This window comes from Lactuca virosa, chromosome 4, assembly GCF_052849685.1.
Source record: "Lactuca virosa cultivar CGN04683 chromosome 4, Lactuca_virosa_CGN04683_v6, whole genome shotgun sequence".
Lineage (NCBI taxonomy): Eukaryota > Viridiplantae > Streptophyta > Magnoliopsida > Asterales > Asteraceae > Lactuca > Lactuca virosa.
In genome coordinates this window covers 54358753-54430841 of record NC_136429.1, presented here as the reverse complement: position 1 = coordinate 54430841, position 72089 = coordinate 54358753, and the positions used below count along the sequence as shown (strand labels likewise).

The 72089-nt window shown below is 36.5% G+C and overlaps 2 protein-coding genes across 2 annotated transcripts; one reads left to right on the top strand and one right to left on the bottom strand.

Moving 5' to 3' along the window:
• Positions 1-31375: 31375 nt before the first annotated feature.
• Positions 31376-32315, top strand: LOC145104269 (chlorophyll a-b binding protein AB80, chloroplastic). The gene has a single exon (XM_079041533.1). It carries the CDS (start codon positions 31524-31526, stop codon positions 32220-32222), a length of 699 nt encoding a protein of 232 aa, XP_078897659.1. The 5' UTR covers positions 31376-31523; the 3' UTR covers positions 32223-32315.
• A 31130-nt stretch (positions 32316-63445) lies between these two features.
• Positions 63446-66001, bottom strand: LOC145104266 (two-pore potassium channel 3-like). Its single transcript, XM_079041530.1, has 2 exons — positions 64443-66001; positions 63446-63929 (listed from the first exon to the last, which is right to left on the bottom strand). Exons 1-2 carry the CDS (start codon positions 65594-65596, stop codon positions 63779-63781), a joined length of 1305 nt encoding a protein of 434 aa, XP_078897656.1. The 5' UTR covers positions 65597-66001; the 3' UTR covers positions 63446-63778.
• Positions 66002-72089: the final 6088 nt, after the last annotated feature.

The window sequence follows — 72089 nt, the reverse complement described above, 5'->3', positions numbered from 1 at the left end:
ATATGGAAATGTTTCCAATTTAGAAACCGTAATGCAAAGAAGGTGTTCAAGGAGTTACCTTGATCCTGATACTTCATTACCATGAAATTGTTTTAAGTAACAAAGTTTCATTGGAGCATTTTGTGACATCGTTGGAAAAGTCTTTATGACTTCTAGGCCAGGTCATCACAAAATTATCATTGCATAAAAGGATAGATTCTAACACATTTAGTGGTGACAAGAATTTTGGAAATTATTACACTTGTAATATGGATTTGGAATTGTGATATGAGTGTCATTGGAATTATGTCCAATTGGTCTATTCACAAAGGAAGGACCATAGAGAGACATAGTATGCATGTTTATTACATGGCATGACTGATGCTTAATTCAAGTGATTAGTTGATTAATCGAAACATTATACAATTAATAAAGTCTAATTAATATGGTGATTAAATAAAAGGAGTTTTATTTATATTCAATGGTTTTGAGACCAAATTTTATTAGGTTGTTAGTGTGTTTCACTTCGCATGTTTTACTTCCCGGATAATTGGATTATTCAAAACATCCACAGTCGATCATACTTTGGAAATAAGTAATGAATTTAGACTGTCGTGAATTAGATTGTAGATTGTCTAAGAGTTTAGACATAGCAATGGTTTGCTGCAACATTCACGATTACTTATGAAATGGGGATTTGAGTATTGGATTAACCCACGCTCAGAGAATTACTTCGTGGATTTTATCACGAGTAATTTTGAGACGATAATATCTTATATTCTTGAAACGGAGACATATGAGTTGTTGTTTGCGAGTCAGTTGTGCATTGATAATACGTAAACACATCAGTAACTTGATGTTATAAAACGTATTGTTTTGTGTGATTCGATGAGTAAATAGTGCAAGCATATGAGTCGAAGTTTATCAGTTCCTTTTGACCTAACGGGAAAAGCGATATTTATGGGCCCCTCGATGATTTGATGATGACATATAAAGCGCTTGGCTAAGCCTAGACTGAATTGATGTGTTCAATTACTAGTCTGATTTCAGTCGTCAAAAATCAGAAATCGGGAAACAAACCTTGGATAGAGAGAATGATTATAATCCATGTCTCATGTTCATACGATATCCCGTAGAATGGAGGAATATTTGATCCCTTATCTAAGGACACATAACTGACTAGGTCAGAGTTCGACAACGAATTTTGAAAGCTACGATTGCTAGTCAAATTTTTAGGTCATACTTGCAATTATAGTTATTAGACTTATCTAATTGGGAGACTGTTGGATTAGGTGTCTAAGCTCATAACTATAATTGGTATGTACTTGATTTGACAGTAGCATGGTCCTTTTAGGTTGCCTTCACTCTAGCAACTTGACAGGATGACTTTTGGAGAGAGAGGTTGAATTTTATTATTTGGAATAATAAATTGATTTATTAATGTATTATTAATATAATATATTAATTAGAAATCGTGTTATTTAATTAAGTATTTAATCAGAAATTAATTTGTAATTAATTTCGGGATTAAAGGAACTGATTAAAGGAACAGGGGTTGTTTTCCAAATCATTGATAGGTATGAAACCGGGCTAATGGACTCCTTAGATGGGAGTGGAAGAGATCCTATAGGGAGGCCCTCTAGATTTCATCCAAGGCTTATTGGTAAAGAGTCTATGGGCTTCTTAAGACTTAAACAAGAAATTACGGTTTCCTCTAGAAACCCTAGCAGCCCTCAGCTATATTAAGACCCCATAGCTTAGGATTTTTGGCCAGTGCTTACATTTGTAAACCCTAGCCGAATTTCTAAGGGAATCCCTCCTCTCTCCTCTCATCATTTTGCTAGTAGTGTTTGTAAGCCATTAGAGGTGTCATATTTGAGGCACTAAGATTTCAAGAGTCAAGATCTACAAGGTGTTCTTGTTATTGCTACATAACAAGTGAGGTAAACTTATAAACCCTAATTATGTGTACATTTCGATTTATATATGCTAGATCTAGGGTTTTTCGTTTGTATTCAAATTTGCATGTTCAACTAGTGAAAAACTTAGATCCAAAGAAATTAGGGTTGCATGTACACATAGGTTGTTGTTATGCTCATAACCCATCACTCTCCCCAAGACTCCTACCGAAATCTATGACACAAGCTCTCAACATGTCCTCAAGTGTCTTAATTGTTCGCTTAATCTGACCGTACATCTGCATATCATAAGCAGTGCTAAGATGCAACCATGTACCCAATTCCTCGTGGAACGTATGCCAAAAACGATATGTGAACCGAACATCTCCATCAGATACAATGGAGAGTGGAATACCATGTCGAGCAAAAATCTCGTGCACATATAAATCGGCCAATTTCTCGACCGAAGAGCTCTCTCGAATGGCTAGAAAGTGGGCGCTCTTGGTCAGGCGGTCAACTAAAACCCATATTGCATCGAATCCCTTTCTCGTCCGAGGTAACTTGGTGATGAAATCCATAGTGATATGTTCCCATTTCCACATGGGAACCTCCAATGGCTGAAACTTGCCATGAGGCCTCTGGTGTTGGGTTTTGACCATCCGACAAGTCAAGTGCCTCTCAACATACCAGGCTATCTCCCTCTTCATGCATGGCCACCAGTAACTAAGTCGCAAATCCCGATACATCTTCATGGCTCTAGGGTGTATCGAAAACCTAGACGTGTGTGCCTCCTCCAACACAACTTGTTTGACCCCACCAAAATTTGGTACCTATACCCTGTTGGGTTTTAGTATACTACAACATCCTATGGTGCACATACAACCCTAAAAGCTTTGGATCTATGTTTTCTCTAATTATACATGGAATATTGTTTCCAAAGCTTTAAGCCTACAACTAGCATAGAAATGACATAAACAACATAAAATACTAGTTATGAGTTTACCTCTTTATGTAGCTTGTAGAACTTGTAGTATTTGGCCTTTAAGAACATATCACCAATAGTATGAAATGCCTCAAATGGAATCACAACACACCATGAACAAAGGATGACATTTTGAGAGAGAATCCTAGCCACCAAAATCGTCCATATTCTCCAAGAATACATGAGTAGTGATTTTGGCTATGGAGTAACATATTTATATGTGGGATTCCAAAGGTCATGGGTTAACCCTAATCCCATACCCATGGGTTTATGCTCCATGGTTCATGTGGCCCAACTTTTTATGTATCCATACATAAACTTAGTCCAACATGGATCATAAGCCCAACATATAAATATAACTAATTTATACAATTAGTCCCCATTGATTTAATTAGTCTCTTTTGATCAGTAAATTAATGCCAAACTAATTCTTGATCAATACTAATTAAATTATATGATTTCATATTAATATATTAGAACTTATAATATATTAATAAACAATAAACAACCACTTCTCAAAAAAGTCCATCCTAACAAATTGTCCTGATGATATGTAACCCAAATGGACCATGCTACTTTCGGGTCAAGTACATACCAGTTATAGTTATGGGTTTAGACACCTAATCCAACAGTCTCCCACTTGGATAATTCTAATAACTATTATTGCAAGTACGACTCCAAAATCCCGACTAGCAATCGTAGCTCTTAAAAGCCGATGTCGAACTCTGACCTAGTCAATGTCGCATCCAATAGATAAGGGATCATATATTCCTCCATTCTACAAGATATCATATTTACTGAAACATGGATTATAATCATTCTATCTGTCCATCTATTGTTTCTCGATTTCCGATTTATAACGACCGACTAATTGAACAAATCAAATCAGTCCAGGCTCGGCCGAGCGCTTAGGGGTGTCATCATTAAATCATCGAGGGGCCCACAGATATCGCTTTTATCCCTCTAAGGGTAAAAGGAATGGATAAACTTCGACTCATATGCTTGCTCTATCTACTCATCAAATCACACACAACGATATGTTTTATAACACCAAATTACTGGTGCGTTTACATATGTCAATGTGCAACTGAATTTTAAATACAACTCACATGTCTCCGTTTCAAGAATATAAGATATTATCTTTCTCACTAATCACTCGTGATGAAATCCATGAAGTCATTTAGATGAGCGTGGGTTGAATCCAATACTCGAATCTTATTCCAGGAGTACTCATGAACACTGCAGCCACCTTGTCCTAGACAAACTACAGACCTATTCATGTCAGTCTTGCCTCAATACCTACTTCGGGAAGTCAAAACATGCAAAGTGAAAACATGCAAAGTGAAACACAATAATAATACTAATCCTATATGGCCCAAAAACTTTTGAGTCATATTGATTACTCATTATTCATTGTATAATGTTTCAAATAATCAACTTAATATTTGAATTAAAACAATAGCTATGCCATGCTCCAAGCATGCACACTCTGTTTGTCTGTGGTCCTTACTTTGTGAAATAGATCAATTGAACACATCTTCAATGAAACTTATTTCACAATTCCAAATCTTTATCAACAGTGTAAGAATTCCAAATTCTTGTCACTGCCAGAATGTGTTAGATTCTAAACTATCATGCAATGATTCCTTTGTAATGTCTAGGTACCAAAAGTCACGAAGACTTGACAACTGACATTACAAAGTATTCCAATGGAGAGCAATTCCATGGAAACGAAGTCTTAAATTCAAAGTACGTTCCTTTGAACATCCTTCTTGCATTAAGTTTTCTAATCTTACACAGATTTAAAGAATAACTTCCACTTATGGAAACATTTCCATATTCCCGTTTTGACCATCACTTATGAGCAAGAGTTACCTCTTCTCAGAGTATGTCAATATGGTCCTTTCCAAAATTTAAAATATACTTCCAACTGTCCATGAGCAACCAATCTTTGGTAAACCTCAGATTGTCCTCGATAATTGCTTAACTATTTTAGTCATATCCGGTTCTAGACCTTTTTCCCTCTTAATGCCCTAGGCATTTGGAAAATTAGAACGTATGAATATTATAGCACATGTAATCGATCCTATATCGAAGCATATAGGACATGATTCATGATGTCTTACATAAAGACATGATACTTGACCAGTCTTTTGCAAAAATCGCTCGACGTAGGCTAATCGGTAGACTGGGGTCAAGGGATTAATCAACTAGGCGGGTATTAATCGAGGACCATTAATTATTAAAAAATATATTAAAAATTAATAATATAACATTAATGCTAAGAATATAAGTAAAAAAGTTAACAAATAATAAATATGTAATACATAATTTATTTTTCTTTTCAATTTGTAACTTTCTTGTCTTAAGAATTTACTCAAACACATGGAATTCTAGTTAGAAGCTTGATTCTCACATAATCCGTATCGATCACACAGACCTATCCAATCTAAAAGACCTACCCAATCCAAAAGCACAACTTGTAAGCACCATCGGCTTAAAAAATCGATTTCAATTAGTAACAATCAGAAACCAATTTCAATTTCAATTTGTAACCAAGATATTCGTAATCAATTCGTAACCAAGATATCCCACAGTTTCTTCGTTGTCATCTGCCCGGGATTCTTCACTTCGCCGATAACAAGCTGTGGGAAGTAGAGCATCAGAGTCGTCGTTGTATAGCATCGGAGCCTTCGTTGTCGCTTGAGTAATCGTCATCAGCTCCCCTACGTTGAAATAGATGCCTTCTAAACTGAAAAATTTCATCTCGATCAAATCTAATCCCAACAAAAAAGTTTTGAACACGAATATGGTCTATGTAATTTCACATCTGTTTCTCACAAATGAATCTTGATTGAAGAACTAACCTTCGTAGATTGAGAAGAACTATCCTCGTTAAGGGTTTGTCGGCTCCGCCAGCTGAATCGTGATTGAAGCAACTGAATCGTGATACCTTCTATCTTCAAGAAGAAGGGTGGGTCGGTGATGGAACTCAAATTCTCCTTCCAAAGAACGAGATGCAAATTAGGGAAGAACGAGATGCAAATAGAATCACAGATCGAGTGAGTTTAAATTGAAGGTAAATCAGAGACTTATGAGACTTAGGTGTATTGAAGATGCAAGCAGAATCACAGATGCAAATGGAACCATGTGCAAAGATATATAAAACTATTACAAGTTTCGCATCTGACATCGCTGATGGCAAAATAAATGAAGGCACTCGTATCTTATAAAAGGAGACTTAGTTTCCTTTAAAAATTCAAACCTAACTACTCGGTGGGCTAGCTGGTTCTTTTAAGCTTGTGGTTAGCTGGACCGATCTGGCCCATTTTTGAGTTTGAGTTGGACCGTGTTAGTCCGATTTGGACCGAGTTGGACCGGTTTTGACCGATATTGACCAAAGCCAATTATTTTACCCTCTAACCCTTATTCATAGGTGGTTGGAGGCCGCCAAGCGCCTAGGCTCCGATTAATCGGCCGTCTAGACCGATTTTTACAACCATGGATTCTAAACTATCATGCAATGATTTCTTTGTAATGTCTAGGTACCAAAAGCCACGAAGACTTGACAACTGACATTACAAAGTATTCCAATTGAGAGCAATTCCATGGAAACGAAGTCTCAAATTCAAAGTACATTCCTTTGAACATCCTTCTTGCATTAAGTTTTCTAATCTTACACAGATTTAAAGAATAACTTCCACTTATGGAAACATTTCCATATTCCTATTTTGACCATCACTTCTGAACAAGAGTTACATCTTCTCAGAGTATGTCAATATGGTCCTTTCGAAAATTTAAAATATACTTCCAACTGTCCATGAGCAACCAATCATTGGTAAACCTCAGATTGTCCTCGATAATTGCTTAACTATTTTAGTCATATCTAGTTCTAGACCTTTTTCCCTCTTAATGGCCTAGGCATTTGGAAAATTAGAACGGATGAATATTATAACACATGTAATCGATCCTATACCGAAGCATATAGGACACGATTCATGATGTCTTACATAAAGACATGATACTTGACTAGTCTTTTGCTATAATATTTCTATTTGCCATATTTTCATCTTTCGAATTATGAAAAGGGATGTCGTAATCATAGTCGAATTTTGAGAATGCAATTAACACATCCATATATAGAATTTCCTTATGTTGAACCATTCCAACATAACATTCATATTTATATTTGACTAAATCTGATTAAAATCTCAATCTAAGCTTTTAGATTTGAAATGAAGTGTGAATTCCTCTCCCTTAATTATAGTAAAACAACTTTTCAAACCCTACAACTTGCGAATTGAAACTTTTGTTTTCTATAATTAACATTGCTAACTTGCAACATTCATCATAATTTATTATGCTCCCACTAGCATAATAATCATTACTTTTATTAGCATAACATTTATGCTCCCACTAGCTTTGACATGTACCTAGAAATCAGCTGGACTTCTAGAAATCAATACTTATTGAGTTTCATTACCAAAGTTCAGATTTTTGATACGAGATGCTTTGATAAGACTTTATCTAGGCTTCTCAAACTTATACACCTTTCCTTAGATAGCTCACATGTGTGTGTAAATAATTTAAGAACTTACAACAATAAGTCTCAAATGTTTAGACTTTTTGCCATTCCTCACAATTTGAATTATGAAAAGGTATGCCGTAATCATAATCAAATTTGAGAATGCAAATATCATAACTGCTATCTCCTTAAAATCTACTTAGTGAAAGCGTTTCCTCACCATCATTTTCATGAATCGGAGAGAAACCTCATGAAACTTAGATTTTATGGTGTGTATGTTCCTATCCATGTGAATTAGTCACAACCATAATCACAAGACATGGTTAGTGAAAAATCCAAACCCATATGGACTGAACTTGTTCAATCTTAATTTCTTGCCACTTGGTAGCACAAAGGCCTACCATTGCTTCCAGGTTGTCGTGTAAAAAATTGAGTACTCATGGAACTCACATACATAGTCAACTTTAACTGGAATGGGTATAGAAATAAGAATATATCAACACGATAGGTTACAAACCTTAAGTCATGTGCTAGGGTTTAACAATAGATTTACTCTCGATTAGTTCTTGAAACTTTCAAGATATTTAAGACTCCCACTGACCTCTTGACATATAACACTTTCTGTCAAGAACCATTCATTGACAAAACAAATATTCAAGAGTTAGTGCGGATTCTTATCAAGACAAACACTTCACACAATTGGCCTTAGTTGGTTTTTGTTCTATCTAAAACATCACAACTTACCAATTTCAAATGTACAAGAGTAGAAAACATTTTACTCTACATTTGATAAGTGTTATAAACCTTTCTTAAGATTATGTCACCCAAGGCTTAATCTTGGAGTATGACTCTAAGACTTGTTAACGAAGTATGACTCATCTTCTTGATTTAAACTATTTCAACAATTCACGATTCCTCTTCTTAGCCATACAAATGCACTAAGATGTCTTTAGAGGATCAATTGTGATATGTTTTTTCCATAAACATTAAGATGATCATAAAACACGATACTAAAGTACTCTCCCATCTTTTCAGATTGGAGAAACTTTTATCTTTCTACCTAATTTGATTCTTCTCATTCGTTCTGACATACATTGAACCTTTTCCAATGTTTCAGCATTATACTTAAACTTGTAAGCATAACCATGTTTACTAAACTTTAGTAGATCATGACGAATAGTCTTATTGATCTTTGTGGTGGATCTTGACCAGCGCACACCCAGTGTACCCGATCCCCTAGTCCTTCACTTGACTCACATATACATGTGAACAAAGAATTAGTCTTAATTTACCAAAGATGAAAATTCTCATTCATCATACAATACAAGTTGCATAATTCCAAGTTTCTATCCAATTGAAACTTGGGTGATGAGAATCTTTCCTTACTTGGTAAATTTTGACATTACCAGAAATGAAAGAATCAAATCCATATTCCAATATTGATATCAATGGAAACATATAAACAACAATTTTCCACAAATGCCATTATAAGAAAATTTTTAAAATAAGATAAATTTCAAAATTTTTCTTTATTCATAAAAATTGCGGAAAACTTATCCTTACAATGCAAATACAAGTGAAAATATGTTGTTATCTGTTCTTAAGCAATCTATCATAACTCTTAAGCAGCAGCTCACAAATCTGATCATCAAACCATGAGATCGAAATCCATCTCTTCGCGATCAGACTTAGCATACTCTTATTTTAAGCTTCCTTTCATTTCTTCGATTCTTCAAAACATCAAAATGTAATTACATTACATCATGTATTAAGCATATCCAAATAGGATCTTAATAGAGTTAGATAGTGGACTTACCTGAAGCAGAGACATACACTCTGACTTTACCATCCTTGTGGTCCTTCAGGTAGATACGGCAGTTTCGCAACCAATGCCCCTTCTCTTGGCAATAGAAATATATGGACTCTTTGGAATGGTACACGGGACTATCTCAGACTTAGCCTTTCTCTTTACCATTTGGTCAAACGACTTGACCATGACCGATCCCTTTCCATTGGGAAGAGAAAGCTTTTCTGGACTTCCAATGTTACCATTGTCAATGTCCATGGAAGTTTGGGAAGTAGACCTTCCAATCAAATTTGCTTTACCAGTGCACCAACTCATTGCTGATTCAGCAGCAACAAGCAAATATGTTAGATCAATAAGGGTCATGTCGTGGTCTCGCATATAGTAGTCCTAAAGGGAACCCGCTATATGACTTAGGAAGTGATTGAAGAACCCAGTCAACAGCCAACTTCCTTGAGACTTCGACACCCAACTCTCCCAACTTGTCAATATGTGACTTCATCTCCAAGACGTGAGCACATACAGACTTTCCTTCCTGCCAATAGGGCTTTGAGTGACCTAGAACTTGTGGTTTAGGGAGAATTATTGGAGGAGGTGAAGGAAGTGAAGTTCCACTAAAGCACAAATAAGGGATTAATCTTTCACCTTGATTGCCTTGTGGAAAATCATCTTTATAAAGAAAGTTTTTTCAAAAGATTTGGGAAATACCATAGTTGTCTGAACTTAGACATTTATGAGGGAGAAATTCAAGTTTAGTTGATTTTAGTCCTTAATATAACACCCAACATGAAATATTAAGGCTAGGACCCAACACAATACTTTACAATTCGAAAGAGGGATACCGTAATCCGAACTTCAAAATATTTGAAGGTAGGTAAATGACGATTTACCAATTTCCACCACGAAAAACGAAATTGATCATTAGGTTTTAACTGGATTGAAACTCCTAGATCCTTTGAGATTCATTGAACAATTCAATGGCATGTTTAAATCTCGATTGTGCCCTTCAACATTGTGACTGAGATGCCAAGGATCACAAACAATGTGTGCATAACCATGCAAATTAGCTTGGTACACTCAATGTTACAACCACCTAATCAATGTGCCGGTTAACCACACACGCTCCATTAACCTATGATTAACATCAATCTACCCTTTGCCATGCACTGTCAGTCCCATATTAGTGTGATGGTTAACCACACACGCTCCACTAACGAATTAACAAGGTGCAAAGTGCAATTTCATGGGTTAGCACCAAATTCACATGTTTCCTAAAGTAACTAAGATTGGGAATTTAATAAAAGTTTAGTTACTTTATATTTATCATTATACTTTTAATAAAGGGAGAATTAGTGTCCTATCCTACCCATTCGGCTAATGACCCTCCACCAGCCAAGGAAGCGGTGGGTGAGAGTGGACACCCATTAAACTGCCATTTTATAGGCAGTAACCTTATACCCCCCTTATAGACCGGCTTCGTGAATGAGCCCTACTAACGGTAAGACTGACTTTGTTCTTATACATATATATAAATATTAAACCTATAATATTATAATAGTATAAGGGTAGAATTTTAAACTTTAAATGTCTAGGGTTTGGAATTAAATGTTTCAAAAGTTAGACTTTTACATTTACAAATTCCAAAACTTGATGGCAAGTTTTGAACTTTTCAAAAACTTTTGGATTCCATAACTTTTGAGTTTAAAGTGGTTTAATGAAAAAACTCTTCAAGTTCCATAACTTGAGGACAAGTTATGGAAGACTTTAAAATCATTTAAGAAAATAAGACTCTTCATTTTCATAACCTATGGAACTTTATGAGTTTTAAAATTCTTGAATGAGACTTTTCATGTAACTTGAGGACAAGTTACAAAATTCATATCAAGAACATTTTAGATCAAACTTTGAACAATAACTATCATCATACAACTTTCTATTGATAAAAAATAAACTCATAAATTAAGATAATTCATATCAAACAAAGTTTAAGAAATTAGCCTAATCATATAAACTAATACAATTCTTGAAACCTTGACAATTATCTATTAATTGGAAGAGAATCATCATTACCAAAACAACAAAATCAAATTTTATGAACAAAAACATTTTGTGGTAATGATTCTAATCCAAAACAGGCCAAAAAACTCGAAATTTTGTTGTCTGGACTGCCAACTCGTCGAGCCCCATACTGGACTCGACGAGTCCAAGGAAAAATGCATGCTACTCTGCGAGTCACCCAGTAGGCTCGGTGAGTTCACTGGGCAAAAGGCAAATATTTCGATTTTTTCACTTTGAAAACTTATAAAACATCAAGGGTATTAGTATACTACAACATCCTATGGTGCACATATAACCCTAAAAGCTTTGGATCTATGTTTTCTCTAATTATACATGCAATATTGTTTCCAAAGCTTTAAGCCTACAACTAGCATAGAAATGACATAAACAACATAAAATACTAGTTAGGAGTTTACCTCTTTGTGTATCTTGTAGAACTTGTAGTATTTGGCCTTTAAGAACTTAGCACCAATAGTATGAAATACCTCAAATGGAATCACAACACACCATGAACAAAGGATGACATTTTGAGAGAGAATCCTAGCCACCAAAATCGTCCATATTCTCCAAGAATACATTAGTAGTGATTTTGGCTATGGAGTAACATATTTATATGTAGGATTCCAAAGGTCATGGGTTAACCCTAATCCCATACCCATGGGTTTATGCTCCATGGTTCATGTGGCCTAACTTTTTATGTATCCATACATAAACTTAGTCCAACATGGATCATAAGCCCAACATATAAATATAACTAATTTATACAATTAGTCCCCATTGATTTAATTAGTCTCCTTTGATCACTAAATTAATTCCAAACTAATTCTTGATCAATACTAATTAAATCATATGATTTCATATTAATATATTAGAACTTATAATATATTAATAAACCATAAATAACCTCTTAAAAGACCATCCTAACAAATTGTCCTGATGATATGCAACCCAAATGGACCATGCTACTCTCGGGTCAAGTACATACCAATTATAGTTATGGGCTTAGACACCTAATCCAACATACCCGACCATACCGGGTCAATAATCCACGGCGGTCAGTAATAAACCTGTCAATCTCTCCCCTTAGCTCTCCTTCTTCCAATTCTCCTTCTTGACTCCCTCAGCTTGAGCCTCCCTAATCAAATCCAATAATTACGACTCAATCGATATCCTCATATATAGGCTCTCAGTAGCAGAACTAGTCGTTTTGCGGCTCAAAGCATCAGCGACCACATTCACATTCCCTGGGTGATACAGAATCTCACAGTGATAATCCTTTTACTACATCAAGCCATATGCGTTGTCTCATGTTTAGATTGGGCGGATCCATGAGATATATCAAACTCTTTTGGTCCATGTAGATGGTATACCGAACCCTATATAGATAATGTCAACAAATCTTGAGGGCAAACACTACTTCCCCTAACTCTAAATATGTGTCGGATACCGACCCTCATGGGGCTTCAGCTGCCTAGAAGCATATGTAATGACTCTTCCACACTGCATAAGAACCGCCCCCAAACCAGTGATGGATGCATCATAATAGAAAACAAAATCCTTAACACCCTCCGGGAGGGTCAACACTGCAGCCTCACACAACTTTTGTTTCTCAGGCCCCCAGCGGAAATCCACGCCCTTCCTCGTCAAACAAGTGAGGGGTACCAGGATCTTCAAGAAATCCTAAATAAATCTTCGATAATACCCTACTAATCCCAAGAAACTCCTGATCTCTGAGGGAGGCTTCGGAACCTCCCACTGCATCACAATCTTAATCTTGGCCAGATCAACCCAAATCCCATTCTGGTTGACGAGATGACCTAAGAACTGGACCTCTCGTAACCAAAACTCACACTTCGAGAACTTCGCATACAGTCGTTCTCGCCTTAAAACTCCCAAAAGCTATCGAAGGTGTTCCTCATGTTGCTCTCACGTCTTAGAATACACCAATATATCATCAATGAAAACAATGACCGATCGATCGAGCATTGTCCTGCATACTCGATTCATCAAGTCCATAAACGTTGCAGGCGCATTGGTGAGCCCGAATGGCATCACCACGAACTCGTAGTGACTCTAACGTGTCTAAAACGTGGTCTTCGGCACATCCTCCTCTATAGCCCTTATATGATGATAACCCAACCCCAAATCGATCTTGGAGAACCAAGATTCACTCTACAAGTGATCAAAGAGGTCATCAATCAGTGGAAGTGGGTAACGGTTCTTCACCGTCAACTTGTTCAACTCCTGGTAATCAATGCACATCCGGTGTGAATCATCCTTCTTCTTGAATAACTAAATCGGTGCTCCCCATGGCCAACTGTTCGGTCTAATAAACTTCTTGCCTATTAACCTCCTGAAGATGGGAGGACAACTTATATATCTCAGGTGGTGCCAATCGGTACGACGCCTTGGCAATCAAAGCTGCACCCGGAATCAAATCAATCCTAAACTCAACCTGCCTCTCAGGAGGCACACCGGGTAACTCCTAAGGAAACATATCAACAAACTCTCTAATGACAAGCACATCTAAAAATGAAACCTGCTTCCCAGCTCGAGTGTCAACCACATACGCAAGATAACCCATACAACCATGTTGAATATACTGTCGATCCCTGGCAGCATAACAAAAGGCTGGCCCAATCCTAGTACCCTCTCCATAAATAACTAATTCTCCCCTACTTGGGGTTTGAACCGCCATCCGTTAACCCTCACAGTCACTCATAGACCAACACTTTCTCAGCCAATCCATCTCTACTATCACACATACATCCCTCATGGGAATAGGAATCAGATCAATCGGATAAGGCACTCTGAAAATCTCCAATACACAACCCTCATAAACATTCAATGCTGAAACCCCGTGTTCGTTAGCGAAAGAAACCTGCAACTGACACTCCAACTCTACAAGAGTCGTATCAAAGCTCCTACTAAAAGACCGAGATACAAAGGACCGACACGAACCCGAGTCGAAAAGCACAAGAGCAGACAAGGAATTCACTAAGAAGGTACCTAGAAGAATCATAAATATAAGTGTACCATAAAATAACTGACAAAATGATAAACAGAAACATACTAGTAACAACGTCAGGCGCCGCCCTGGCCTCCTCTACTGTGAGCTAGAAAGCACGACCTCAAGCCCTCGGGGGCTCCGCCATACCCTGGCACCCATTTGTGATCCTCAAGGTGGTCGGTGCTGGAGCCTACACCTGCCTCACGGTGAGCAAGGGACAGTTGGCCTTAATATGGTCAACCTGCTCACAGTGGTAACAGATCCTGGTGCGCAGTATTGGGGCCTGCTGACGACAATCCTTTTCATAATGCCCCTCCTTGCAATATTTGTGGCATCCAGATAAAGATCCACAAGCACCATTGTGAACCTTGGCGTACTTGCCACAAGTGCGGCACCTCTATCCCACAGATCTCGAATCAGCGGGCTTGAGCCACTTCACTGCAGGTTGAGACTGAACATGAGTCTGCCTCAGCTCCCTCGCCTGGAGCTCTATCTCAGTCTCCCGCCTCCTCACGGCCTCTTGAAGCTCAGCGAGAGTACCATGCCTCTGGGTGGACACGAACTGGCAGATATCCGTCTTGAGCATGCTCAAGTACCAGGTCATCTGATCCTGCTCAGAAGCAGCAAACTCAAGGAAGAAGAGAGCCCTATCAGTAAACATCTTGGTGATCCCCATCACCGTCTTAGTCCCCTGTCTCAGATCCAGATATTCCTGAGCCAACCTCTCCCTCCCCACCAATGGAACATACCTCGTGCGGAACATCTCAGAAAACTGCTCCCAAGTAACATCAGCTCTCCGCTCGGGAGTGTAAGAGCTAATCACCAATCTCCACCAATCCTTCACACCTGACCGGAGAAGGTTCAGGGGGCGCTTGACCTTCTGGCCAACAAGGCAAGAACATGTGAAGAAACAACCATCCATATCAGACAACCACCTCATTGCCACAATCGGGTCCCGCACCCCATCAAACTTCAGGGACTTCGTATTGTCAAAGTCCAGGTACTGGAAAGCTCTCTCCCCACGAACCCCTATGGCAGTAATATCTGCAGTAGCTGCAGCAACAGCAGCCTCAGAAAGTGCAGCATATCGATCATCGAAAAGTCCAATCACGACGGTCTTGATAGACCCAAACATCTCTGGTGTAGACCTCCAGACAGTAGCAGCCACCTTAGTGGCGATGATCTCCCGAATCCAATCATCAGTCAATCCTGGCATATCCTGTCCACCCGCTCCAGATCCAAAACTTGATCCCCTCGTGAACATCATACTGAAAATAAATCAAAATAAATCAGAAATTCCATAATTCATACCATAAAAACCATTCTAGACAAATGAAACCTTTGGGGTTTCTGACTTTCTTGATACGCATACGGGTCATGTGCTTTCAGTAATACAGGCCCATACTACCTTCCACACCTACCCGTATTTGTCTCAAAGATCATCACAACCATCTAAAACAAATACAAAAACTAGGATACGCACATATTCTATCCCCATTCCCTAGAGAGTGGTTAATCACGCCTCATATGACCGTCTTCTCACACACCTACTCACCCATGAAACTTCCACCAACCCTTCAGCCACTCGTGCTTGCTAATCATATATAACACTGAATCCAATAAACAGTCGAATACTTGATCCTACCATAAGCCCTTAATTAGACAAGAACAGGAAATAAAGCTAAATCAAACATTCTCAGACTATAAAATCTTAGTTATGTACAACTATGATGTGCATGTTGGATATAGTGTCTAAGTCCATAACTTTATTTGGTATGAACTTGACCCGACCCGGCATGGTCCATTTGGGTTGCATGGCATTGCAATACTTGGATAGACTAAATGAGAGAATAAGGCACTTATGATTACTAATATATTATAAGTTCTAATATATTAATAATAGTATTATTTAATTAGTATTGATCAAGTATTAATCTAGTATTAATTTGGTGATCAAAGTGAGACTAATTAAATATATAGGGTTGATTATGACAATCATCAATTCTTTTATGGTGGATTAATGATCCATGGTTTATGGGTTTGGTTATAACCATATGGAGCTCCATGGATAGTCCATGGGAGTTACAAACCCATGGGTCATGAGAAATCAAGAGTCATGACAATTAAGGGCATTCATGTGTAAACCCTAATTGTGACAACACTATAAAAGGAACCCTATGGCTAGCAAAATCGTGACCTAGTGTTACTAGAGAGGGCATAACCGATTTTGAGTGCTAGAAGTATTCTCTCAAGTTATTCCAAGTCTTCTGGTGTTGTGTGAAGCATTTTAGGCACAACATTTGGGGTGCTAGGCTCACAAAGTCTTGAAGGAATCCAAGCAACAACAAGGTATGTATTTCTACTAGATTTTATGTTTTATGTAATCCCCATGCCATGCTAGTTAGGAAATAACCTTGAAAAAGAAATTTGCATGTATATAGAGAAAACATAGATTCAAGGTTATTAGGGTTGCATGTACACTTAGGAAGTGTTAGAATGCTCAAAAACCCATCAGTGGTATCAGAGCCTAGGATTGTTTTCTGTATACTTGATGCAAAACTGCTTAAAAATCGAAAATTCTGCACTCTGACGACTGGACTCGCCGAGTCCATGGGGAGGACTCGCCGAGTCCATGAACAAATTCATCCTACTCGACGAGTAGAATAATGCACTCGGCGAGTAGGAGCGTGTTGGGCAGTTTTTTCGAGTTTTGTTGCTGGAAATGGATTAAGATCATTATCCCAATCTGTTTTGGACTTGTAAAATCTGTTTTTCAAAATGATAATGATTATGTTAACCCATTTTACATGACCTTTATCAATTTTCAAGTATTGTATATGTTTATATGATTTTCTTGAAATTGCTTGACATGAATTTGTGTTCTTATGAGTTTTTAGAAGATCATAGGAATTATGTGTAACCTCCATGTGTGTTTAATTTATGATCTTAATGGCAATGATGGTGTCCATAACTTGTCCTCAAGTTATGGATAACCAAAAGTCACTTCTTTAAATTGTAATTAAAGAACTAAAGAGGTTTCATAAAATGAAGAGTCTTCATTTTTATGAACCATTAAAACTCATAAGTTACAAATTGAAGAGACTTGGAATAGTTTCAATTCTTGCCCTCAAGTTTTGGAATTTGAAAAGCCTTACACTTTAATTCCAAATTAAACCTTTGATTTTTAAAAAAGTTTAAAAATCAACACTTATACTATTATTATAATTTTATTATATAGATGTGTATAAGAATATGTCATTCTTACCGTTAGTAGGCCTCATTCACGAAGCCGGTCTATAAGGGGGGTATAAGGTTGTTGCCTATAAAATGGTGACTTAATGGGTGTCCACTCTCACCCACCGCTTCCTTGATCGGTGGAGGGTCGTTAGCCGAACGGGTAGGATACGACTTTAAATTCTCATTAAAAGTATAATGAATTATAAAGTAACTATACATTATAAATTCCCAATCTTAGTTACTTTAGGAAAATGTGAAATTGGTGCTAGCCCATAAAATTACACTTTGTACCTTACCAAGTCGTTAGTGGAGCGTGTGTGGTTAACCGGCACACTAACATGGACTAGTAAGAGTGTCAAAGGGTAACTTGACTTTATTATAGATCGGTGGAGCGTGTGTGGTTAACCGGCACATCGATTAGGTAATATTGTTGAGGGTACCAAGTCAATTTGTATGGTTATTCACACCTTGTTTGTGATCCTCGGCATCCCAGTCACAAACTTGAGAGGGCACAATCGAGATTCAAACATGCCATTGAAAGTTCAATGTATCTCAAAAGATCTAGGAGTTTCAAATCCAATTAAAACTTAATTATATTTCGTTTTTCATGGTGGAAATTGGTAAATCGTCATTTACCTACCTTTAACTATTTTATAATTTGGATTACGGCATCCCTCTTCCAGTTATAAATAGGTTATTGGGTCCTAGCCTTAATATTTCATATTGGGTGTTATATTAAGGACTTTAAATCAACTAACTTGAATTTCTCCCATTATAGATGTCTAGTTTAGACAACTATGGTCTTCCCAAATCTTTAGGAATAAGCTTTCTAATGAAGATGATATCCCGAATGGCAATCAAGGTGAAAGATCAATCCCTTTGTTATGCATTAGTGGGACTGAAAATCATACTTCACTTCCTCCACCTACTCCAATAAATCTCCCTATCCCACAAGTTTCAAGACATGATAAGTTCTAAGTCACTCAATCCCTATTGGCAAACAAAGTCTATATGTGCTTAGGTCTTGGAGATTAAGTCACATATTGACAAGCCGGGAGAGTCGGGTGTCGAAGTCTCAAGGTAGCTGGCTGTTGACTTGGTCACTCCCTGATAACAGATCACGACATGACCCTTAATGATCTTACCTATTTGCTTGATGATGCTGAATCAGCAATGATTTGGAGCATTGGTAAAGCAAAATTTGATTGGAAGATCAACTTCCCAAACTTCCATGGACATTGACAATGGTAACATTGGAAGTCTAGAAAAACTTTCTCTTCCCAATTGAAAGGGATTGGCCATAGTCAACTCGGTTGACCAAATGGTAAAGAGAAAGGCTAAGTCTGTGATAGTCATGTGTACCGTTTCCAAAGAGTCCATATGTTTTTGTTGCCAAAGGAAGGGCATTGGTTGCGAAGCTGCCAAATTTACCTAAAAGTCCATAAGGATAGTAAAGTCAAATGTTTGACTCTACTTCAGGTAAAGTCCATTGTCTAACTCTATTAAGTTTCTATTCTGAGATTCTTATTGCATGATGTGACTGGGTCACATGTTGATGTTTTAAGAATCAAAGAAAAGTGAAGAAACTTAAAGGAAGTATATGCTGATTCTGATCGCGAAGAGGGATTTTGATCGCATGGTTCGGTGATCAGAATTTTGAGCTATTACTTAAGAGTTGAGACATATTGCTTAAGAATAGATAACAACAAGGTTTTCATATGGGTTGTAAGGATAAGTTTTCCGCAAAGTTTTAAAATAAAGAAAAGTTTTGATTTTATTTATTTTAAGTATCCTTACAATGGCATTTGTGAAAAATTGTTGATTATATGTTTCCATTAATAGCAATATTTGAAAATGGATTTGATTCTTTCATTTGTGGTAGTATCATAATTTACCAAATAAGGAAAGATTCTCATCGCCCAAGTTTCAGTTAGATAGAAACTTGGAATCATGCAACTTGTATTGTATGATGAATGAGAGGTTTTCGTCTTTGGGAAATTAAGACTAATTCCTTGTTCACATGTACATGTGAGTGAAGTGAAGGACTAAATGATTGGGTACACTTGGTTGTGTGCTGGTCAGGTCCACCACAAAGGTAGATAAGATTATTCGTTATGATTTACTAAAGTTTAGTAAATATGGTTATGCTTACGAGTTTAAGTGTAATTCTGAAACATTGGAAAAGTTTCAATGTATGGCAGAATGAATAAGAAGAATCAAATAAGACAGAAAGATAAAATTTTCTCCAATCTGAAGAGATGGGAGAGTACTTGTGTATTTTGTTTTATGATTATCTTAGTGATTATGGAACCATATCACAATTGATCCTCTAAGGACACTTTAGTGTGTTTGTTGCCTGAGGAGAGGAATCGTGAATTGTTGAAATGGTTAAATCAAAAGATAATTCATACTTCGTGCCAAAAACAAATCCTGGAGTTATACTCCAAGATTGTAACTTGAGTGACATAGTCTTTAGAAAGTTCATAACACTTGTCAAATGTAGAGTAAGATGTTTCCTATTCTTGTACATTTGAGATTGGTAAGTTGTGATGTTTTGGATAAAACAAAGACCAGCTAAGACCAATACTGAGAAGTGTTTAACTTGATAAGAATCCGCACTAGCTCTTGAATATTTGTATTGTCAAGGAATGGTTCTTGACAAAGAGAAGTCTTATATGTCAAGAGGATAGTGGGATTCTAAATGATTCTGAAATAGTTTCAAGAACTAAATCAAGAGTTTTGTTAATCACTAGCCCACGACTTGAGGTTTGTAACCTATCGTGTTGACATATTCTTGTTTCTGTGTCTATTCCAGTTGAAAGTTGATTATGCTTGTGAGTTCTATGAGTTCTCAATTGTTTGCATAACAACCCGGAAGCAATGGTGGGCATTGTGCTACCAGGTGGCAAGAAATTAAGATTGCACAAGTTCAGTCCATATGAATTTGGAAGTGTCACTAACCTAGTCCTGTGATTATGGTTATGACAAATTCACATGGATAGGAACACATACACCATAAAATCTAAGTGTCATAAGGTTTCTCTTCGATTCATGAAAATGATGGTGAGGAAACGCTTCCACTAAGAAGATTTTAAGTAGATAGCGGTTGTGATATTTGCATTCTCATATAGTTAGTGGAGCGTGTGTGGTTAACCGGCACACTAACTAGTGAGAATTGCAAAAGGTCTAGACAAACATGTGAGCTATCTAAGGAAAGGTGTATGTTTTTGATAAAGTCTTATCAAAGCAATCTAGTATCAGAAATATGAACTTTGGTAAGAAAGTCAATAAAGTATGGATTTCTAGAAGTCCAGTTGATTTCTGAGTACATGTCAAAGCTAGTGGGAGCATAAAGTGTTATGTTGGTAATCATTATGCTAGTGGGAGCATGACGATTATGTTAAATATTGCAGGTTAGCAATGTTAATTATAGAAAACAAAAGTTTCAATTTGCTTTGAAAAGTTGTTTGCTATAATTAAGGGAGAGGATTTTATACTTCATTCCAATTTTACCAGCTTAGATTGAGTTTTATCAACTTTAGTCAAGGATATATGTGAATGTTATGTTGGAATTGTTCAACATAAGGAATTTCTATATATGTTGCGGATATATGTGAATGTTATGTTGGAATTGTTCAACATAAGGAATTTCTATATATGTTGCGTTCTCAAAATTCGATTATGATTACGGCATCCCTCTTCATAGTTCGAATTATGAAAACATGGCAAATAAAAAATTTTATAGCATAAATCATGTCCCATATGCTTTGGGTATAAGTTTGATTACATGTGCTATAATATTCATCCATTCTAAATTTTCCAAATGCCTAGGGCATTAAGATGGAAAAAAAGGAATAGAACTGGAAATGACTAAAATGATTAAGCAAAATTGTCGAGGACAGTTTGAGGTTTACCAAAGATTGGTTACTCATGGACAATTGGAAGTTACTCTTTGAATCTGTGTAAGATTAGAGAACTTAATGCAAGAAGGAATATGGAATTGTTTCCATAGGTGGAAGTTACCTTTTGAATCTGTGTAAGATTAGAGAACTTAATGCAAGAAGGATGTTCAAAGGAATGTACTTTGAATTTGAGACTTCATGGAATTGCTTTCCATTGAAATATCCTGTAATGTCTGTTGTCAAGTCTTTGTGACTTCTGTGCATAGTCATTACAAGGGGATCATTGCATATAAGTTTAGAATCTAACAGATTACAGTAAATGGCAAGAGTTTGGTATTCTTTCATTTACAACAAGGATTGGAATTGTGAAATGAGCATCAATGGAATATTGTCAATTGATCTATTTCACAAAGAGAGGACCATATGTAAACATAGTATGCATACTTGGAGTATGGCATAATTGTTGTTTGGAAAACCATAGTGTACATGCTTGGAGCATGGGACAACTAATGTTTTAATTCAAGCATAAAGTTGATTAATCGAAACATAAATAATGAGTAATCAATATGGTGCTTAAATAAAAGGTGTTTTTATTTACACTCAAAGTGTTGGGGCCATATAAGATTAGTATTATTCTTGTGTTTCACTTTGCATGTTTTGACTTCCAGAATAATTATGTTATGGTATATATCATATTATTCAAACCATCCACAGTCAGTCATATGTTGGAAGTAGATATGAATCAAGACTGTCATGAATTTGGCTTGTATGATTTGTCTAAAGTGCTTTAGACAATGCAATGGTTGATACAACATTCATGAGTACTCATAAGGGCTGAGTATTGGATTCAACCCACGCTCACTTGCATCACTTCATGGAATTTATCTCGAGTGATCGTGAGACGGTAATATCATATAAATCTTCAAACCTAGAGATATGAGTTGTTGACTATGAGTTGGTTATTCATTGATTGTACGAAAACGCATTGGTAACTCGATGTTATAAAACGTGCCTTTGTGAATAATTCAACAAGTAGTTAGTACAAGCATATCAGTCGAAGTTTATCTGTTCCTTCTAGAAATAGAAGCGATATCTGGGCCCCTCGATGATTTGGTTTTGACTTATGTACCGGGCCCGGTCAGAACCTAATTGATGTGTTCAATTTAGTTCTTTGTCGAAACAAATCAGAGATCGAGAAACAAATGCTGGACAATAAGTAAGACCATGTTCCATGTGTTTGTCCGGCTGATATCATGAGAACAGAGGATTATATGATCACTTATCTTAAATGGCGTATCATCATCATCTCAGTTCTGAGAGACTTTGAAAGAGCTACGATTGCTAGTCGGATTTTGAAGTCATATTTGCAAATATAGTTATTAGACTTATCCAAGTGGGAGACTGTTGGATATAGTGTCTAAGTCCATAACTTTATTTGGTATGAACTTGACCCGACCCGGCATGGTCCATTTGGGTTGCATGGCATTGCAATACTTGGATAGACTAAATGACAGAATAAGGCACTTATGATTATTAATATATTATAAGTTCTAATATATTAATAATAGTATTATTTAATTAGTATTGATCAAGTATTAATCTAGTATTAATTTGGTGATCAAAGTGAGACTAATTAAATATATAGGGTTGATTATGACAATCATCAATTCTTTTATGGTGGATTAATGATCCATGGTTTATGGGTTTGGTTATAACCATATGGAGCTCCATGGATAGTCCATGGGAGTTACAAACCCATGGGTCATGAGAAATCAAGAGTCATGACAATTAAGGGCATTCATGTGTAAACCCTAATTGTGACAACACTATAAAAGGAACCATATGGCTAGCAAAATCGTGACCTAGTGTTACGAGAGAGGGCATAACCGATTTTGAGTGCTAGAAGTATTCTCTCAAGTTATTCCAAGTCTTGTGGTGTTGTGTGAAGCATTTGAGGCACAACATTTGGGGTGCTAGGCTCACAAAGTCTTGAAGGAATCCAAGCAACAACAAGGTATGTATTTCTACTAGATTTTATGTTTTATGTAATCTCCATGCCATGCTAGTTAGGAAATAACCTTGAAAAAGAAATTTGCATGTATATAGAGAAAACATAGATTCAAGGTTATTAGGGTTGCATGTACACTTAGGAAGTGTTAGAATGCTCAAAAACCCATCAGTACACACTAAACGACTATAGTATTGATTTCAATCTCATACAAGAAGCACTCCTAGGCTATCAGGCCCCATACATCATGTAATTCTATCATGCAAATCCTGAAGATCCTAGCCTACCACTAGCATGGTGTCCTACCATAAACATTATATCAAATAATAGTGTGGGTAACTTGGGGTATACTTTCTTGCTCTGGTTGATCGTACACATCACATCCTTCCTTGGCTACTTTTCAAAACAATTTTGAAAACCGTTTTAAAACTTTTGCAGTTCCTTAGTTTGAGTCTGGATTCACACGAATGTTCATCCAATTCTCTCAAACCAAGGCGTTGATACCAACTTGTAACATCCCAAAAATCATAGAAATTTAAATTTTTCAAAAACATCCCTTAACCATAAAGTGTTTACAAAAACCATTGTTTCAAAAGTATGATCATAATCATAGTATCCCAAGATCTAATGTCATAAAAACAAGAAAATGGGCACGCTCAGGTCTTCGTTTTCCCATGATCCTCTGAAGTACCTGAAACAATACACTAAAAATGTAAACCAAAGCTTAGTAAGTTCCCCCAAAGTACCATCACACAACATAACAATCAATAGCATGCAAATATGAGCCTTCAGCTTAACTGGACTGCCTCGCAGGTCCTACATCCTATCTGGACCGCTCAACGAGCCTTTGGATTGACTGGACCGCCTCACAAGGCCTACAACCTATCTGGACTACCCCGGGTGTCTTTCCCTTCAACACAAAGCAAGACCGCCTCAACCCAACCACAATATGTCAACATATACAATAGATAAACATAAGAACATATTTAGCAAATTGTTAGATGCCATATTTTGCATCTTATAGGGTAGTTTTTGTTATCATTTTAGCATCATATTTTGTACATTTGCATGCCATTTATTTAAATAATGTTCAGCTCATGTCTTTAGTTAGAATTCCCATACTGCTTATGTTTTATTTCAATTTCAGATAGTTCGAGTGGAACAGTGCTTTGGGAGCAGTTGGATGCGCGTTTGGAGCTTAAAATGGAGCTTGGAACTTATGGAGTATGTTGCGGAATGATTGGAAGATGCTTTGGTCAAGAAACATTTGATCTAATTGATCACACGAAGATAGAATATGCAATCTAAAGTTAAAGGATATTGCTGGCAGCTTTGACCCCCTCTCAGTATTTTGACCATATCTCGAGAACCGCAACTCCGATTGACGCGATTCAAAATGATCTGAAAAGTAGACGAAATTTCGGACGTCTTAGGCACAACATGCGATCGCAGGTTGCCTTCATGCGATCGCGTGGGGCCTTTTTGCGATCGCAGGTTAGGTCGCAGCATGGATTCGAGGTTTTTTAGTGCCCAAAATTCATCCGGGAGTGAAAACTCAATACCTGCGATTGCAGGTTATGTACATGTGATCGCAGGTTGGCCAAAAAGTGTCAAAATAGCATCCTACTTCATTAAAAAGGCACGAGACGCGTTTTCTTCAAAACCTGCGATCGCAGGTTGTCTACATGCGATCGCATGTGCACCGTTTTTGCTGCTGGACATATAAATAGACCCTGATAGCATCCATGTAACCTAAGTTGGTGATTCCATAGGTTCTAGACGACGAAAATATGATTTTGGAGGCGTTTCTTCTCCGATTTAAACGATTTCTGAAGATCTGAAGACTGTGGATCATCTTCTTCAAGTAGATTAGTAAGATTAGTTGTTTGATGTCTCTTTTCATTTGTTTTTATCAGATTTTAGCCATGTCTGGCTAAAACCTTAGTTTTCAGTTTTGCAAAGACAAGTACTTTTCATGTGATTGATCATCAGATCTGGTTTTTGATTTGTGTTTCTATCTAGATTCTTCAGTTTTGAGCTTAATGAATGTTTGATTTGAATTCTTGTTAGTCTGATCACCTAGCTAGGGTTTTTATCATTCTAGTTAATCAATTAATAGAATTCGTAATTGTTCTAATAAATTGCTAAAAGTAACAAGTATCAGATTGGTTCCGTTTTGGGATTTAACTCTGATATAATCTGTAAAAATCATATCTTTACGCTTCCGAGCTTGTGAGAAGTATTGGGTATTGCTGGGAATTTTACAAAGAACTTAATGCAACTTTTCTGATTTAATTAAGAGCTTATTTAATTGAATAGTAAAAAGTTAGGGTTAATTGAAGAGCTTGTTTTGATTAACTAGTTTAGGTACAAGAGAAATTACTAGAGCTTGTTAGTTTTTCTCAGTACCAGCTTAGAAAGAACGCATCTTAAATAATCAGATCTGGATCAGTTACATCATTAGGAAAGTCGCAGCAGAACTGAAACTGTTTTTATTATTGATTTTTGTTTAATTTAATATCACTGCATTTTTAGTTTTTAGTTTAATTCAAAATCCCCCTTTTATATTCTGTTTCTTGACTAGATGTGCCTGATGCAAAAAGGCATTGACTTTTAGGCTGTGTCCCTGAGGATTCGACCCTGCTTCCCTGTGCTATCTTTTTAGTGCATTCCAAGCAGTGATAAATTTATTTGTTTAATATGTGTGCGGCAGCGTGTTAACACAAATACAAGTAATCTATCATATAACTAGCATAACATCATCCTATATACCAGGATACATAACCTAGTGGGCCGGCATTGGTGCCTTCGACCCACAAGTACAGTGAGGGAAACTCACCTCACAGTCTGAAGAAATAGCTACACAGTATACTGCCCCGAATGTTGACTCTACCAGCCACCTATACAATCACAAACACTTAAGATCCAACTACTAATCAAAATACCCAAAACGCCCATAATTTAAACTTGGGTCAAAGTCAATCTACAGCTGACCGTCACGCCGTGGCCATCCATTGCCATGTCGTGGTTGCAATATAACAAAACAGGTGTGCTCATCCCAACCACTATGTCGTGGTGATCAGTCAAAATTGACTTAATTCCTTAAGCTGATTTCAAGTCTAGTCCAGGAGTTCCCAAGCTCAGACTAGGTCCAAACCATAACCTTGATGGAAAATTTTCCAACTTTATCCTTTAAACCTTGACAATAAGTCAAGATCCAAAGCCCTAAGTCCTTAATGGAAGTATAAATCACAATCCACTCATTAAGCACTTAATCCTAGGGGTTACTTCTCCAAGCTTTCCAGAAGGGTTTCCAACACCTTCTGGACCATAAAAATCATATATTTAGGTACATGCATGTCCTTTCCATTTTTAGAGAAAAACAAAGGCAAAAAGGGCCAAGATTCCATGTATGGCCTCAAAATTCAAGTCTACTTCAGATCTGATGAGTTAAATGCTCCAAATAGCGTGGAGATTCATAAAGTTTCAAGCTTTATGAGATCTCACCTTCCAAAACCCACCAAACATGAAGAAATGGGGCCAAAATCCAAGATATAACAACCTAGGAAAGAAAAGATTGGGTCTTGAACACTCACCCAAGTCTAAAAGAGAAGCTTGAAGATGAATATCCTGCTTGCAAGATGATAATCCTCACCAAAGGGTACCTTCTCCTTCAAAAGTGCCAACAAATATGAAGAATGAACTTTCAAGAGTTATGGAGGGTAGGGTTAGAGTTTTAGTGCTTGAGGGGGGTGATGGAGGCTAAATGACCTCGAAACCTTAGCCATAATGTCCTTTAAATAGGGCTCAACGCCCAAAAGATTAGGCTTTCACCAAAACCGGCTGCCACGCCGTGGTACCTCATGGCCATGCCGTGGTGGTCCATTAAAACCTGCGGCCTAAAAGAAAATGCTTCATCGTGGTTAGGATCCACCACGTTGTGGCCACCCAAAATAATATTAACATTTGTAAATTAAATTTGTACCTAAAACGGGTGTTACATGGCTTCTTTGTAATGTCTATGGATAATACATAATTTATTTGAAACAATGTTCTAAATTATCAAGTGTAACATCTTGGCTTAGCTTGGGAATTGATTCACCTTGATTTACATATGAGAAATAGTACATGAGGATATATCTAAGTAATTCATTGGATTAAACTAGAAGCATAGAATTTACAAGAAACACGAGATTTAAAACTTCAACAAATTTCATGATTATAAATATTGGTATGACATTTGCTCAATGTTGATGTCCTAGTTCTGCAAATTAAACTAGAAGGGATGATTCGTATCCTATGAACATCTGTTTATGGGATCAATCATAACGTATACCAGATTTGATGGCTTGTATGCCTTGCACATGACAAGTCTGATCATATCAAGTTGGCAAGAATCAATAAATCAGCATCAAGTATTTTCCTTAGTGTCGTAGAAGAACAAAGGAAATAGTCTCAGTATGGAAGTAATAATTGTAAAGGTTACATTGATGAGAAGTTCCACACTAATAAAGACAATTTCGTTCGCAATCGAAATTTGTGATTTTACTAAATAGCGTTGTATTAGCTTAGATAAGCACCAAGTGATACACCATAGTGGATTTGAAATAAACTAAGAGTATATTTCATATTGTCTAAATTCAAAAGAAACTATGTGGTTGAAAGTAATTAATTAGTGACATCATTGTTGAAATTTAATCATTGATGGTCCTTATGAAAGTTATTGTGACTATAAAGGTGAGCTTACCTAAAGCATAGATCCTAAGTCACAAAAACTCACATGTCATATACTCAAGAAGTATCAACACATTTTTTTTCAAATCTGAAGACATCATAGTGAATAGAATCATATCAGAAGATAATATTGCCGATCCATTCAGTAAACCAATGTCACCGACTAAGTTTGTTAGTAAAAAAAAGTCATAAGACATTGGATCTACAAATAAATTGGCTGAACCACTTGTGTTTGCTTGATTTAATTTAGAAACATATGACAATATGGCTTGTAACCGTTTTGATGCATTTGTTTCTATCGAAGTTGTGTTATTCATCATTGTGTTTCACTTTTGCATGTTTTGAACCCACTTCCAGAATATTTAATTATGTTCAAAAGTCCACAATCGGACGTACTCTCGGGAGTGAGTATTAGAATTTAAGAGTACCATGAGTGTTAGTTGATTGGGCCATACAAGATTAGACATTGTGATATCACTAAATGAGTACTTGAAATTTAGATTTTATGCATTAGAACAACCCGCACTTAGAGATTATTTCATGGATCTAGTCACAAGCAATTCTAAGATGATAAAGTCTTTTATTCTTCAAAACGAGGTGCATATGTTTTTATTTATGTAATATGTTGTGCATTGGTTTACACCAATGATATCCGTAACTAGTAGTCATAAATGGTATGTCTATGTATGATTAGACTAGTAGACAAAAACTATGTAGTCAAATTTTATTTGTTCCTTTGGCCTTAATTAGAGAAACGATATCATTGGGCCCCCTGATGATTTGGTACTGACATGTGATGTGTCAGGCCAAGTCCTGTCTGAATTGATTTGTTCGATTTATAAGTCATATGTGGTTGTTAGAAATCTTTATCGGGAAACAAAATTTTAAACTATGTGATTGATCCTTATCCATGTCTCATGTTCATACAGCATCTAGAACAAAGGAATAAATGATCACTTATCTAAGGGGTAAACTTGATTGAGCTCAAGTGTTTGGCAGTTGCATTAACTAACTCTCTTTTAGTTATTTGAAAAGTATTAAGACCTTTAAAAGTTAACGACTTTTTCAAGTGGGAGACTGTTGAAAATGGTGCCCAAGGTCATTAACTAATTAGTAATATTTATAATAACAGAGTCCTTTTGGATTGGCCTCATGACACAAATAGCATTAAGGAAATGAGAAAATAAATTGTTAATTTATTAACAAATTAATAGATTAATTAGAAATTATTTTGGTAATTAATTTAATAGTTTTAGCTAATTAAATGGAGTGAATATTAATTATATCCTTGGGATTAATTGAAATATTCTAGAACTCCCAAGAGACAGAAGGTGGACAAAATCTGCTTAACACTGATAGGGATAAGGCAAGTTTTGAATATGGTAATGATTATCCTTAAGAGTTTGAAACCCTAAAGGATTCATCCGTTGGCTATAAACAGAGGTCTTGGGATTAAACCCTATCACACTTTTCGTGCCTCTAATTTCGTTCTCCTCTCTCACATATCCATAGTGACGAAAAGTATAACCACTCTCTAGGGTTATGGAATTTTCGACCTTAACCCTAATAGGGGTTATTCATTGTTTGCTTTTGGAGTTTTGGGTTTGGCCACATTAGAGGAGTTGTCTATAAATAGAGGTCTTAGGATTAAACCCTAGCATACTTTTGGAGCCTCTAATTTCGTTCTCCTCTCTTTTATATACCCATAAGGAAAGAAATTATAACCCATCTCTAGGGTTATGGAATTTTCGACCTAAACCCTAATAGGGTTTATTCCTTGTTTGGTTTTGGAGTCTTGGGTCTTACGACATTAGAGGAGTTCTGCTTTGGGCTCTTCATCCTTTGCAAGAGATGTTCATTCCATGATCTAATGATCAAAAAGTAAGTGCTTTACCTTTATTCTATGATGATTTTAAAGTATGTTGCTAAAACTAGTAAAACCTAGATCTAGGGAGCATGTGCACTTAGGTATATCATTTGATTGTTTCCGCTATCTTGTTTGTGTGTACTTGATGTTATAGAAATCCAACACTTACTACACCATCAAACATTCAAAATCTAATTGTGGCTTGTCCTAAAATAAGGCAGGAAGTGTCGTTGCCTATTAAAACTTGGCATCAATTAACCTTTTCATATGTGTGACAATAGTATTTGTTTGGACTCATGTGAAAAGCATCCACAAATTCAAGAACCCACCGTTCGTGGTAATCAAACCATCGTCAGAAATAATTCTAGATGCTCACCATCAAAAACGATCTTGGTCACATCAGCTTCAACAGACACGACAATATCCGCACTATATGCGTTTCTCTTTGGACTTGGATCTTGACTTGTTAAAGGATTTGGAATCGTTACTTCCCTACATATATCTTCCTCTTACTTGGAGACCTTCGTCCTTTGTATCACCGTTACTATCACTAACGATAAGTTTCATCCCTTCTTTCGAGTCTAAAGCGGTCATGATCTCATCCATGTCTCAGCTATAGATAATAGTATCACAAAAGTCGTCATATGAATTTGGTAAAGATGACAATAGGAACAACGACAAGTCTTCTTTTTCATATGTGACATCCAATATTTCTAGATTTCCTACAAGCTATTAGAAAACAGAAAGATGATCAATAAAAGAACTTCCTTCACCCATCTTTAGGTTGAAAAGTCGATGCTTCAGATTTGTTGGGCAAACTTTTTGTTATGTTAGAGATTTGAAATCAACATCACCTTAAATAGCTGAAATCATCACTTCGAGAATATTTCATTTCGAAAATGGCTTCTTTTAAAATTAGTCACCGAATAGTACCTTCGAAAATTGTACATCTTCAAGGATTTTGTTTTTCGAAAATCATGGTTATATGTTGTTTGTTTTTCGGAAATCTTGGTTATATGTTATTTTTTAGAATGGTGTGTTACGTTTTTTTATTATTTGGTCAATGTTGTCAATATCTCAAAATATATTCTATTGAATTTTCCTAGATTTTATATTATTTACAAAATTGATAAAATTGTATAGAAGATAAAATGATAATACAAATCTGCTGAACTTCAATGCATGTTTGGACTAAACTTATAATATGGTTAAACATGAAAAACCCCACAAACACTGGCTAAAAGCCCACCAAGACTCGCTAGTGGCTGAGAATGCGAGCCATTATATTCGCTCAATAAGCCAGAGCCGTGAATATCGCTGCCCCTTCAAATATCTCCCGTGGACCAGAGAACTTGAACCACACAAATTATATACCCTCTGATAGAACTAAAATCTTGGTAGCCAATCAAAATGAAGTTAAAGAGTGTATCAAGATAAGCATCTATCCTCTTCTTTCGTCGGACAGGCAGTGAAAGTAGCACCATCAGTTTCTGAAATCACCGGAAATGGAAGGGTTTCCATGAGGAAGACAGCAGTCAAGAAGGTCGCACCATCAGGAAGCCCATGGTACGGCCCCGACCGTGTTAAGTACCTTGGCCCATTCTCCGGCGAAGCCCCATCTTACCTAACCGGTGAGTTCCCCGGTGACTACGGTTGGGACACTGCTGGGCTCTCTGCTGATCCTGAAACATTCGCCAAGAACCGTGAGCTTGAGGTCATCCACAGCAGATGGGCCATGCTCGGAGCTCTTGGGTGCGTCTTCCCTGAACTCTTGGCTCGTAACGGCGTCAAGTTTGGTGAGGCTGTATGGTTCAAGGCTGGATCCCAGATCTTTAGTGAGGGTGGTCTTGACTACTTGGGGAACCCTAGTTTGATCCACGCACAAAGCATTTTAGCCATCTGGGCTACCCAAGTGATCTTGATGGGTGCAGTTGAAGGTTACAGAATTGCTGGTGGACCTCTTGGTGAGGTAGTTGACCCACTTTACCCTGGTGGTAGCTTCGACCCATTGGGTCTGGCTGATGACCCAGAGGCATTTGCTGAGCTGAAAGTGAAGGAGCTCAAGAACGGTAGACTAGCCATGTTCTCTATGTTTGGGTTCTTTGTTCAAGCCATTGTTACCGGAAAGGGACCATTGGAGAACCTTGCTGATCACCTTGCTGACCCTGTTGCAAACAATGCATGGTCATATGCTACAAACTTTGTACCTGGAAAGTGAGTTTTGTGAATTTGAGTGCGAGATAATATTTGATTGATGTCGAACTCTCTTGTGAATTAATTTAGTATAATACATGGCTTAATTTTGGGCAAATTGGTGTTAATTTAGTTTTCCTTTCTAATACTAGGTTTTAATCTTCAGTTGATTAAATTAATCTCATGAGATTAAAATTTACTTTTTTATTTGTATAAAAATAAATTACCTATAATTTTTGTTTAGGAGAATATGACAACCTATAATAAGTGACACCAAGGGGGTGGAAGTGTTGTGGGGTGCGAGCACTACATGAAAATTTCAATTTAGCTACTGAAAAATTCCATAGCAAAAAGCTAATTTCGTAGCTAAAGTTGAATAACTACGAAATTTGCTACGCAATTTATCAATTTGAATCCGTAGTTTTATTTTTTGTAGCAAAACGTTTAGCTACGGAATTATAATTCCGTAGCAATTTTGTTATGACAGTTTCAACGACATTTATTTCGTTGCAATTTAAGTTCCATAGCAAATTCCGTAGCTATTTTTCCGTGGCAAATTTCGTAGCTTTTTGTTTCGTAGCAAATTCCGTAGCCATCTGTTCCGTAGCAAATTCCGTAGTCGTTTGTTCCGTAGCAAATTCCGTAGCCATGTGTTCCGTAACAAATTCCGTAGGTTTCTCTTCCGTAGCAAATTCCGTAGCCGTCTGTTCCGTAGCAAATTCTGTAGGTTTCTGTTCCGTAGCAAATTCCGTAGCCGTCTGTTCCGTAGCACATTCCGTAGGTTTCTGTTCCGTAGCAAATTTCGTAGCCGTCTGTTCCGTAGCAAATTCCATAGTTGTTTGTTCATCAACAATTTGTCCCGTAGCAATATATTCCAAAGCAAATTCAGTATGATAAAAATATTCAACAAAATCCATATTTTCAATTATAATATTCATAAAAAATATATAAAAATGTAGTAAATATAAATTTAATAGTTACATCAATTTTATAGATATATTATTACATCAATTTTATAGATATATTATATCAATTTTATAAATATATTACAATCAACAATTTAGATTCGAACCGCCATGTACACACAAATAGCCACATATGCTCAACCAAAATGGCAAAACAAAATCAAATTCACAATCAACTAGATTAAAGTCCAACTATGTTATTTGACATAATATTAAGAAACAAAATGAATCACCTTTTGAGAACCATCAAATCCAACATTAGTGTGGTTGTTTTTTTCTCTTTCTAAGTTGTCACATGATGCCAAAAGGATATGAAACTGTCACATGATGTCAAAAGGATTTGAAATAAAGTTGAAAAACAAATGATAATAAATTGATCATAGATACATGAATAGTGATTATTGTCTTATTTATATAACACTTGATTTTATATTTAAAAAAAATAAATAAGAAAAAAATAAAAAAATAAAAACTGATCCTGCATAATGATCTTATTATCGATATTGCTCTATGTTAGGTATCTCTGCTTTTGATCCCAAAAGTGTGCATTCTCTAAAGTATCCCTAATAAATAGCAACCTAATTTCATTTATTTCTTTGTTATAGCATCCTACTTTTATTTCATCCTATTACAACATTGTAAAAATCTACCCAACTGTACACACATTAATTTTCATTGATACAAATTGGTAGCTTTTTCAAAGTATAGTGTTCTAATAATAAAAACTTGAAAGTGCAATGCTATATCAAGCAAATAAATGGAACTGCATTGACACCAAAATCTTGTGTAAGATAAAAAAATTTACTATTGGTTCACAAATATTATAGAAATATCTTATTGAAAATTTAAGCATACTACTTTTTACTTTAAAATACCAATGTACTTTTGTTTGCTTATCTATTTTAGCATCCTACTTTTTACTTAGAAAATTTACCTAATTGTAGCAATGCGATCTAAATGCAAATACTTTAATGAAATTAATTGCTATTTTTTTTATTTAGGCTTAGCCCATTAAAGATTTAAAAAATAACAACTTATTTTTGGGATAAAATGGAACTATTTTCTAAAGCACAAGGCTTAAACATGATGGTTTTGTTATCACATGGAGTGGAGTGGAGTGAAACCTGGAACAAAAAAAAATAAACTTGATCTCAACAAGTTGATCAAAAAGGTCAACTTGCAAATAAATAAATAAATAAACTTGCAAATAAATACGAAAAAAGATATATGCAAATGCAACTAGAAATATCAAATTGAAATAACAGCTAGTAATCATCTAACCTACAATAATCTTTACTTGATCCGCTTTGATATCCATACAAAATGTGTTCGTTGGACTAAATTATGTTTCTTTTTAATCTTTACTTGTGTTATTTGTTCTTCACGACATATGAAAATATGTAATAAATTTTTCAATGTAGAGTTCCTTAAATAAATGGAATCATGGATTAAAAAAAAACTATAATACCTTATCAGAAAATGACCATGATGAGCATAACTCTTTATCTGTATAAATTTGTAGGTTTGGAAATAAAAGCTGAACCAAAGTGCTAAAGAAAATCAAGGCTAAAAATAACACAAATAAAATTTAAAATATAATTATTTGTTAAAAGTATTATATCGTAAGCACTCTAACCTTAATCAAGTTAGTTGTGTTACCAAGGTTAAGAGTGGAAATCCATGTGAAGGCCATTCTACTTTTCCTATTAAAAAATGCAGTCAACAATGATAGAACAATTTTCAAATAACAATAAAATTAGTTTAACTTAGCACTAATATTGAACCCGAAAAATGAATGAAAAGGACCTAAATCGACAATAGAGCAGGTAGTTCTTTTAATTTCAACCCTGCATTTCTCTTCCTAAGAAAATAAATAAGATATGATTATTTACCTTAAGGCTAATGATTATCCATACTTATTGGCCCAAGAACTGAAGGAAAACGAATTCCATGGATTACAAGATATAATAAGATTTTTCAAATCCTTAAAACACATTTTAACTCTCAAATCCAAAACTTCATTCGTGGGCCAAATCAAACGATGTATAAAAGTACAAATATTGCTTCTAAAAAAGTTATACCCACAAGAACAAACATACCTTTTTCTTTCTTCATTCGTGTTGTTGTTGCTTCAAACAACAGGAACCTTCTCCCTATCTTCAATGAAGTAAACTGCACTTTCAGGAGCCTGCAATATATTCAAACATTTACAACATCCTAAATTACTATCTCTAATTGTGGATCTATAATAGAAGTAAGAAGCTTATTCTAAATAAAGAAGACCATATCAACTTTTGCATAGTAAGTTGAACCCAAAAAAATCGAATCTGGAAAAAAGAGACTACTAAAAAAGAAACAGGATGAAGATTCATTTTATTAACAGGAACACATACTTTGGGTTCCTAATATTGTTGTTGCCATCTTTTGTTGCTTGAAAATAGAGATTCTGAGAATTTATGGACTCCATTTGTCTTAGAACAGGGACATATGAGGAGTTCAACAAAGTATCTCCTTCAACTGTTTTCACCTCCACAAAAAACACCCTTTCTACTGGCTTCTTTTAAAAGCAAACCTTCATTGCTGTACGATTCATTTTATCAGTGACAATATGCAAACCATGAGACAAATTTATGTTATTTGATTGCCTTATTGTAAATAAAGATGAAAAAACAGAATTAACACCAGTATTCCTACAAGAAACTGCATGAGTATCTTACCTTCAAAGCCTTAGCCTCAACAACATTCGTTTTGTCCTACGAAAGTCAAAATGCAACAAAGGAAAATGAATTACTATAGATAATCCAAAGAATAACCGGTAACATTAATGACTTCAATGTTCCATGGTTACATCAGATCTTGGGAAAATAAGTCAATCAACTCTGTGATACATAAATTCCAATTTTAGTTTACACATACATATGAATAATATATTGTATGCAAAATAATCAATATTCTTCAATGTTGCATTTTATCGAGCATGTGGTATGCACAACGAATTAGTAAGCTAAAACACACCACTCACATCCAATTGGAGGGAAGAAATATAATAGAAGAAAAGTAGTTGATAATTTAGTCAAAATTGACTGGCCTTTTTACAATTTCCATGTTACGACTCGCTATACATCAATTTTCAATAATCTCTATCGACTAATGTTTATCAATCTTTCTTGACACCGATCGACACCAGTTACAGTGTCGATCCTATGTGGTCTCCCTCTACTTGAAATTTTCATGAACACAGCAGCAAAAAATTATTCAAAGCTGATTGGAACATAAGAAAGAAAAAATACCTCTTGAAATTGGAATGCTATAAAAATGGAGGATGAAAGATACCGTTGTGAGCAAAAACGACCGGTGTGATGGGGACGCTGAGCAACGACGACAGGTTGAGAGAGGGAGAGATGTGATCGGCGACAGATAAAGGTTTGATCGGGATATCTCTGATTTGGGGAGGAGGTATATTTGGGTCATGTGATTTTACCAATTCGCCCTTAATAAGAATACATGATTTTTGATATTTCTCATTTGCATCGTATTAACCCAACACATGATACCTTCCAATTAAATCCTGTACGTTTTTACCCAAATTAGCCAAAATACGTTTTTACCCAAATTAGCCAAAATAAAAATAGTAACATATTTATAAACTTATTACTGATAATATGTTTTACCCTAGCAAGAATGTCCATCCTTTCCAACTTGTTTTATTTTTAAATTAAATATTATAAAAAAAATTGTATTTATATTTACATTTTATTAACAAATAAAACAAATCAACATTTTTTACTATTATTCACTTGTTTAAGTTGAAAGCTTAGGTGAAAGTGGGATGGGCGATAGGGTTATGGTAAATGTGGGGTGTTTTTTCTATTTTTTTAAATTAAGAAAAAAAAGAATTACAAATATTAAAAAAACATTAAGAGCAAAATAGCTATGAAGTTTCGTTACGTAGCAAAGTGGATACATAATTTATTTCTATAGAAATTTTTGTAACAAAATTTTGTAACAAAAGAGCTATGGATTTTTCCACTGTAGCAAAATAGCTATGTAAATCAGTTTTGTAGCAAATTTCTGTAGCACAATAGCTGTGAAATTTCATTTTGTAGCAAAATACCTACGAAATTTCTTTCCGTAACTAAATTTCATAACAAAATAGTTATGGAATATCATTTTGTAGCAAAATAGCTACTGAATTTAGTTTCATAGTAATTTTTGTAGCATAATAGCTATGAAATTTGACTTCGTAGTAAAATAGCTACGAAATTCATTTCCGTAACTAAATTCCGTAGCAAAATAGCTATGGAATATCATTTTGTAGAAAAATAGGTACGGAATTTAGTTTCGTAGTAATTTTCTTAGCAAAATAGATATGTATTTTAACTTCGTACCAAATTCGGTAGCAGACTAACTACAAATTAAAATTCCGTAACAATTTTCCGTAATTAATTCTAAGTTTGCAACGGAATTTTATTTCGTAGAAATTTTTGTAACAAAAAATCTGCGGAATATCATTCTGTAGCATATTCTGTTGCAAAATAGCTACAGAATATGATTCTGTAGTACTTTTCCGTAGCTAAATTGAAATTTTCTTGTAGTGGAGGGTTGATGTGACCATTCGGTACTCAGCTGGAACACGATGTAGCACCCGGTTCCTGATACGTATTTTCATTCAAGTAATTATAACATTTTGGCCTTGGACTCGGCGAGTTGAAGGTCCAACTCGTCGAGTAGAATCGACTTTGGACACGGGGGTTTAGTGACCTACTCGACGAGTCGGCGAACCGACTCGACGAGTAGGCGCTGTTTGGACAAAACCCTAAATCTGAGGGATTGCACCCTATTTAAATGTCTTAATGCAGCCTCCATCGTCCCTTATGCTCCCAGAACACCTCCTACTGAAACCCTAATTGTTTTGTGAGATCTAAGGCCATTTTTGGTGATTTTGGTGGTTTGTGATCACAAGGAAGAAGGAAAAGCTTGAGGAGCCAAGAGGAAACCAGAAGATTTTGAGTTTGTGCAGCATCTACAGTTCCTTAGAGGTATAAAGCTTATACATTGTTCATTCATGTTCTAGATCCCTTTTTGGAGTGAATTAGGGCTTTTAGAAACCACTTTTGGTGGCCAATCATAAGTGCAAGCATGGTTGGGGGTTAAGACTCCAGATCCAGGGTCCTTAGGGGACTACATGGAGTAAAGTGGCCAACTTTGTAGCCATAAAGAGCCATATGCACCTTTAGACCTCATTTTTGGGTCCATTAAGCTTATACTCCCATGCATGCACGTAAAGTTCGTAACTTTACGTGCTAGATCGATCTTAGAAGCCCAGATATATATTTTGGTTAAGTGTTGTACATCAGAAATCGAGAAATAAGACTTGGACAACATCAACTCGGCGAGTTGTTCTTGGAACTCGGCGAGTCTAGGGCTTGAGTCCCTAGTCTGTTGAGGTTCAAAGGGACCCAGTTGAGTGTTAGAAGGGTCTTAGAGGGGTCCAGGGGAGTGACTCAACATATTAGACTTAGCCATGGACCTGTGAATAATAGGACTCAGCGAGTGTATGAACAGACTCGGCGAGTCCAAGGAAATCTCCCAACTTTTGAAGATGAACTCGACGAGTTGTTCATACAACTCGGCGAGTCGCGGACTGGACATGTTCATAGGATGAAGGAGAACTCGACAAGTTGTTCATACAACTCGCCGAGTCGGATGAAGGTTCATTCGATAATATTATAGAAGGGAACTCATCGAGTCTTTGCTAAACTCGACGAGTAGAGTCGGGAGGGGGTCAGATGAAAGGAAAGGGACTCGACGAGTTGGCGGCCCAACTCGGCGAGTCAGGTCAACTGGAAGTTGACTTTGACCAAGGCTTTGACCTTGACTAGGGGTAAATTAGTCACTTTACCCAAAGATTAGTTAGCAGTGTTTGACTAAGTGTCTTTATGGGAATTGCAGCCCGGGAGTTACCGGAGCAGCAGTCAAACATTTCCCTATCAGCATTTCAGCAGTCAGCCTTACGAGGTGAGTTACCTTCCAGTAGGGGTGGGTCTACGGCACCAATGTCGGCCCACCAGTAGGTGATTATGGTTGAGATGATTGTCTTTGTGATAATTATCTGGTTGATGTGATCGTGCTGAGATATGTCCTAGTAGTAGTAGGGCGCACTAGTCCCTAGTTACCGGTTGAAAGATACCGAAGACGGTTACCGGTTGAAAGATACCGAAGGGGTGGACAGAACCCACGCATGCATAGTAGTATGTTTATGATATGTTATTATATGATTCAGTATGCTTATGTTATGATCATGAAACCAATATGTTTATGCTATGGATTATGTGATAGGGATAAGGGGGGAAATAGTCCCCAGATACCGGTTGGAAGATACCGAAGGGGGGGTTAGCTCTCAGGTACCATTTGGAAGATACCGAAGGGGAGGGTAGCTCCTGGTTACCGGTTGAAAGATACCGAAGGGGAGGATAGTTCCCAGCTACCGGTTGAAAGATACCGAAGGGGAGGGTAGCACCCGGTTACCGGTTGAAAGATACCGAAGGTTCCGTGCTATGGTTATGATGGGGGAACTCACTAAGCTTCGTGCTTACAGTTTCAGTTTTGGTTTCAGGTACCTCTTCGTCTAAGGGGAAGGAGCCGGCGGTGTAGCAGTGCATCACACACATACGTGGTTTCCGCACCGGGTTTCTAGGATTGTACTCTGATTTACACTGTTCTTGATTATATGGTTTTGAGACATGACATTATGTTTTTATAAGTAATATGAGATTGATGATGTTTTGGTAAACTGATTTGTGAATTAAGTAATTTAAAAACGAAATTTTTGGCCTCGAAATTTGGGGTGTTACACACGATGTCATGTCTCACTCTACCAACAGCCACCATGATGTCATGTCGGATTTTACCAATGTAACAATCTCATGAATGTTACCAATCTAACGTCGTGAATGTTATCAATCTCATTTGAGATTCTAGTGATGTATCCATAAAGAACTTATGTATCTTTTGCAACAGTTTTGTTGAAGTTTGAAAGACCCAAACTCATATGAGTAACAACTTTTTTTTTGGAAACGGTGGAAAATTTTTATAAATAAACAAAAGGCCACAGCCTTGGGAGGTACAAGACCGGACAGCAGAAAGAAAAACAAAACAACAACCAAACTGGGTACTAGTTACATGACACTAAAGGGATAGCAATATCAATTAACCCAATTACAATTTCCAATATTACCCATGTGCTTGACCCAACCAAAAACAGTCAAAATAATGTTATTCGCCACCTTAGAAGGATGGGTACGAACCTTCTTAAAAAGCACATCGTTCCTACTTTTCCAAATACACCAAAAATAGCCATAAAGAATAGTAAGCACGATCCTCCTTTTTTTAGGACAGCGACCCCAATTGGTAGCAAAGTTCAAGGCAATAGGAACTGTTGAGAAGCAATGAGCGGGAATTGAAATATCGCACCACCGAAATATCCACTACAGGACCTCCTTTTCGAACGCACAATCCATAAGTAAATGGTCGGTTCACTCCGTATCAATAGAACACATTTGGCACTCGATAAAAGTAACACAAACTCCCCTCCGAGAGAAGGCCAACGAGGATGAGATATGGTCCATACTAGCACGCCACACAAAGCAAATTACATTGAGAGGGACTAAGTGGAACCACACCGTTAGATTATTACAACAAGCAATACTATTGGAGTTGATGGTCTTCCGAATATCACGAACATATAATTTACCATCCCCGAAAAGTTTTTAAACCTAAGTATCTCGAGTCGACGAAGGGATAAAACCATTAAAGAGCTCACAAAGAGTGGTCAGCTCCAACAGCTCCACAGGAAGACATGGCTTCCTCTTCCAAGCCCAAGAAGTCCCGTGCAAATACAACCTGTCAAAAATAAAACAATATTTCGTTTTGTCCAGCAAGAGAGATTGGGGAATCGATATGAAAGATTACCATCCCCATTCCAGTTATCAATCCAAAAGAGGGTCCCGTTACCAAATCCGATCTTATATGAGAAAAGATAAGAGAAATCAATTCCCAGCTGATGAAGAGAATCTAATATCCACACTAGATTACACCAAATACCGGGCATGGAACGCTTGGGAAGGTTATTAATAGGTTTGCAAGCAAGGTTATGAATTCCACATATAACCCGTTGCCACAACACGTTGGTCTCTGCCTTTAATCTCCAGATCCATTTACAGAGCAAAGAAATATTTAGACTTTTAAGAGATCCTACTCTACGACCACCTGAGTCTTTGGCAACAAGAACCTGATTCCACGCCACCCAACAGATTTTAGCTTTTTCTTCATTACCTCCCCAAAGAAATCTTCTATGAAGCTTCTCCAAAGCATCAAGAACGGAAGTCGGAGCCTTAAAAATAGAGAAGTAAAATAAGGGTAAGTTGTCAAGAACATATTTAACGAGTGTTAATCTTCCTCCAAAGGATAGAGTCTTTGACTTCCAAGAAGAGTGTTTACTTTGGACTTTCTCAATAATCGGCCTCCAATTTCGCTTAAGCTTCATATTTGCACCAACGGGCACCCCGAGATAAGTGAAAGGAAGGACAGCCGCCTCACAACCCATAATGTATGCACAATTAGTAATATCATAATTGGAAACCCCAATCCCATAAACCTTGGATTTATGGAAATTAACTTTTAAACCTGAGACGGCGTGAAAACATTTGAGGATCCGGGAAAGATTCATGAAATTTGAATGAGTCCAATCACCAACAAATAAAGCATTGTACGCATAAAAAAGGTAGGATATAAAAGGACGTATATTAGTTATGTCAACCCCGGAGAAGAAAGAGCCTTGTATAACCAATCTCATAGCGATTCAGACCCTCCATGGTTAGAAAAAAAAGGAATGGAGAGAGAGGGTCTCCCTGACGAACACCTTTGGAGATTGGGAATTTTTTGTTGGGATACCAATAATCAAAACCGAGGCTCTTGAAGTTGCCAAACTAACCATGATCCAAAATCTCCACCTATTACCGAAACTCATTTGGAGCATCAATGAGTCCAAAATATTTCAATTAATGGAATCAAAGGCCTTGTCAAAGTCAACTTCAAGGAGGAAGGTGCTACGTTTATTCTACTTAGCCCACTCGCAAATTTCGTTAATGATCATGGGACCATCAAGAATGTTCCGACCCTCGATGAAACCGGTTTAGACTTCGTCGATCACGAAACCAATAGCTCTTTTGAGGCGGGGAGTCGAGGCTTTGGAAATGATCTTGTGAAGACAACATAAAAGGCTAATGGGATGGTAGTCATTAAGCGTGAGGGGGTCTTTAACTTTAGGAATGAGCATGATAAAGGAGAAACTACATCCCCTCGCAATACATCAATTGGCTTCAAAATATTTAACAAATTGCAGGATATCATCCTTCATAAGATCCCAAAGCCTCTTTAGAAATTTGAAGGTGCAGCCATCCCGCCCAGGGGCCTTTTCAACCCCACGGCTCCAGATGGCATCTTTAATCTCCTCCATGGTAAATTCCTAATTCAAGAACGATGAATCACATTGGCTAAGCTTTCTGAAACTAGAGTTAATAAGAGGTGGTCGCACGGTGACGGTTTCATGAAACTTGTCCCCAAAGAAACTACATGCTTCCTTCTTGATAACCTTAGCGTCAGTGACCCAACAACCATTCATCATCAAGCCGTAAATGTTGCTCCTCCTATTTTTTATACTTAACGAGTTGTGGAAGAACATAGAATTCTCGTCTCCATCTGAAATCCACTTCACTTTCAATTTTTGTTGTAGATCAAGTCTTTCCATTTTTCCCAATTCTACAATCTTATGTTTACTATCACTCAACGTTTGCTTTTCCTAACCAGATAGGATTCTGCTCTCAGCAGCAAGATCAAGATTATTGACCAAAAGTTCTAACTCCTTCAACTCCTTGTTTTCTTTTTCAAATTCCACTTTTCTCTAACTCCTAATTGCATTTTTAACCACCTTAAGCTTATTGAAAAGAATTTTTTTCAGTTGGGCCATCATTATTGAAGTCAGACCAGGCCTTAAACACCACCTGATCAATGCCATCGCTGAGAAGCCATGAGTTGTAGAACCGAAAAGGAAGTTGTCCGGAATCAATACAATTGGCGTGAAGAATGATGAGGGAATGGTCAGAGCACTCTCGAGGAAGAGAAATGGTCAAAGCTACAGGATAATAGCTCATGAAGCTCGAGCACACCAATACTCTATCCAGTTTACTGACCATTATCGCGGAAAAAAAATAAATCTCTTGTCTCTCATATTCAAATCAAGAAGGCCAACATCGTTTATAAAACTATTAAGTTTATTCCCATAAAAAATAAATGTTGTCTATTTTTCCCTTATATTGCATTTGATTTGTGTAGTTCCACTTGGTCTCGTTTTGTTGCAGGTGGCAAGGGAATTAAAATTTCATATGTAAAGCTTCTATCTTTAATTGTTAATATTACTAATTTTTATTTCATCATATTTCTCTTATTCTGTTATTAGTAATGATCTTTTTATTTTTACATATAATTTATATTTTTTATTATTAGATAGAGATTTTTATATTTATAATATTGACACATTGCCTTGGCATTAAATTTTGGACGGGGATGGAGTGAATGTTTAAATTAGACAAAGATGGGTCACATTTGTTTAAAACTAGGTGGTTTATCCCCATGTAATGCAACGGAAATCTTTTGTTTACGTCATTTTATAGTAGCCTACTTATACCGTTATGCAAAGCATTTAGGAAGTTTATAAGGACTTGAAATTACCAAAGAGGACGATGTAGACAGACGAGTTGTTATAGGAGATGGTTTTTCTGAAGAACACATTAAAGAAGATATACACATGAAATACTATGTACCTTATATAAAAGCTATTTGTGATCGACAAAGAAAAAGTCGATGGCAAGGTTACTATCCACATTTCAATTATTTACTTAACCTTTATACTTAATCAGGTGCTAATTCTTGTTTCCTTTTATACCTCTTATGGTTATTGTTGTTGGAGATATCAAGAAGGAGTTAGGTTATAACCAAACCACCTGACATATAACTTGGAGAAGTGTAAGTTAAATTCTTACCATTTAGCATAACCTTAAGGTTCATTTCAACATTCAATGTCCTAATAAGAAAAAAAATCATTTTTAAAAGTACATACCTTGATAAAAAGAAAATTGAACTTGAACGTTAGCATCAATCTACAAGACACATATATTTATTTCCATGTGCAGGTTACGTGTTATGAGTCATTGAAAGAAGTAACAGAATACGGGAGGCAAAGTGGTTCCCCAATTCAAGTTTCCATTTAAATAGTTCTTTTGAGGGGCTTGAGATATAGTTGGGAATCTATTGCATTTTTGTTAAGTAAATTGGTCTGAACATGTCTTATTTGAAGATGATGTTTTGTTAGGATAATTGATATGATATGATGAAAAAGTTAATATATTACATGTATTTAGCATTGGAATGATTATTTGTATTTGACATACTATATATTGAAATGGATTGTCCTTTTTGTGTATGATATGTTATTTTGTATTATGAGACATTAATTGTCATTTAATTTGAAAAATAGTAAATCTATAAATAATTTTTTTAAACATTTAAAATCATGACAAGCAAAAGTGTGTGTCGTCTTCTTTATAACATAGGCTTCAATGACACACATTGTGTGTCGTAAATGCATGTCGTATGCTTATGACACGCAATGCTTATCATTAAAAGGTTGTTTTCTAGTAGTGTGGTTTCCTTGTCATGGTTTTAGTGTTTAAGCCTTGAGGAGAGGTTATATGTGGCTCAGTGTCCGGAGGTTGGTGGGTCGAGCGCTTGGAAAAATGTTGACTTGTTGGAAAAGTCATTGTCGTGCATCAAAAATTCTTTGTTAAGTTTCTGTATTTGTGGGTCCCCATTTGTTTATGAGAGTTGTTTATTATAATTTTGGTTACCATAGAAGGGATATTAGTTCTGGAAACTACGAATCATGTGGTTCGCAGTAGTTCTCTAGGATGACCTATCAGGTGGTTGTGCGCCTGATCCAGAAAGAGAATTTCGATTCGACGTGAGGTTATGATTTGTCGATAAGTATGCTTTTGTGAAGCTATAGGATATGATGACTTGTTAGAAGTCCCTTTTAGGCATGATTTTCCAGATCGAGTAATAGATGAGTTGCTATGGACGGGGTGTTCTGGTTACTCGCTTTGTTGTGAGATGGTAGTGGTCCTTAGAAAAGTGATTGGGGGATATGTATATTAGAAGATACTCATCAGGAGTCAAGAAGTAATTAATCGCAATACTTTCAGGAATTAGTCTGGAGGCGCAGGGCGCCCCTTCTTATTCATAAGCATGACTAATTTGTTGTATTTGGACGACGGGGCGCCTAGGCCCATGCGTTGTTCGTCTTTTTAGGGTTTTTGGATTATTTAAAGGACACGAACCCCTAGGGTTTGTTATTCTCAACCTTCATCAAGGCTAGAACGTCCCTTGAGTGAAACCCTAGCCTCCTTTAAGTGTTATGAGCTCATTCTTCCTCTTTAAACCACTTTTATGCTTATTTGTGTGTTTTGCCCAAGAATCATTATTGAGTAATATTGCTAATAATATATGATCCTATAAGTTCACACCTTTATCAAGTTGGCACATTTTGAATATTTATTATTAATGTGTTTATTAATAAATAATATCAATTCTTGTATTTAATTAGGGAATAATTATTGTTTTGTGAAAATAATAATTATAAGAGAGTATAACTAGTTATTATTTCGTATGATATGAATTAATAAGTCATGAACAACCTTTTGGACTAGTTGAATCCTTTTGTCTTTTACCTAAAGGCAAATTTTATATTATTTAAACTTTGAGTTTATAAAATTTAAACAATTCTCCTCATTTGTATCATGATGGCTGAAAGTTATATACGGTGTGGGAGGTTGCTTTTAAACCTCCCTCCCTTGTCCCACATGCCTCTAAAGTAAGGTGATTACTTTAAATTATAATATCGGGTTGCTTTGGCTTTTGCATGAGTATATAATAGAGTTTCTTGCATGAGTTTTTGGCTAGTTTTTCACTAGGTTTCTACTCTTTCTACCTCATGGTCGAAACATCTTTTCTCTTCATCTTATTCTTGTCTTTTGAAGATTGTTGCAAGAGTTAGATGCTCAAAAGTACTTCTCATTTAGTGCTTATTTGAGTTAAGCACTTAAAGGCTTAAGAAGTACTTTATACAAGAAGGAACTAGCATTCCAAGTGCCTTAATCTTGATGGTGGATACTTGTAGAGAAGATCATATTTTTTTTATCTTTTTATCTTCATCAACACCCCAAAACCAAGTGGGTTCAGAGACTTTAAAGGTTGTCATTCTAAAACACTCTTTGGTTGTTTTAATATCATTCTAACCTCTATAAATGGATCCTAGAAGGTTTTTTTGTTATAAATTTAAAAATAAACTTGTTATTTTTATAAGACTTCCTTTGCTGTTTTTATGAAAAACACACTTATATTTTGTATCAAAACCAATCCAAAGGTGTCATCTTGAACTTAGAGTTTGGTTGTGTGTTCATCTTGGCCATGCAAAGGGATAAAGTCGGACACTTTATCCATTAAGACATTCATTTAGATCAGATCTGGGAGTTTGAGAGTTTGGTTTGTTGTATTAAGAGCTTAACAGAAGTTTTTGGGATCGGGGCTCTACGCAGGGTGTAGTCTCTTTATGCAGGGCATAGCTTTACGCTCGGCATAGATCAGTTATGCAGGGTGTAATTCAACTAAGTGTTGGCCATTGACTTTCTGACCGGTTTTATTTTTGGTCAACCATGTTGGGACTTAATATGGGAAGGGCAAAATGGTCTTTTGTCCAAAGGAGGTTTAATTGTGAGCCTAGACCTTTCATGGGCCAGTCATTTCCTTAATTGTTAATTAGAGTTTTATTGTGGATATATTTAGCAAGAGGAAGCTTGATATCGTCAGCTCGAGTCTTTAGGGTTGAGATGAGTCTTCTCACTATACTCATGAGTCGAAGGCACCAATATCGGAAAACTGGATTGTGTTATGTAGGTTGCTAGTTGTCTTTGTGACTCTTGCATGTGTATCTTGGGTTGGGCTCATTTACTTGTATGTTGGGATGAGCCCATTTACTTGTATGTTGAGTTGGGCATATTTACTTGTATGTTGGGTTAGGCCCATTTGCATGTTGGGTTGGGCTCTTTATTATATATGTTGGGCTTGGCCAATTTGCATGTTGGGTTAGGCCCATTTATATATGTTAGGCTGGGCTATTTTATTTATATGTTGGGTTGGGCTCATTTATTTATATGTTGGATTGGGCCCATTTATTTGTATGTTTGGTTGGGCCCTTTTGCATCTTGGGTTGGGCCCATTTATATGGTAGGTGGTATTTTGGGGAACTCACTAAGTTTTATGCTTACAGATTGTGGTTTAACATTGTTTAGGAACTTCTAGTTTCAAAGGGAAGGGTCCGGCTTGACTGCACCGCATCCCCCGATGGCTTTGTCCATATTGGTTACTTTTGAGATACTCTAATGTTTGAAAAATACATTTTTACTTTATTTGGTTTTGGAACAATTGGTTGTATGACTCGATGTTTAAAATGAAATTTTTATTAGCATTTTGGGACGTTACAAGTTGGTATCAGAGCCTTGCTATGATTGATTCAGGTACATTCTCGGGTGTATCTGAACTCAAACTAAGGAATTGGTAAACTTCTTGAAAGAAAATAATTTTCTAAAACGATTTTTACAAAGAAAGGGATGTGATGCATGCAATCATCCGAGCTCGAGTAAGTGATTCCAAAAAATACCCATACATGTTAATATGTTATAGAAGTTACAATAAGGATTTGTTCAGGGTTGCATGATAGAGTGCCTATTTAGGAGAGATGTCTTTTATGCCTAAATTACGAACTGGTAGATATCCCTGATAGTGAGTAGGTTGAGGATCTTCAGGAATTGTGTGGGAGGATTGTCTGATCTTTATGATGCCTTATTGCCTATAGAGTTATACTGCTAAAATATTGCTTGCTTTGTGCTTTGTAGGACTCATATTGATGTGAGTTAACTATTAGATGAATATGTTAGGTTACATGCTACAAAGGTTAAATAATCTTAGAGTGATTGATTTGGCCCTATTGCACAATTCATGTTTGAGTCCAACCGTTGTAGGGTTGAGTCTCTTAGTCGAAGGATTATTTAAGCTTGGTTTCATGTAATTGTATCCATGAAGTAGTTAACTGACATTAGTAGGAGTTTTCCAGTAGCTGATAGTAAGGTGAGGTGGGGGGATCCTAGGAGAGCCTAGGAAGTGCGGTAGTTTGATTAGTGTGTTGTTAGCGGATATTGGGAATATCAGTATGAGAAGGTGGCTTAGAGGATTCGAGATGATTCTTGAGGAAAGTTTGGATAGGTGTGGAAGATATTATTGGGCCCGTACTACTGAAAGCACAGGATCCATACTCGAATCAGGGAAAATCACGAGGATTCTAAGAAGCCTGGGGTTTGACGATTCTTTAGGTATGTTATGATCATTGTGTGGTTACTTTTCAGTATGGTGTTGAGAACTCATGGAGGAGGTTCTGCTTCTGGTTCTCGAGCTTTGGTGTTGAGCCAATTGATGAAAGGGTTCGTGAGTGCGTTCCGTCTAAGATCACTCGCGGTATTATGCATGCGACTCCTATGATGTTTGGTGCCATCAAGGAGACGATCACGGAGCTACTAGATGAGTGGCTTAGGGATTTTTGTGCAGATATTGTGGCTGGTCAGATTAGAGAACATGCTCTCTCTCTCTCTCTCTCTCTCTCTCTCTCTCTTTAGGAGTTCAAGTCTTGCGGATCCCTAGAGTTCTTCGGGAAGAAGGACCCTACTGCTAGTAGGTGGTGGATTGTTGTCATGGAGAATGCTCAGCGGACGAGTTTCGGCCTTGAGGGATCGAATGTGGGATTTTCATCTTGCCTTTTAATGGATAGAACCCGCGACTGGTGGGAGGAGGTTGGTCATTTTCTTGGAGCTAAGGTCCTGGCAGCCATGTCTTGGGCAGATTTAGTGTCGAGATTCAAGGAGGAGTTTTCACCGGCCATTGAGGTGCAGCAGTTGGCAAGGGAGTTTTAGGACCTTCTCTAGACGACAGAGATTGTGGCGAAGATCACCGCCAAGTTCAGGGAGAGGGCTTTATTGGTTCTGTAGTACGCTGCGGATGAGGAGATGAAGAAAATAAGGTTTCATGATATGTTGCAGGATGATATTCATGATTTTGTGAGCTTGTCGAGCTGCAAGACTTTGGATGATATGATTTCTAGAGCCCGATAGCGGGAGATTGAGCTGCAGCTTCGGTCGAAGCGCGGGCCGAAGCAGATTCAGACCGCAGCGGGCCAGGGGAAGAGGCCCAAGACTCAGGATCCGCGATCGGGAGGCCATCAGAAGGCCGATTGTCCGAGGTTGGCGAGAGGATCAGTGAGGGCACCTACTCTAGTTACGCTGAGGATCACAAGTGGCTGTGAAGGCATAGTGGAGGCTCTAGTGGTGAGGAATCGAGCATTTTAGTTGCAGGCCGAGGAGTCCCGAGTTCCATCTGATGTAGTTGCAGTTAAGTCTCCACCTAAGGATCATAGTTTCCTTATGGTTGTCTTGTTATTATCATATGCCATTTTTCATAACGAGAGTTGTGCTTAGAAGGTATTTGGATGAGCTGGTTTAGGCTTCGATGTGGGAGACGTCGACCAACGGTAGAGTAAGCCTTAAGTGGAGGACGACTGGGTGTTCTTCTTGTAGGATCGACAGTAGAATTGATTTGATGGTTTCAGTACATTGACTCCGAGAAAGTTTCAGTGTGAGCATATTGGATTTGAATGCGGGATTCTTAAGGATCGTTCTTGGTTCTGAGGCAATAAATGGTTGGTTAGATAGCGGGTGTAAGGATAGTTGCTGCCAGATTCATACCTTCAGGGCGTGGTTGATGCATGTTCGCTTAGGTTTCATCAAGTACCAAGTGAGTTGTTGGATTGGTTATCTATCTGTTCTGATAGTGGGTTTATTCGTTCTTTTTCATCAGTTTAGGTTGTTCAAGGATTTGGAAGTTTATCAGTGGAAGGTGCTTGGGATGCAGAAAACTTTCGTAAAGAGCAGCGAAGTGTTTAACCTAGTTTTGGGGTGGGTATACCATGGATTGTTTGGTCTTGGAATCTTACTTCTTGCAAGCTCAGGATGATAGTGGTGGAATAGTGATGTTTTGAGACGGTTCGGAAATCCAATGTTTATGAGGTTGGCAGAATGCAGCTGGATCCAAGTGGGGGAGAACCGTTTCGATTAATAGGAATATTTCCCAGTGAGAATAAATGTGGAATTTCATATTCTAGGGAATTTGTAGAGCCAGTTATGGTTATGGCATGAGTCAGAATTTATGCCTGGAATAATGTTCATTGTTCGGTTGTAATCAGGGAGGCAAATGTTGAAGGTTCAGGTTATCTTGTCCAAGGACATGAAGCATCGGTAGTGACGTATTATGGGTCCATGACTAGGTTTAGGTTGAGGGTTGTGTTAGAACCACTCTGCTTGTTCTAGTTTGATGAAGGATTTGGGATTCAAAGCACGACCCGAACACCTAATTGGGGTTTAGCAGGTTGGGTTTTCAGCTCTTGTTGATTTTTGGCTTGGTATTGTGGATAACTGGAAAGACCATGAGTTGGGCCCATGGGTATTGTAGAAGTATGGCAAGACTGTGGGTTGTCCGTAGTATCTGCCAGGATGAGTTTGGTCGTTGCAGGAAAGGGTCATAAGACTATGAGGGGATCACAACCTTCGTTCAGGTTGAGTCGGGTCGTTATTATTATTTAGTTGCTTCGTGTTCAGGAAGGAGGATTGTTAGAACCATATCGGTGGTTAGACGTGTATAGATCCCGATTAAGGGTGAGCCCCGTTTGGTTATGCTAGTTTGGGTGAGACCCGTGGGCGATGCCCGTTTGGTTATGCTAGCTTGGGAGAGACTCGTGGCTGAGGCCCGATTGGTTATGTTATCTTGGGTGAGCGGACCATTTAAACATTTGAGGTCATGCTCAGGGAATGTGGTTTTGGTTGTAAATTCCCAGGAAAGTGATGGAAGGTTAGGGAGATCAAGGTGATTTGTAATCTTAACGTTCAAGTGAAATAAATGGTGTCACAATGTATCATGAATCAGTAAGTGTATGACTCATGAGGGTGGAACCCAACAGTTTCTTGCATGGGTAGGGCATTAGATCAAGTGTGGAGTAAGGAAGCTTAGTGATCAGGTGGCTGGATCTGTATGGTAGATAGGCTAGGGTAGCCTTTATCAGTTAGTCTCTTAGGCGGAGTCTCGTTGTGCGACCATGTGTGAGATCGTCAATCTCGGTGAGCGGTTAAGGATTCTGCATCCTAGTTTATTAAAATGTCATCATGGAATTAGAAGATCTTGGATAGATCTAACATGTGAATTTTTGGTTATCAGGATGTGAGTTATGTATTGGTTTGGCACCAATGGTTAAGACTCACGTTGGGAGTCTCTTTGTGTTCGGATGCAAGGTTTCGGTAATGATGAATGGTCAGGGATTCTTTTTTTCCAAGTTATCAGCAAGATAATTCAAGGTCGAAGGGGTTCATTTGTTTCGGGTTGCGAAGTGGAGTCCTTATGAATGTGTTATGGGATAGTTCTGTCTGACGGGAAGTCAGACATGATTTAGGTTTTTTCGTTTTCAGGCAGAGCAGTTGAGTTTTTTTTCGTTGGTTGAGGTCAGAATGTTAAGGTTCGTTCTTTGTTAGGGTCTGTGATTTTTGCTAAGATTGGGCTTCAATAGCAGTGTTGGTAGGCGGTCGTCGGTGTGAGATGACTTCTCAGTCTTAACTGGAATTCAAGAAGTTCTGTCAGGATCGAGTGGTGTGGCAGAGGAAGTAGTAAGGAAAGATTTCGGGGACGAAATCTAATTTAAGTGAGGGAGAGTTATAATACCATGTTTCGGGACATTCCTTAAATGAGGGTTTGTGGAGTGTAATTCAATCATGTAAAGGCTTTCGGATTTGAGGAAGTAAAGTTTACACTTTATTGAAGGTTGATAATATTGGTTATGAGATCTAAGCCCTTGATTCGTGTGTTGGAACCAAAGGGTAAAATGGAAAAAGTTATATGTTGGGCTTCTTGCATGGATTATGGTTTTAGTGTGGCATATGTTAAAGAACATCAAAAACGGAGTTAAAACAAAGAATTTATGGGGTTCTTCAATACCTTTCAGTGCATATAAAGAACGTCGAAAATGGAGTTGAAATGAATAAGTTATAGATGTTTGAAGTTGAATTGAGAGTTGGGGAGTTTTCCCTACGCAGTGCATAGGAGAGCTACGCATGGCGTAGATGCTGAAATCAGATCGTGATTTTAATGATCTACGCATGGCATAGATTTTGCTACGCGGGGTGTAGCCGTTCCTGACCAAAACGCTAACCGTAATGTTTTGAGCCCTATTTAAGGTCTCTAACTTATTGGAAACATTCCCATAACCAGCCTCCATCACCTTATATTGTTCCATTGAAACCCTAGCCACCAATTGTGAGTTTGGGAAGCATTAGTGTGATTTTTGTGTGTACTCTTGAGGAAGGAGTCCATTGGAGAAGCAAGTGTGAGCTCCAAGCTTTGTAGATCCAGACTTTTCACATCATCACCTATCTTCAGAAGGTATAAAGCTTGCATCTTGATGTCCCTTTTGTTAGATCTACTTAGCTCATGGGATTTATGATTTTTGTCCCATAACCTTGGTACTTGTGAGTATGGGTTACTCCAGACCATTTGAATGCCTCATTCTGATGTTTTTAAGGTTTTAGAGTCATAAAAATGAGATCTTGGCCACTCTCATCCATCCATTCATGAGTTGTTGAGCAAAAGTTGTCATCTTGGATTTAGAGTTTGGTTGTGTGTTCATCTTGGCCATGCAAAGGGATAAAGTCAGATGCTTTATCCATTAAGACATTCATTTAGATCAGATCTAGGAGTTTAAGAGTTTGGCTTGCTGTATTAAGAGCTTAATAGAAGTTTCTGATGGGTTTTAAGCACTATAACACTCCTATGGTGCACATGCAACCCTAGATGCTTTGGATCTAAGTTTTCTATAATTATACATGCAATTTCAAATTTCCAAAGCATACATCCTAACTAGCATACAATAGATGATATACAACATAAAAACCAAGTTAGATTATTACATCTTGATGTAGTTTGTAGTTCTTGGCCTTAGAAAGCTTTAGCACCTCAAGTGTGATGTCTCTAATGTGTCACAAACACCAAATGCAAGAGGAGTCTTGAGAGAATAGGCTAGTTAGCTCAAAATCGGTTATCACTCTCTTAGAATGCATGGGCTCCGATTTTAGGGCTAGGGGGTTGCTTTTATAGTGTGGTAAAGACTAGGGTTTCATCCATGCAAACCCTAATGCACCATGACCCTTCATATTTATTAGGATCCATGGGTTAAACCTCCATGGACTATCATATTGGTTTAGCCCATCCTAATCAACCATGGATCATTAGCCCATACTATAAGTATCATTGATTTACTTAATCAGTCCCTATATATTTAATCAGTCTCTTTTGATCACTAAATTAATTCCAAATTAATTCTTGATCAATACTAATTAAATAATATGATTTCTCAATTAATATATTATACTTATAATATATTGATAAATCACAAATAACCTCTTTCTCAAAAGTCCATCCTATCAAATTGCTCTGGTGAAGGCAACCCAAAAGGACCATGCTACTATCAGGTCAAGTACATCCCAGTTATAGTTATGGGCTTAGACACCTAATCCAACAATCTCCCACTTGGATAAGTCTAATAACTATAACTGCCAATGTAACTTCAAAATCCGATTAGCAATCGTAGCTCTCAAAAGCCATTGTCGAACTCTGACTTAGTCAGTGACGCGTCCTTTAGATAAGGGATCATATATTCCTCTGTTCTTCAAGATATCATGCGGACAAATACATGGAACATAGTCATACTTATTGTCCTGCTGTTTGTTTCCCGATTTCTGATTTGTTTGACATAGAACATAATTGAACACATCAATTGAGTCCTGACCGGGCCCGGCACATAAGCCAAAACAAAATCATCGAGGGGCCCAAGATATCGTTTTTAATCCTCTTAGGATAAAAGGAACAGATAAACTTCGACTTATATGCTTGTACTAACTACTCGTTAAATCATGCACAACAATACGTTTTATGACATCAAGTTACGGATGCGTTTTCATACCATCAATGCACAACCAACTCATAGTCAACAACTCATATATATTGGTTTGAAGTTTATATGATATTATCATCTCACAATCACTCGTGATAAATTCCATGAAGTGATTCATGTGAGCGTGGGTTTAATCCAATACTCAAATCTTATTTCAAGAGCACTCATGAACGTTGTAGCATACTTTTGCTATGTCTAACACCTTAGACAATCTACAAACCAATTCATGACAGTCTAGCCTCATAACCTACTTCCAAAGTATAATCGACTATGGATAGTTTGAATAATCTTATTATTCTGGAAGTCAAAATATGCAAAAGTGAAACAATAGTAAACAATTGACACAAGATAGTAACTTTACTTATAAATAAAACTCCTTTTATTCAATCATCAAATGTCAATTACATTTTAGCTATTACAAGTTTCTAAGTATTTATCTAATCACTAAAACTAATATCGTCTTTCAGCCCGATACTCTTAGCATGCTGCAAGTGCTTAACCCTACTCAGTCCCTTCGTAAGGGGATCTGCTGGGTTATCCTCTAACGATACCCTCTTAACTACGAGGAATCCTTCTTCTACTCGATGTCTTATGAAGTGGTATTTTCTGTCGATATGCCTGGATCTACCATGATCTCTCGGTTCCTTGGTTAAGGTGACAGCCCCTTCAAAATCACAGAAAATCTCCACATGCTCCTTTATGGATGGTACAACTCCAAGGTTTCCGATGAAGTTTTTCAACCATATCGCCTCTTTCGATGCTTCGCTTGCTTTAATGTACTCTGATTCACACGTTGAATCAGACAGTCTCCTTCTTGGAACTTTTCCATGTTACTGCTCCTCCATATAGGGTAAACACCCAGTCCAACTGAGAGCGCAAATTATCTCTGTCGATCTGAAAATCAGCGTCACAATACCCTGTCACTCTCAAGTCATCACTCCCACCGAGGGTAAGGACCCACTCCTTAGTCCTCGGCGGGTACTTAAGAATGTTCTTTACTGCAGTCCAGTGAGCTTTACCAGGATTCCCTTGATATTTGTTGACCATGCTCAAAGCAAAGGCCACACCAGGGAGAGTACAAGTCATAGCATACATGATCGAGCCAACTGCGGAAGCATATGGTACTCGACTCATCTCTGCTATCTCAGCCTCTGTATTCAGACTCTGAGTCTTACTCGGTTTGGTATTGCTCTGGATAGGTAAGTCACCTTTCTTGGAATTCTCCATGCTGAAACGCTTCAACACCTTGTCCAAGTGGTTACTTTGACTAAGTCCTATTAGTCTTTTACTCATGTTTCTCAATATCCTTATCCCTAGAATATAGGCAGCTTCTCCAAGGTCCTTCATAGCGAAACACTTCCCAAGCCAAGACTTAACCTCCTGCAAGGTTGGGATTTCGTTTCCTAAGAGAAGTATGTCATCTACATACAATACCAAAAAGCTAACTATACTCCTACTAGCTTTAACATATACGTAGGACTCATCTTCGCTTCTCAAAAAACCAAACTCTTTGACTTTCTCATCAAAACAAAGATTCCATCTGTGAGATGCTTGTTTCAATCCATAGATGTATTTTTCAAGCTTACACACTCTATTAGGGTACTTTGCATTGACAAAACCCTCTGGCTGACACATGTAAACATCTTCAACCAATTTTCCATTAAGGAAAGCGATTTTGACATCCATTTGCCATATTTCATAATCATGAAATGCAGCTATGGCTAACATAACCCTTATAGATTTAATATTCGCTACTGGTGAGAAGGTCTCATCATAGTCAACTCCCTGAGTTTGAGTAAAGCCCTTCGCAACCAGTCGCGCCTTATATGTGTGTACTTTCCCATCCATGTTGGTCTTCTTCTTGAAGATCCATTTGCACCCGACTGTCTTGCGACCTGGTAAATTGTCAACCAAGTTCCAAACTTGATTGTCATACATGGACTGAATCTCGTTGTCCATTGCCTCTTTCCATTTAGCAGACTCGGGGCCTGCCATGGCTTCCTTGTAGTTAGATGGCTCATCCAAATTTACCAGTGTGCTATCACTAATAAACGTATCACCTTCAGTAGTAATATGAAAGCCATAAAACCCGGGTGCCATCCTAACTCGATAGGAACGTCGAAGAGGTAATGACTCGTCAATATGTTCACCAGGAGTTGCCTCCTCGGGTTGAGTGCTAGTGTTTGCAGTTCCTTCATCACTTAACTCTTGAAGCTCTTCAAGGTCAATTTGCCTCCCACTGTCCTCTTGGCATATGAGTTCTCTCTCTCTCTCTCTCTCTCTCTCTCTCTCTCTCGGAAAACCTCTCTCCTCGTAACGAAGACAAAATTGTCACTCGGTTTGTAGAAGAGATATCCAAAGGATTTATGTGGGTGGCCGATGAAAATACATCGCTCACTACGAGGTTCGAGCTTGTCGTGAGTCTCTCGTCTTACGAAAGGCTCGCAACCCCAGGATGAGATAGGTAACGAAGCTCAACTCATCATGGAACGAACCATGTCCAACAAGGTTCGATTGCGCCTCTCAGTCATACCATTCAACTGTGGTGTCCTAGGTGGCGTCAACTGTGAAACAATTCCACATTCCTTAAGATAGTCGTGAAACTCGATACTAAAATACTCTCCACCTCGATCGGATCGGAGCATCTTTATCTTCCTGTCCAATTGATTCTCCACTTCCTGCTTAAACTCTTTGAACTTTTCAGAGGTTTCTGACTTATGCTTGATTAAGTAGATATAGCCATATCTGCTGTAATCATCAGTAAAAGTCACATAGAAGCGGTTAGCATCCATTGTAGCGGATATGAAGGGTCCACACACATCGGTGTGTATGAGATCCAACAAACCTTCACCCCTTTCACAAGTACCAGTGAAGGGTGACTTGGTCATATTTCCAAGCAAACAAGATTCACAAGTGTCATTCGATTTTAAGTCGAATGATTCCAAGACTCCATCCTTTTAGAGTTGGGCTATGCGCTTCTTGTTGACATGTCCAAGATTACAATGCCACAAGCATGCCTTGTCCAAACCATTGGACGAATCAATATTCAACACATTATTTCCTAAGTTATCTACAACCATCACAGTTTCATATATACCATTACAAGGCAATGCTTTAAAATAAAATACACCATTATAGAAAGCATTTGTAGAACCAATTTCATTATCAAATGAAAATCTAAAACCTTGTTTATACAAACCATGAAAAGAAATAATGTTTCTCGCCAAATCTGACGAGTAACAACAATTATTCAAATCTAAATTTAACCCACTAATAAGCAATAAAGAATAAACTCCAATCTTGGTCACAGACGACACTTTCTTATTCCCCATGATTAAGTTTATCTTCCCGTGCTCCACACCCCTACTTCCTTTTAGTCCCTGCAAATCAGAACAAATATGTAATCCACAACCTGTATCAAGGACCCAAGAATTAGTATGCGATGAGTTATTAGATAGAATAGTGTAAATACCTACGAATGTGGGTTTTATCTTCCCATCCTTAATGTCTTGCAAGTATTTGGGGCAGCTTCGTTTCCAGTGCCCTTTTTCATGACAATGGAAGCATTCTGCTTCCTTTGGATTGGTAGAGGGTTTAGCAGGACCACCTTTGGTTCCACTAGAAGAGGATCCATCATGGGACTTTCCCTTATGGCTCTTAGAAGAAGCCTTCCTCTTCTTTCCCTTCCCATGTCCAATTGCCAGAACAGGGGCAGCAGCAGTAGGAGTAGGTACAATAGCCTTGCCTTTCAAATTGCTTTCTGCAGTTCTTAGAAGGCCTTGAAGCTTGATCAGAGTGACTTCCTCTTTGTTCATATGATAAGTCATTATGAACTGATCATAACAAAGAGGCAAAGAATGTATGATGATATCAATAGCCAACTCTTCATCGAAGTTCACATTCAACTTCAGCAAGCGGTCCACAAATCTCTGCATCTTTTGCAAGTGGGTCGTGAGGGACTCTCAATCCTTCATTTTGGTTGTGATAATGGAGGCAATGATCTCATACATTTCCTGTCGAGCACTTTGATGGTACCTTTCCATCTAATCTTGGTGCATCTCGAAGGGCCAGAAGTCCTCATAGGACTTTTGAAGCACAGTAGTCATGGTAGCAATCGTAATGCACGACACCTTTGTCGCGTCCCTCTCATGAACTTTGTATTCCTCAATTTGCTCGGGAGTAGTAGTTTGTTCATCAATCTCCTTCATCTCTTTATCAAGGACATATTCCTTGTCCTCGTAGAGAAGGGCCATACGAATGTTTCGAATCCAATCATTAAAGTTTGACCCATCGAAGATATTTCTCCCAACCAAGTCCATGAGGGAGAATGAGCTAGAAGGGTTTGAGCCTGAAGCATTGTTTGGGATAGACATCTGAAAAGAAAAAGAACAAGTTTAGATTAGATAAGAGTCCTTAATATAACACCCAAATGAAATATTAGGGCTAGGACTTAACACAATATTTTACAATTCGGAAGAGGGATGCCGTAATCCAATTGCAAAATATTTGAAGGTAGGTAAATGACGATTTACCAATTTCCACCATGAAAAACGAAATTGATTATTAAGTTTTAAATGAATTGAAATTTCTAGATTATTTGAGATTCATTGAACTTTTCAATGGCATGTTTAAATCTCGATTATGCACTTCAAGTTTGTGACTGGGATACCGAGGATCACAAACAAGGTGTGAATAACCATGCAAATTGCTTGGTACTCTTGATGTTACAAATCACCTAATCAATGTTCCGGTTAACCACACACGCTCCATTGATCTATGATTAACATCAAGCTACCCTTTGCCACCCTTTTCAGTCCCAAATTAATGTGCCGGTTAACCACACACGCTCCACTAACGACTAGGCAAGGTGCAAAGTGCAATTTCATGGAATAGCACCATTTTCACATTTTTCCTAAAGTAACTAAGATTGGGAATTTAATAAAACATTTAGTTACTTTTATAATTATCATTATACTTATAATGAGAATTAATGTCCTATCCTACCCGTTCGACTAACGACCCTCCACCAGTCAAGGAAGCGGTGGGTGAGAGTGGACACCCATTAAACCACCATTTTATAGGCTGTAACCTTATACCCCCCTTATAGACCGGCTTCGTGAATGAGGCCTACTAACAGTAAGACTGACTTGTCTTATACATGTGTGTGTATATATATATATATATATATATATATATATATATATATATATAATTATTAAACTTGTAATATTATAATAGTATAAGGGTTGAATTTTAAACTTTTAAAATTCTAAGGTTTAGAATTAAATGTTTCAAAAGTGAGTCTTTACAAATTCCAAAACTTGAGGGCAAGTTTTGTAACTCTTCAAAACTTTTGGTTTCCATAACTTATGAAAACTTATGAGTTCTTGGCCTTAGAAAGCTTTAGCACCTCCAGTGTGATGCCTCTAATGTGTCACAAACACCAAATGCAAGAGGAGTCTTGAGAGAATAGGCTAGTTAGCTCAAAATCGGTTATCACTCTCTTAGAATGCATGGGCTCCGATTTTAGGGCTAGGGGGTGCTTTTATAGTGTGGTAAAGACTAGGGTTTCATCCATGCAAACTCTAATGCACCATGACCCTTCATATTTCTTAGGCTCCATGGGTTAAACCTCCATGGACTATCATATTGGTTTAGCCCATCCTAATCAACCATAGATCATTAACCCATACTATAAGTATCATTGATTTACTAAATCAGTCCCCGTATATTTAATCAGTCTCCTTTGATCACTAAATTAATTCCAAATTAATTCTTGATCAATACTAATTAAATAATATGATTTCTCAATTAATATATTATACTTATAATATATTAATAAATCACAAATAACCTCTTTATCAAAAGTCCATCCTATCAAATTTGCTCTGGTGAAGGCAACCCAAAAGGACCATGCTACTATCAAGTCAAGTACATCCTAGTTATAGTTATGGGCTCAGACACCTAATCCAACAGTGTTTGGGATCGGAGCTATATGTAGGGCGTAGCTCTACGCTGGGTGTAGTTGAGTTATGCAGGGTGTAAGTCAATTGAGTGTTGACCATTGACTTTTTGATCGGTTTGACTTTTGGTCAACCATATTAGGACTTAGTTTGGGAAGGGCAAAATGGTCTTTTTCCCAAAGGAGGTTTAATTGTAAGCCTAGACCTTTCGTGGGCCAGTCATTTCCTTAATTGTTAATTAGGGTTTATTGTAGATATGTTTAGCAAGGGGAGGCTTAATATCGTCGGCTTGAGTGGGTGGTTTATCTTGTCTTCAAGGTTGAGTTGAGTCTTCTCACTATACTCATGGGTTGAAGGTACCAATGTCAGCCCACTAGATTGTGTTATGTAGGGTGCTAGTTGTCTTTGTGACTCTTACATGTGTGTGTTAGGTTGGTCCCATTTACTTGTACGTTGGGCTGGGCCCATTTACTTATATGTTAGGTTGGGGCCATTTACTTGTATATTGGGTTGGGCCCATTATTATCTATGTTGGGCTGGGCCCATTTGCATGTTGTTCTGGGCCCGTTTATATTTGTTAGACTGGGCTTATTTATATATATGTTGGGTTGGGCCTATTTATTTATATGTTGGGTTGGGCCCATTTATATGGTATGTGGTATTTTAGGGAACTCACTAAGATTTGTGTTTACGGTTTGTGATTTAACATTTTTCAGGTACTTCCAGTTTCAAAGGGAAGGGCCCGGCTTGACTGCACAGCATCCCCTAATAGCTTTTTCCGCATCGATTACTTTTGAAATACTCTGATGTTTCAAAAATACACTTTTACTTTATTTGTTTTTGGAACAACTGGTTATATGACTCGATGTTTAAAAAGAAAATTTTTATTGGCATTTTGGGACGTTATAAATAACCCAAAAAATGAATACGAAATCGTTTGTTCTTCAAAATTGATTTTGGAAATAAAAAAAACTCAGAAACAAGTCTGGAATCTGATTTGTATGTGTGGTTTTTGTTTCTAGAAATTGATTTGTGTGTGTATATTCATCCCTGAGGAAGAAAGATTGATCATGGTTTAATACATGCTTTCAGAGCCTCCGAGGAAGAACAATCGCTCACGTGTAAATGAATCTCTAACCAGATTACAATCACCAAAATCATATTACAGTTACCATAGAGATCAAATTATAGTTTTTCTAAGAATGAGAGATTACACCTAAAAGTAACAAAGTGGGTTCAATCGAAGAGCGTGAAGAAGAATCGAAGTGTCAATGCCCTACATATCCCGAAGAAGATTCCAAGTGTCGATTCCCTTGGCGGGATGACAATCACGTCTGGTGAACCTCTGATTCAGGTGAACCGGCTCCAAAGGTTGTTGTCGAAGAACGGGATAGAGTATTCTCCTTGAAATAGACTGAATTCCAGGAGGAGAGAGTGTCACGGGGAGCAATAATTGGGCGAGTTTACTTGATCCACTGGTACCGATTTCACACTACAACAGGTGGAAGCATTGAAGAAATTAAATACATATCAAATCTGGGTAGGCACACTCCTCTGTTTCTCATAGCCCCTTCATCTCCTTTGGCAATGGATCTGCCCTCATCCCTCTTGCACCATCGTTCTACCTTTCCTCTTCTTCACTTCACACCAGTGACACCACTTACCACCGAACCTAGCAAAAATCAACGAAACAAATAGATGAACTGAAAATCTGAAATCCCTAAATTAAGGTTCCTTTGCTCCAAATCAATTAAGTAATTCATGATTCGATCTGAAAACACAATTCATACTAGAGATTTTAGAAAAGGAAAAACGAGAATCAATATGAACCTGTGGATTTCTCTATGCATAGATGGGTTGTACCATGTTTTCCTTTTCCTAATGTACTTCTGATTGTATATACACTGTTGAAGGATGGAGATTTTTGCTTGAGTAATCAGTTGGGTTGTTGGTTCGATGATGGTGGTGGAATTGATTTCTTCACCAAAGCATAGACATAGCAAGAAAAGTATTTGGACCAGTTCGCTCTTATCTAGAGAGAGAGAGAGAGAGGGAGAGAGAGAGAGAGAGAGAGAGAGAGAGAGAGAGCCATGCTTATTATTAATAAAGCATTAATTTAAATAGAAAAAAAATATTAAAAAAAATGTATCATAAGGGCATTTTAGTCTTTTCAGTTTTTCGGAGGACCAAAACCATAAGCAAATAGTTTAAAATGACCACGAAGCCAAAAAAATCGAGTTTTGGACTAAAACTCAGAAAAAATACATAACACAGGGACCATTTTTACAGTTTTGGTTTTTGACAACCACATGGACCATTTTTGCAATTTTTTCTAACATTTACTTTTGAAATATCTAAATTACAATAAATTAGTATTAATAAAACTTACATTTGCAACTATATTGCTTATCTTGGTTTATTTTACTGGCTTTTATGAAAATATTTTGGTAAATTAGAAATTTGGTTATTTAACTAATGGCTCAAGGGTACTAAACTTATGGCTCAAGGGTACTTGTTCATATTAATATATTGTTCATATTAATATATTATACGTGAACATTCAAACTGCCTTTGTTTGAACCATCTCAAAATAGACTCGGTGTTCATATTAATATATTACAGGCGAACATTCGAAGTGTCTTTGAACCGTCACAAAATTGTCTGGACCTTTGGTCTCGAGTCAGTTTGCAATTGAAGCCTTCAAAGGATCTTGGGCCGGTTAGGGTTGGTATCAGTTCAGTCTTTGAAACCCAAAAAAAAACCGTCCAAAAAAAAAGATCGAACCACCTCGGACCAGTTCAAGATCGAACCAATAACGAGTTTGTTCGCCTCTTCGTTCATATAAGTCATAATGGTCAAATTTCCAAATTCAATGCCCAATGGACCCCCCCCCCCCCCCTTCAAACCACCACTGAAAAAACGGCATTAGATGCCCATCCGAGCAATATTTTATATTGTTAGCAAGGTTCTAAAAAGTTTGACATAACTTCGTCATGACGCTCTAAGGTTTCTACTTGTCGCCAATATTTAACAAAATGTTGTCTTGAATAATATATGTATATAAAAATGAATAATAATAGAAAATACATATAAAATTATTAATTATATACAAAATTGTCGTCTTAAGTCACGTCTTACAAACGACGTGGCTCGCCATGACTTGAAAAAAGCTTGAGGCTTCACATTACTACCAAATCACGTTTAACGTTATTAAGCTCTATTTGTAATAAGGAAACAAGATGCATAAAGCAATCGAAACGCCATTCATCCAAATTTGCAAAAGCATGTATCATGTGATCCATCCAAAAATCGAATCTGTTTTTATAACTTTCACATCCAAATTCAACATCAAATTTACTACACAAACCGTGTATATGCTTCACCTTCTCTACATACGTCGACTTTGCATGAGGTCACCAAGCGAGATCTTACCCGAGTTTCCTGTATCGAGCCGATCAAATATTTTGCATATCTCCAATATCTCTTTATCTGAAACCTTTCCCATCTCCTTCAGCTTGTATATCACATACTCCGCTTTACTGAAATTAGTAATTAGCGTTCTTTAGACTATTGCAACAATTAGACTAAATTTCTTCAAATGACATGACACAACTAAACAAGATTTCTAAGCAATTTTCAATGAGCCGAATATGGGGTTATTTTTTTTTTCCTCGTTAAGTCTTGAATTGATAAAGTGACAATATGGGTTCTTTTTTTTTATATATTGAATAATCCGACTCTATTAGATCAAATAAATGACCATTTTACCTTATTTCTGACATATAACTCTCATAATACAGGTCAACTTTGACGTGAGAAGAGTTGGAATAGAGAAATATAAAAAGACAAATATGTAAAGGGGTTGGTGTCTTTATTCATTAAGAAATTCTTTTTGGCATAACCCATTAAGTCATGTTGTCCAGATAAAGTCAAATGGAAACACTTATATAAAGTTGTCTATATTAAGTGTTTAACGCCTTAAGCTTGTATAGTTGTCTATATCAATGCATGTCAAACACAGTACAACATAATCTATCAGTAATGGTAATTACCTGACGGAGCCATTGTTGTCAATATCTGCAGCAAGAAATTGAGCAACGGTGAGATCTTGATCGAGAACCCATTTAACCATCCTCCGATGTCGTTTATCGACTCGAGCCTCAGCCAAATAAAGAAACGCACGGGCAACCGCAAGTGTTGACACAAGCAACCAACCGGAAGCAAAAACCCGACCCGTGGTAGTTGAAAACCCAAGATCACCGTATCCAACGGTAGTCACAGACATAACAGAAAGATAAAAAGAATCAAGCCAACCAAGCTTCTCCACAAAATGCATAACACCAACACCTATACCAATACAAAGAACCACAACCCCTAAAGCTAACCCCACTTTCATTCGGATCCTCATTCTTCCCTTCTTGTAGTCGATTATATACGAGGGGTGATCTCGTCTTTTCCCGTTGCTTAAAGAACTCAACAAGTAATTCTCTTGTAAATCAAGAACATAACTAACCATCCCACTGAGCAAGATATCAATAAACCCGAAACCAACCAACACGAACAAGATTGAGAACATTTTAGTTACTGGACTATTTGGAAGTATATCGCCATAACCAATTGTACACATTGTCACAATACAAAAATATAGCGCATCAACAACCACATATGTCTCTTTACCAATGAAATTTTCCCTGTTATACCAATATATAATCACACCAAGTAGCAGATACACGACCAGTAACACAACTGATTGGCGAACAATGGAAGGAAATGCTAACTGTGGTGGTTTATTCTTGGAATTCTGATCGAGCTCATTGATATTACAAATGGCAGGGGCGGTTTTTGAGCGATGTAGATTTTTTTTCTTAATTGGGAAATCAGCATCCACCGGCCGAGATGGTGTGATTTGAATTTGTAATTCTGGATTTATAATAGGAAGTGGGTTGGAACCCAGATTGGAATTGGAACTAGAAGCAAAGGGTAGCGGAGAATTACTGGAATTATCAATATTCAGTCGTAGATTTAGGGCATCAACCGTTTGCGAAGATGGATCTCCTCTAGGAGAACCAAATATGAGCATATCTTTAAACTCCGAAGGAGTAAGAGATGGCGGAATGGAGATTTCATTTTCTATCGCTAGATGGCGGAGTTGCGACGGCGTTCTAATGAATTTCGAATGCGATGGAAGAAGCGGTTCCTTTTCCATCAGGGATTCACCGAAAACCGCTTTGATTAAACAAAATCAGTGAAGGTGGTTTTCGCATGTGGGTATTCAAATCAACTAAACGACTGCATCCAGCATCATATTATACCAAAACAAGAACAAGAACTGGAGCATGAAATTATTGAAATCGACGAACCTTATGATACATGCAAATCGATTCAGGGCAGATTCTGATGCTTTGATTGAAGTGGTAGTCGTGTAGTATGTACATGGAATTTGTTCGTTTTTTTCTTCAAGCAACGAGTATTGTGTAGGATTGAAGATGGGGAAAGAGGGGTGATTAAACTTGTGTTGATCGAGTCATTCACTGATGTTTCGGGCCCCGACGAATGCTGGGAACACGATGATCTCACGGGGAGGAAAAACAGAGTGTAAATTACACCGCCAACCAAGTGCTACGTGAAGGTCTTATTTGTTGTTGGAGTAAATTTATAAATTTAGTCCCTAGACTATTTATCAATCTACGTATTTAATTCGTTGATAGCTAGTATCATTTATTAAGTGGCAAAATCGAGAAAAAGGTGGTATAAGGAATGTGGGTCGGGTTGGAATCGACCGGATTTTGATAAAATTAAATTTAGATAACCAATATCAAATTGATATATTAATATGATTTTTGTTTAGAATTTGGTTTAAAGATTAATCTTGAAACCGTGTTGGGAACCTGATATGATAGGCTGATATATATTAGTTATGATATGATATGTTATAGTTTTAAAAAACATATATAAGTACAGCAAGATCATTTTTTGTTTAGAAAACAATATGATTTTTGGTTTGAACTGAATCAAAATGGACAAAACTGCTAATCGATTTTTGAAAATTTTATAATGTTGTATCCCATATTTTTTATTCTATTTGTTATATTATATATTTTGGACGTGTTTGGTACATAACTTTTAAGAACTTTTATGAGTTTTAAGCTTTAGTTTTTAAGAAAAAAACTCAGAAAAAAAAATTATTCCATTTACAAGCTTTTAATTTTACTAAAAACAAAAAACTTTTAAAATCAAAAGCCACTTCAAATAGTTTTAAGTTTTTAGCTTTTAGGTTTATTTAATTTTACACGTTTAAAAGCTAAAAGTTATTTTAACCAAATATTTCTATACAACTAAAAGTTATTTTAGCCAAACATTTTCTATACAACTAAATGCTACATATTTCGGCTACTGGTTGGTTAGTTTTGACAAACATAACATTTATATCTTAATTGTTATTTATTGTTGTTCATAAAGAAATAAAGAAAAAAAACTAGTATTACCCTACCAACATAAAGAGATAAAATATAAAGTAAATACGCTAAGCTAAGTAACATAAATAAAAATTTCTACATCTTTATAACTCTATATGTAGAGAACTACTTTTCAAATAAACAAACTTTTTATACAAAAGGTTTTAGTTGGTCTCATCTCAAACGTGTTTCGTGAATTATAAAAACTTAGTGCCAACAAGAAATATAATGCACATTTCAAACTACCATTAGATACTCAAAAGATAAGATCATATCTTTTAAATTCCAACAAGTTATTAATTTTATGAAACTTTACAAAAATCCATTGTTCATCAAATAAAGGCTTATAGAATCTTTCCTGAAACCATTGAGATGTTAAATGGTATTAGGTAATATTGGGCTCTAAGTTCAAATCAAATCATTTTCTACTTAAGAACAATAATTTTTTTCTTAGATTTGTATAGAATCATTTTTCAATCAATTGAGTTTATTCTTGATCCACTAAAACTTAAAAGAATTTCATGTTTTGTTAAGAATTCAGTTTGTAAAAAACTAAATTATAAATTTATAAACCTACAAATCTTAAAACATGTATAGGGTTGAAATAATCGTGCTTTTGATGCAAAACATTATTTGATTATAAAATTTATAACAATTCAACAATTTGCCAAAAAAGTGTGTATGATAACTTTTTTGAAATCGTCAACTTGTCTGCTATTCAGATGATCATAATTTTTTAGAAACAGTCCATTTGTACTAGAAATGTCGATTTTTTATGTCCCATGTTGCCTTTTATATCAAAAACTAAGCGAATATTTGCGTGTTGCGCAGAATACAACAATATATTTGAAATCTTTACAAATATATGTTTTTTAAATATATCATTGACGTTGTTGTTAGCTCTTATATAACAAATCTTATAATAAGTTATTATAAACATTGTTTGTTTTGAATTATAAGATAATGTAGACATTTTTTAAAATTCTATAATCTCAATTGTCTTAATGGTCTCTACATGCGGGTTACTCATGAATAAATTTAAATATAATATATGGTTTAATGATATTTATAGTTGTAATGATTCATTAAATTTAAAAAGTTTATTTACTTAATATTTTAATTTCTATCATCGTAATTATTTAAAACATCAAACATTGTTTTCGTTTTTAAAGGTAACAATATATTTTTTGTATATAATGTTACTTTTAACTATTGTTGTTGTAAGTTATTTAAAATAATGAATTTAGAAACTCTTAAGTATTTTAATTTGGTTTTAGAAATTGAACTTTTTTAAAATTTATTTGATGAATATTGTTATTTCTTTTATTGTAATTATTTAAAACAACAAACATTGTTTTTGTTTTTAAAGATAACATTATAACTTTTTATATAATATTACTTTTAACTATTCTTATTGTAAGTTATTTTTAAGCTATTTATTTGAAAAATTAATGATTATAAAAAATAGTTCCATGGTTTTTTTTGTTAATTTAGGATTACAATTTAGGTTTAACACTATAATTTATAACTTTTAACTATTTATAAAATAGTTTCTTGATTTTTTTCAAGTTTAACTGAAATTTTGATTTAAGTACCGTTTAACATTATATTGAAATTAATAATTTAATCATTTTGCATAAAATCATAAACTATACAAAAGTTGTGACTTTAAAATGACAATTATTCACATATAACAACATATTCAAACTAATAAGTTAACTATAATATGTTAAAAAGTTAAATTCGTAATTTTATAAATAAAAGTAAAATATGATATTTTAATATTGTAGTTTAGTTAACTTATGATTAGAACTTAGTTTTTTTCATTAATTTAACATTATTAACCAATTTATAATAATTATTAGAAAGAAACTGAAAAGTCATGGAGGTTCCAAATGCATGTAGTACAAGTAAAAATGTCTATTTTATAAGTATACTAGACGAATATCCGTGCGTTGCGTAGAATATTATAATATGTTATTAAAAATAGTTATGTCGGTATCATTGATTTTGAAATAATATTTTTTACATTGTAATTACTTTAATATAAAATAAGATAGATACATATTTAAACTAATTCATCTCAAGAGCGTTTATTCTTGGATATCATAAAATTTCATTAACTTTTGAATTATTGTATTATTTACGATTATGATAATTAATCAATTTGTATAGTTAACCTTTAGAACTGTATTATCTTAATGATATATATTCAAACATGCTTTTGTTCTCTAACAATAGTAGTTTGATCTATCATTTTTTCCTCATAAAATACATCAATATATATTTTTTTCCACTCATCTACATAAATAAAAATTTACAATCTATATATAAAAATCAATTAACTTTGAAAAAATATTTAATTACACGTTCCATAGAGATAATATCACACCACCGAATATACTCCATGTCATCTAGGCATGATCGTCATGCGGGTAAGTCGGATTTCGGGTTATCGGTTTGATGTTTGTCACTTAACCGAACCGTATTACTTCTGTTAATCCGATTTTTGGTTATCCGGTTCCAGTTTGAACAAATTCGGTTTCGTTACTCGAATAACACACTAAATCTAAATGGTTACATTCATCTTCTCTTATTCACGTAATCTCATCAACTTGTTTAATATCATATTGGTTATTATATTTTGACAACCATTAACTTGGTCAATCTTCCACTCGCATACATTAGTCATGTAAATATATCATATATCATATATAATATATAGAGATATACTATATAGAGTGAAGCGTATAGAAATACTTATTTGAGTAAAAATATTAAACCACTTAAGTCACGTATTTTAATGAATTAATTAATGTAATACTATAACTTTTTTCAATTAAAAATAACTATATAAACAATTATCATATTTTTAAACCTATAAAACAAATTAATTCTTCAGGTAAAACAAATTAAGTACACAGGCTTAATAAAAAATGCTCTAAGAATTAACAATCTTATTATTCTACTCAACTAGAAGAATTAATAATTAGAATCTTAATTATTTGCTGAAAGTAAAAAATCTTATAGGTAGGAGAATATATAATTGAGATGTATTACCACACTACATTTTAGTTTCACTGGAGATGTGAGAAACAACCCATGAAAACACACAAATAGAATACAAAAAATCATCAAAAGTGAGAAAAAGATTAATAATAAGAATTAAAAGACTAGATGTATTAAATCAATAACAAACCTTATAACAAAAAAGAATCCAAAAATTTTAATGGCAATACACCCATTGGTGTTCTTTGCATGGAAAATGAAATTATGCATACACATACGTAAAGATATATTATGAGGAAACCTTGAGAGTGCAATGGCCATTAAATACGATTAAGTATATATAAGTGTAACGCCTGGTTCCTGGTATGCATTTAACTTTATTATTTTATTCATTTTGGAAGGGCTACTCGACGAGTTGGTGGCCCTAACTCGTCGAGTAGAAGGCAGAATATGTGCGGGTTTTAAGTGAGCTACTCGACGAGTCGAAGTCCTGACTCGACGAGTAGGACATTCTGGATGAAACCCTAATCTTTAGGGTTTGCACCCTATTTAAGCATCATATTTGGCCTCTACCCCAGCCTCCATCACCTCCAAACCCTAATCTCGAAACCCTAATCAACCTTGAGTGATCTTGAGCTATTTCTTTGTCATTGTTGTGATTTAAAGCTTGAAGAAGGAAGCAAAGGCTTGGAGTTGCAGAAGGAAGGTTGAAGATCCAGAGCTAAGGACTCATTTATGTCTTGATAGAGGTATAAAGCTTATACCTTGGCTTCTATTCATTTGGATCTTCATTTGAGCTTGTATGTTGTCATTTTTGGGCCATTTCCAAGGTCATTCCGAGATTTGAACTCTTGGGGAGGAAAGGACTTCAGATCTGGGCACTCTTGAGCTTTAAAAGCTCAAAGTTGCCACCTTTATTCAGCCATGGCCTTATCCTGTGATTTAGACCTTCATTTGAGCTTGTAATGGGTGTTTTAGCTTCATAACACCATGCATGCACGTAAAGTTAGCAACTTTACGTGTAATGCTAGCCTAAGGAGTCCAGATCTACAAGTTGGAAGCATTGGAATGTATTAGAATCGACTGAATGGATTTGCAATAAGGAGGACTCGACGAGTTGTTCTTGGACTCGGCGAGTTGGGTCGCGAACCCTTAACCCTCTTCTGGTTTTGAGTGAAGCCATTGAGTCTAGGAGATGACTTGGTGGGTTGGACAAGATTAGGACTCAGAAGCTGAAGAACTCGACGATTCCAAGGAGGGACTCGACGAGTTAAAGTTGTTGTGTCCCGATTATATGACAGGAAGAACTCGACGAGTCTGGAAAGGGACTCGATGAGCTGACTCGGTTGACCACGAGTCTGAGTAGTGCATGAACTCGTCCAGTTGGGAGATAACTCGACGAGTTGGGGTTGACTGAGAGTTGACCTTGACTTTGACTTTGACCAGGATGTTGACTTTGACCAAGGGTAAAATGGTCATTTTACCCTGAGAAGGATTATCAGATTTTGACTAGGTATTATTGTGATATTGATAGTCGGGGAGTCGTTGGAGCAGCTATCAGATATTCCTCACCGCGAGATTTTGCAGACAGCTTTGCGAGGTGAGATTTTGATGGGTTTTGAGCATTCTAACACTCCTAAGTGTACATGCAACCCTAGAAAACCTTGGATCTATGTTTGTCTAAAATACATACAAAATACTTTTTTCCAAGGTTCATAACCTATCTAGCATGGCATGGGGAACATTAAACATAATGGCTAGAAGAGTTACATACCTTTCAATTAGTGAGTTGATTCCTTGGAGTTTGAGAGCCTAGCACCAATAATGTGAATGCCTCAAATGGAAGTCACAAATCACCACAAACTTGGAAAACCTTAAGAGAGTGTATGCTTGCTTATAGAAATCGACCACCACTTTTTACACACACAACTAGTCCAATTTCAAGCATCACAAACTCCTTTATATAGTGTGGAGGATTAGGGTTACATCCATGTAAACCCTAATACCCATGACTCTTCCTTTCCAAGGATCCATGGGTTAAAAGCTCCATGGACTATCCATGGACTCCCATGCATGCCAAGCCCATTTCAAATGAGTATTAGCCCACACTTATATAAATACAAAAGCCCATATTTAATTAGTCATCTTTTTTATCACCAAATTAATTCTAAATTAAATTATGATCAATACTAATTAAATAATATGATTTCATATTAATATATTATAACTTATAAT

What these genes read in the sequence shown, in the direction of transcription:
- LOC145104269 (XM_079041533.1), top strand. Translation starts at nt 31,524, where the DNA reads ATGAGGAAGACAGCAGTCAAGAAGGTCGCACCATCAGGAAGCCCATGG.
- LOC145104266 (XM_079041530.1), bottom strand. Translation starts at nt 65,596, where the DNA reads ATGGAAAAGGAACCGCTTCTTCCATCGCATTCGAAATTCATTAGAACG. An exon ending in GACAACAATGGCTCCGTCAG is followed by an intron (nt 63,930 to 64,442) that starts GTAATTACCATT and finishes TACTAATTTCAG; the next exon opens with TAAAGCGGAGTATGTGATAT.